We start from the raw sequence: 71529 nt of genomic DNA on the forward strand, positions 1-71529 counted from the left end.
GCCACAACGGGCCGAGTTTTGAATTAAAAAACAAACTGCCTGAACACACACAGACCCGTTTTAATGTTGGTTAATTTTAGATTTTTCTTTTGTTTCTCTTTTTCTTGTTCCAGTCACCACACCTGTTTTTACTTACCTGATCAACCTCAGTTGTATTTAAGCCTCAAATTTTAATCGCTTCTTGTTCTCTGTTCTAAAATTCCGAATGGGTTTTGAGTTTGGCATTTTATTGCATTTTCCCTATGTTCACCTCTAAAGTTCCCTCAAAATTGAACAAAATATCCCTGTACTAATTGTTTGCTCTGAGGTGTTTTTTGTATGTACAGACCCTGAAATCTAACTTCAGGACAATTTCAATATTAAAGATACATTTTTATCATAAATAAAGTGATTCATAAAATTCCACTACACATGAACTTATACAAAAAAAAAACCATTGCTGAATGTAGTTGTAGTAGAAGTTGTAGTTTGTTTACTTTAAAAAAAAACTGGGGTAGAGTTTTGCGAGGGGATCAGATTCCAGCATTATACCGGCTTGTTACTTAGCAGAACTTGCATTCAGTGGTCCAATTCAGTTACTCCTGGTGAGGTCCTTCTTCTTCCATTTTACTTTCTTCCTCTCTTCTTCAATAGATTTGATCATTTTTTGGCAAATAAAAACTAACCAGTCAACAGTGGTCCTAAACTGAGGTAATGGGAGAGCATTCATCACAGGAAGGGGCTAACATTCCAGAATACAACACGATGTGACCTGAAAATATGATCTGACTGTTCGAGGTTTTTCTCCTCATTTTGATCAATCAGTCTTCATTGATAGGCTAATTACAGACCCATACCCAATCTCTCTTTTAAACCATCCAAAGCAGCAACTGTGTGTTTCACTATGCTCATTATTGTCACATATACTACAAACTAGGCCTTTCTTTGTGAATTGAGGTGCGCATAGAAACAGACATTCAGGATTTTATGTTTTTTTTAACAAAGAAAGCTGCTGGGTGTAAAGGCTGTGTCCTTGTTGTATCTGGTCCTCCTTCCTCAGGTGATACAGGTTAGATTTGTCTGCAAAGTTTCAGCAGTCACAACTTTTAGCTCTAAAGTTGAATTACTGTCAACGCATTTAAGTAACATTATGGAATAGAATAGACGGCCTTTATTATCACTGAAGCAGAGCTTGCAATGAAATTAGGGAGTGACACTCCACCATCTGGTGCATTAAAAACAAAAAAAAACTACCCCACACATCATTCAGGCAAACACAAACTGACATAATGAATAAATGAATAACCAACCTAATGAAATGAGCTTCTGTTAAAATGCACTTTGTAAAATCTACAGTAGTGTCAAAATTTGATAAGGTGGCTCAGTGACTATGACTGGATGTGAGAGTTATGATGGCTCTGGGAAAAGAAACTGACTCCGAGTTTGGATGTGCAGCTTTTAGTAGTCCTCTAATGCCTGCCTGATGGTTGCAGCTGGAAGTGATCATGGCCAGGGTGTGAGGGGTCCTTCATAGAAATCCTGCTTCTCCTGAGGTAGGAATGTGTGGTAATATCATCCAACGTGTGCAGTGAACAGCCATTGATCTTTTCAGCAGAACGGATGACATGATGCAGGGTTTTTTTTCTTTTTTTTCTGTAGGGAGACCCCCATGAATTTAAGAGTGGACGCCATTAATCAGCGGAGGTGCAGAATCCAGGAGAAGTTCCTTGGTTCTTATGATCAGTTACAGAGTTTTAGACACAACACCATCAGTCTCATGATACCAGTTTTTTATTTATTTATTTAACCTTTATTTAACCAGGTCAAACCTTATAAATAACAATCATGATACATTCTCATAAAACATTTAAAAACATAACCATCCTCACACACCATAAATACATTATTTTCAACAAGGAAAGCAGGTACACTGATCAGAAACTACAGTTTGTAATAAGTTATTGAAGGTAGATGGTGGGATGCAGGTGCAACTGATACCAGTCGTTAGAGGCAGCAAAGTGGAATGAGGTACGACCAAAGGACTTCTGGAAGTGATATCAATCGTGGTGATAAAGTTACTCGAGCATAAGTACCGGTTGTTGCTGGAAACGTTGAGTAGTGAGCAAAGATAAGGAGGGGTGCGAGAACCCGTGGGAATGGAGAGCTGGTGAGTAGAGTGAGATTGCAATGATGAGCGTTGAATGCAGCATGATAGATGTTATCCATCTTTTAGAAAGTTTTTGGAGGCAGACGTATATCACCGTAATCTAGAATGAGGAGGATTGTCATTTTGACCAGGGTGTGCTATGGTCAGGATGTGCTATAAAAGAAAGTTTGGTTGATGTATAGGAAGCTGATTCTTGATTTGACTTTGATATGTGTTGGTATGAATGTCAGAGGGGGGTGAACTGTACTGTGTGTCTTTGTCCTTTGAAATGAGACCAGTTGTGTAATCAGCAAATGTAATAAACATGTCTCTCTGGTGGGCTTGAGTCCAGTCATAGGAGTAAAGGGAGAAAAGCAGTGGACTCAGTACACAACCTTGAGAGGCACCAGTGTTGAGTGAGATGGAAAAAGAGAGGTGGGGTTTGTCAGAATGTCTTTCATCTATTTTTAGATGGGATTTGAGAGATCCAGGTAGAGCCTCGTAGATGGCATCGAATCATTAACTTTGTGTTTGCTTGTTCCATTCCACAAAGCAGATATCCCATGTGTTTATTCATCTATCTGCTTATTTTGTCCCTATGAAACCTCCAACCATTTGAGTCTGGTTCTATGAAGGTCTCTTCCAGTTTAAATGGCAGTTTTTCCCTCCTCCGTGTCGTCCCATGCATGCTCAGGTTGGATGATTTTGTCAAACAGAAGATTCCTTATCATTAGCTGTTTTTATACCTCGGCTACTTTTCATGAAATGGCTTTAAAAAAGTGTGATTATCTTGGATTGGAATTATAATAAATTAGACTTGAATAGAGCTTCTTTACTTTTCCCGTAAATCCCCCAAGTTAACTTTAATATAAATTCACTAAATCGAACTGGCTAAAGATTCAGCTCTGGCATGTGGGAATAAATCAATTCTCTTTGTGTCTGGGGTTATGAACAGCAACAAAAACTGTCGAGTCTGATTAAAATCAACATCAGTTCTTAAAATAATGTGTTCTGCAGCACAAATGGCACAGGTGCATGAAAAAGGGGGATCCAGGCGAGACCAAAGGAAGCCAAATGTAAACAGAAAGATGTGTCTCGGCAGGTTCGTTTCAACAGTGTCAGACTTTTAGAGTCAGAATCTGAGCCTGCCAATTATAAATACAAAGCACCTTGATCTCGGATATTTGTCTCATGTCATCACATTGTCGCTATTCAGTCATCAGTCATTGCACTTTTTTCTTTTTCTGTTGAAAAAAAATCAATTTCATAGTTTGGATTTTTTTAGTTGGTTCTTCAAAGCAGAAAATAAAGAAAACTCTTGGATGGGTGTGTGTTTCCAAGCCTGTAAGTCTCTATCTCTCCTACAAACATCGACCAATACTTATGTAAACCTGCTTTTATTAAAACTCAGATTTTCCACGTCAGTAGCGTTCATTATTTCATTCAAAATTGAATGTGTCACAGCACACAACCTGAACGAGAAAAAAAGGCTTATCCGAGAAGGTTTTCAGGTTTAAAGAAAATGCCATCTCATCGGTGTAAAGACACCCTTATTTTACTCTCCAAGTAATTTAATTCATGTCATTTAGCACCACACCGTCAGCCCATTTCATCTGAGAGTTCACCTGAACACAAACAAAAAATTAGTGTGCGTGAATGCTGGGATGCTTCTCTTTTAAAGGGACTGAATTCATAATAGGAAAGATAGGGGTTTTAATAGAAAATCATAATACAAGTGTCGAGGGCATAGGGAGCTAGCTGAGGTTAATTTCATTCTCTCCTCCCTCTCTGGCAGCAAAACGTTATCTCTGCTTGCACATTTAGAAGGAGGAGTAATTGAATCATTTGTGTAGCGGAGGCATTTGAAGGCCACACATTTTAAACCAAAACGCGTGTTGGAGGAACCACTGAGAAACACAGGTTTTCAATAAGCTGCTTTTGAGGGGATAAAAAGTGTTAAGCAATTATGTCTGGCTTCTCCTTTTTTCAGTTTTCATCCGTAATATTTTAGCGATTTTTACCCTTGTAGTTATAATCCAGGCAGTTGTAGGTCACCAAAACATATCATATTGCTCTTTATCATCCACCGTCTCTGACAGAGCTGCTGTGATAACACAGATTATTCTGCCGTTTGCTGCACATTAAAGATCATCTGCGGCGATAAAGAAGTATCTCTTTCTTTCTCTACCCATCTGCACTCAGGACTACAGCGTAAGCTACTTCAACTATATCAAAGTTTTACCTTTTTAGTAGTTTTTTGCCAGTCATCATTTTTGGGAGCAGCAGAGAAACAAACAGACTTACCTTCTGAATTCCAATTAAAGCTGTAAGAATAGACTTAGTTTACCACACACTGCTTCTGCCTTTTGTAGACTTTGTTCAATAAAGAATCCTTGTAAAATATGTCAGTCTTTGTCTGACGGTTTAATTACCTAATTTCAAGACCTGGTAAGGGTCAGATGTTTTCTTTTTTTGTGACGTTAATATGACTGTACATGCTGTCCTCTCTTTAAACTTCTCCAAACTTTTAATTCAATGCAAATCAAATGTATTTTGTATCTTGTAAATAAAAAAATATTAAAATGAAACTGTCCTGACAAAAAACATAGTGGCACAAACTCGTGAAACATCAAATTTAATCGAACAGTGTTTTATAATTTAACAATAATCTGAAAATCTTTTTCAAGTGCAAGCTGGACTGATTATGGTTCCTTATTTTTGCAATACATTGTCTGTGCTTTACTACCCGACCCTTTCCAACTGCTCTCAGCCACTGTCCCTGGCTGACCTGACATCAGCTTTTAAGTGCTGTGATTATTGCACAGCTTCCTGATCCACACATTAAAGCAAAGCTGGGTATAAACTGATGTGGTGAGTTATTATTCAAATCTACTGGCATGTAATCTGATATCCTCTTTAACCTAAACACAGTTGAGCTGCTGCACACTGGTTCAGCCGCCATTTCCACGACCACCACACCACAGCTGTAGGGATACTTTCATTTTCATCTGAATTATGTTTCCATATATGAAAATCACCAGTTTTTAGGATTGCTGTTATAATGCCATAATATTTTCAGTTGGAAATATCTTACTTTTTATCTAAACACTTCAGTAAATATGTTAACAGAGGTTTTGTCTGGCAGGTGATAGGATGTGTACATGTACCAGCAAATATTCTGCTGTATTTACTGCCTGTTTGTGGGTGAGTGTTGTGCATGCTGACACCTTTCTGATAACCTATATGCTGCTTTCCATTCACTCCTTGTTATTGTTGATATGTGAAATGACATGTGCTTTGTGTGGAAACGGTTTTACAACTGTACTTACTGTACCACACTTTCACTACTTTCCCCTCAATGATCCACTTTGTGAACAATCCAGTGAAAATAACACTTTATTACCAAAGCTCGTTATTAAAAAACAATTAAAGAAAAAGCCATGACAGTAAACTGGACTCTTGCAACAAGCTGCTCACGCTCTTCACAAACCTTCTGTTTTTATATCTATGATTTCCAATTACTTTAATAACTTTGCTGACCTTTGCTTTGAATGTAGCTGCAAGGAGTAGAGTACATTAGGAGTGTTTGAAGTTCAATTATTATTATCCATTATCCATTTCAATGTGAACGTCGGTACCTCATTTGAATTCAGAAGTTACGGTCAGTTGCCAGACTAAACGGCAGCACCAGGTGCCAGCTAATCAAGTCACCTGATTGATCATGTGTCTGATTTTGTGATTGTTACTACAGTATATAGTGAGCAAATTTTTTTCCAAGAAGACAGTTAAAACACAAAATCTGAGAAGCAGTTGATCTTTGGAAAAAGTGACTTGTGAAATGGCATCTTCTCGCTTCTTTTCTCAAAGCATGGTTCAGTGAGGTGAGATCAAATGACATTCATTGGTGTACAATAAATAGAAAAAGTTTGGTGTACAAAGAATTGGAATAAAGTTTGGCACTTAAATTCTGATGCTGTATCAAGACAGAACTTGACATGATGGATGATAGGAAAGGCCTGGAGTCTAGATGCTTGTAGTGAGCCAAGTGGCAAGAAAGAGTGAACAAAATGGATTTGATTTCTGTTACTGAATTTTTGCCAAAGCTTCATTCCGATGTTTCATGTGTTAAATTAGCTTGCAAGGGACTAATTGAAGCTCCTTTCCTCAGTTTTTCCTGCCACTTAGATTCACCAGTCATTTTATTCAGCTGGGAACCTTTTGAGCAGACACGGCTGACCAGACGCCTCGGGGCATTTTTACAACTTAAAAAGCTACACCCTGGTCTGAACTAAGGTTCATGTTTTTGTTAAAATGTTTAGACATGATCCGATTTGGTTTGTTTTCATGCTTGACTTTGTCCAAGTGCAGTCAACTAATTCAAATGACATACCGACATCCTATTTTTGTCCGGGTGATGTGCACCTCAAACCTAAAACAAACACCTGTCTCCAAACCAATCAATGAAAATAATTATGGCATTACTACCTGATGCACCAACTTCAAGAACAATCATCAAGGCTAGAGCTCACTGAAATAACAACCCGCATTATACAGAAACTGTACTGTTACCAACTGGAAAGGCATCCACTGTGAATCATCCTGTGGGCTTTGGCATCTCAGAATAGAGAGTTTAGGGAGTCAATTACTGAAGATAAGATAACCTTCCTTGCCAAATGCTGCTTCGGTCTAATTTTCCTCTTTCTGGTTTCCAATAGCCTCTGATGATTGGTTCAAATGTTCAAGCCACCAAAAATATTTTTTACACCAGAATCTAACTGAACCATGGTTATTTTCCAAACAGAGCTAATCTTATGATATATGTCTTCTTCTTTTTTTTTTTTCCCTTGACAGACCAGGTTTCTGCTGTTTGCTCTGGACATTTGACAAAGAGTAGAGACCAAATGATCTGGATGTGACTGCACCTTTAGACTCAGACTCTGAAACAGACTGTGCAACATTCACCTTCACTATCACTATGCCTGACAACTCCCACAACTGTACCCACAGCCTATACACCCTCTTAAACACCAGTTTAACCCCTGGGAATAAGTATTTTACTCACTTTTACTGAGTATAACATGTAAAAAGTAATGATACCACCCCCCCAACACATTTGCCATGAAGGCATGAAATAATGTTGATCTTCCTGTCTGTCTTCCGGCAGAACAACTGAGTGAATCTCCAGAAATGTCTAATCATTCCTTCAGCTATTCTACATTCCCTCAGCCCAGTCAGGCTCTGCCCTGCTGTTTTATTGCTTCACAATAGTGCAGCAAACAGACAAAGCAGGCTATATTTTTTTCAGTCAGTTTTCATTTCAGAGGCAATTCTTGCCAGGAGGATGAATTCTCTTTCACCTAAATTTTTCAGAAAGCAGAGGGAGTGGCTGCGTTTTTTTTCCTGGAAGCACTAGTTTGAGACAGGGAGGAAGGCTTTCTCAGTGTGGGGCAACTAAGGTGTAATACAGCCATGAAAGAAGATGACAAATCGAAAAGGTTTACTTGACAAGCTGGAAATCCTTTTGTTGCAGTTTATTACAGTCCATCCATTTTCTATACCTGCTGAATCCATTGGTTGGGTCTTGGGGGGGTGCTGGAGCCTATTCCAGCAGTCATCAGGCAAGAGGCAGGGTATGCTCACACTCATGCCAATTAACCTAACATGCATGTTTTTTGGACAGTGGGAGAAAGCTGGAGTACCCAGAGAGAACCCACACATACACAGGGAGAACATGCAAACTCTACACAGAAAGGCCCCAGCCGGGAGTTGAACCTGGAACCTTCTTGCTGTGAGGCAATGGTGCTAACCACCACACCACCGTGCAGCCTGTTTTTTACAGTCAAATCTACAAAAAAAATCTACAAGATCTGAGCAAGAGCTCGAGTTCAGAAGTGGTAACAAGGGCAAAGACGAAGCAACATAGATGTGAATATTTCCAACAGACGGTTATGAAGTGCTACCGTGTACCTTTTTGCACCTGCCAACAGAAACGGCACCAAATTCTCAGCATGAGTGTATCTGATGCCTCCCTCTGTCTGTCTGTCAGCATGTTGGTGTGTCTAAGTGTGTGGATGAAAAAGAGATAGAAAGACAGTATTAAGTATTAGAAAATCATCTAAGAGAGTTTGAAAACTACTGAAGAAAACACATGTTCCGGAAAACAAAAGTTAGAATTGATTACTTAAAACAAAGTAATTTGATGACTAATTGTGCGTGGGAGATGAATACAAAGCAGGAGTAAGAGTGTTGCTTTGCATGGATTATACAAACTCTTTACTCTGCCGTGTTTTTCATCCTGCACTTGCAATAATAACCTGGCTGGTTCACACAAATTGTGTTCTGAGGTGATTTTACAAAAAGTTTTGGTCTTGGTTTTGTCCCCATTTTAACACTTGAAGCATGTAAACAAACCACCTCTCTGCCAGGCGTTCGTCTGCTCATCTGCACCCGGTCGCTGTGGAGAGGGTGCCAACAAATAACTATCATCTCTGAATGGTGTCATGTTTATCAAAAGCAAATACCTTCATTTTGAGCCGCAGCACTATCCTGTCAGCTCTCGAGTTTTGCACAATCTGGAAAAGGGTTTTGACAGTTCCAGAGAAGGTGCCAAAGTATAACAGACGGAGACGGGACACCGTCACCTACCTGCTACCACAAAGCCGACACTGAGGACTCATCACAGTGTCACAGCTTCACAACCACAGTGTGACACACTGATGTAGGCCCACGTGTCAGATTTCACCCAGCTGCTCAGCAAAACGAAGCTGCTGGACCAACCGGCTAACCTGCTTTCTCTAGGACCTTTGTGGTTTGAACACTGCATGGCTCTTAATGATTCCTCACAGCACTCCAGCCTGTTAGACCGACACTACAGCACTCTGTAAGAAGTGATTAATCCAACCACATGTAGGTGATTTCAAAATGTGTCAGAGAAGAGAGACAGAGGGGAAGGCAGCAAGTGAGTTGAGTGATGCGTGCATGCTGTGGTTCAGATTTGACCTGATCATCACCACCATCTGCACCTGCAGCAGCTCAATCAGCTCTGACACACAGCTCAAAGAGGCAGTTCAGATCTTTTCCAACCATAAATGCACAATTCGCTCATCAGACGCATTGATCTGATGCTCATATTTTTAGATTTGAAAGGGATGATCTTCACCTCTGACTGGCTCTAAATCGATTGAATAAACTCACTTCTAAAGTTTTGAGTATGACAGCAACATATTGACACCTGACTCAACATTCATGGGTACAATGCACATATTATTAGTAGTATTTTGGCTTTCGTTTAATACCAATTTTCCAGAATGTAAAACGCTTCTCCATTCGCCAAGTTAGGATGTTTAAGATGTGTGCAGATGGATATGCCAGGCAGTCAATATTTAGGAAATCATCCAAAGATCAAAAAAATCCTGTTTTCCTGGGTGCTTCTTGCTTATAAGATAAGTTAGTCCTCCTTCAGTCTGACTGTGAAAAGCCCTCTCTATGGCCAGTATATATGGACACTTTTGGTCTCTTATATGTGTGTGGAGTTTGCTCTAAAAGTGTTCTGCCTTGCAAACCGCTGGTGCTTAAAGATAAAGAACAAAAACACTTAATACAGGATGAATGAAGAGTGCACCACAGCATTTCAGCCCCGTTACTCATCTTCCAGCAATCTGCTATTTCAGGCATATTTAAAATTTGAGTCAGTTAAATGAGTATGAACACTAGAGCGGCTACTGTACAGTTAAGGGTGCTGGGTGGGTGGAGGGCTTTTTTGGCATCAGTACCACCATCTAAAGTGCTTTCAGTACCTGATTTGACTACATTACCCACAGCCATATCAGCTAAGATGGAATGAAATGAGAAAATGTCGGCGCTCTTTTGTGTGCTGCCTGAAGTTTACAGGTGCAATCCATAACTTTAATTCTTGTGTCTGCACAGGCAAATGTGGTGAAAAAAAAACACACAGCAGTCATGACTGACACGCAATTAGTCATATAAAAGAGAGAATTAAAGGTGGATCATCCAGTAGAATTAGGTGCTCCCGCTGGCATCACAGTGAATAAAATCCTGAAAAAAAAGACAGGCCTGCAGATACATATATATATATATATATATATATATATATATAATTTATAATATAATGAGGAGCATATCCTACAGATTGTGCAATGCTCTCACATTTTCTTTGGTGTTATAGTGCCTCCTAGCCTGGATGTGCAGAAACACGGACACACCAGCCACAGCGAGCTAATTATTCAGACGTGTTTTGGCTCGGTAACATCTTAGCAGAATTGTGAAGCTGTGAAAAGTTTTGCATGCTCAGAAGGTTTGGGTGTGCCCCAGTCTGGGTTGTGAGTGGATGAATGCAAAATCCTGCATCTGAAGCGCATGAGTGTTGTCCAGCTGCAGTGTGTGGCATAACACTGCCCTCCAGTGGCAGGATGAGGAGTTGCCACTGAAAAAAAAAAAGCTACCACACAAAGTCGAAACGTTTCAAAAGACCAATAAAGTTTCCAATAAATCTGATTTACCGTAGAGTTCTTCTTCTATAAAGATTAAAGTGATCACGTAATGGACATTAATGGCAGCTATATGGAAATTGACCACAATGGATACTGCCCGCCCACCACCATTAGAATATTTTGAGATGTATTTATTGTTTGTGAATATCTTTGAGATGATTGTCAGTGTTTTTTATTCCAATCACGATCACTGCATTTCCCTTTTATACCTATCCAAGCAGTTCATATCTGAAGCACCGACAAGATGTCCAGAAAGCGGCTGCCAGGCTGCAGACAAAGACATCCAGGAAGTCTCAGTCTTGATTTTTATGCACTGGTTCCCCGTTCTTGTTACATACAGAGCCCCGTATGTTCAAGCCTCTTCATGTGTGAAAGACTTTCTGCAGCCCGGTCCTCCGGAGTCCTCCGTAGTCCTCCGGAGGATCAGGCTTTGTTGGTCGTTGCTCGATCTTGGCTCAGAATATAAGGAGATTCAAATTTGTGACTGACAAAAATGGCTTAAGACCCAATTTGTAATGGGTCTTCCTTTATTTCATTTAGTCTAATTTAACCTGTCATGGCATATTTGTATCTGGTTATTAGTTTCTATACCTATTCTTTTGTTCTGTTTTCTTCATCTTTATTGTTGTGAAGCACTTTCTGTTGTATGCTCTTGAAAAGTCCTCTCTAAATAAAACAACATATATTTGCTTTGATCAGTTCAAAGGGTGAATTTTTTCTAGATACTATTTTCATTCTGCTGATATAAAGGTACGTAGTTATCAGACTGTTTGACTTTGTAACTGCTAAAAACAAAGTTGGTGAGTGTAACAGACTGTGAGATTCACAAACGACTTTCCACCGCGCTTCTCATTCACACAAACATATATTTGCTCTCTTTACATGGAGCACTTTGTGTACAATCACACACTTGTGAGCACTTTTGAGGCAGATCGCCACTCTTCCTGCTGCAGGTTCTGCTGCAGGTGTCTTCCTGTTAAAAGAAAGTTTAAATTTTTCACTGTCACTCGAACACGCTTATAATGGGGGATTAAACAGAAATGAAGACTTGATGCGATCATTGATTTTCTTTACTACATAAATTGTTATGGTCTGGCATTCAGTTAATTGGATTGGATTACTTTCTCGTAAAAGTGAGTTGATGTGACTTTAGTTTTAAATAGGGCCATTTTAGATGAGCATTACTGAACTGAATGTGGAGATTCAATATCTTGTCCAAGGACAGTTTGACACTGATCTTCTGATTAGAAGCACACACCTGGGCTGAGTGTGTGTGGTGGGTTTGGCACAAAAATGACAGCAAGTGAGAGTACACAGGGATTTTATTTAAAGTTTAAGTCAGAATTTCTGATTTCCAGAGGGAAAATTCAGCTTGAAAACTCCAAGAAGTATTACTTCCAACTCGGAAAGTCAGAGGACCCTCAAAAGTTCCAATCCAACATGGCCGCCGGGCACATAAAAAGTAGTGATGGGTGCAGTAGAAAGCTGCTTCTAGGACTAGGAGTTCTAAGTTAGTGTCTCATCAAACCAGTCTCGTGCAAAGTACAAAGCAAGCCTGGTCAGTGAGCAAATCTGACGAGCAACCGGAACACAGATAACTCTGGTGTGACTTCCTTCACATGTCAAACGTCCTGCTTCAGAGGCAAAGGGAACACAGCAAGTGTCATGGCATTTTTTGAAACTGCCACGAAAGGAGTGATTATCAGCTTGAACAGCTGAAAATGTCTGTATTTAAAGGCTGGAGGAGTTTTGTGTCAGAATTTGGTGTCAGTCTGCCTCGTGTATGCCAGTATTCTCTACGCTTACTGCTCGTCTCTGCTTTCAGTGGCTGTGTGATTGTCTAGGCTTTAACAACTACTTGGTCAGGCTGTCTTGTCTTAAAAAAGACTCAAATGTCACCTGCTTACTCCCCCTTTTTCTTGGGTACTGATGAGATACTAGTCCCATCAGAAAATGACATAAATGTGGTCCAGACATGAAGGAAACCTCTCGCTGACAAACTGACAAGAAAAGCATTCACAATTTATGTCCCTCAGCTCAAATGGACTTTTTGTTATTTGAAAAGATCTTTTTTCATTGTGAGATCAAAAGCAGCAGAAAACGGAAACACTTGAATATCTTAGAAATTGCACATAATGAGTAAATGTGCTAATCAAAGTGTGAAAAAGTCTCATTTTTCAGTGAAGGTGCAGCCTGTGTTACTCTGATTTGCTTTTTTGATTGGCTCCTTCTTCTCTTAATGATATTTTTGGTCTTTTTCCAAACAAATAATTGAACCGCGGGATGAATCAATCAACAGGTTTCAAGTTTGACATGTCTGCGGCAGTTCTTGCTTGATTTTTCATTTTTAGCCACATCACCCACTAGAAAATATCTATTGATTGATTCAGACCGTCTCTTGACGCAGTGCAATCAATTCTCTCATCTCTCGGGTGCGGTGAAGTGGCTGTAGCCGTGGCATGAGTAGTGTGGGACCCTTTGTACCCGTCACATCCCATATGTCTGGCAATTCATCTTTCCGTTAATACCATCATCTCATTATTTATTATTCGTCTCCACTGCACAAGTACAGTATCTCTCACGTGATTAGAATAAATAAGAGAAAAACTATATGATGACATTACTTTAGGATTAGTCTTATCTCATCTTTGGAGTCTGTTGCCCTCGGGGACTCTCTGAGCCCATTCTGTAAAAATTAAACGTAATCCTCATTCTGCTCACAAACTCGCATCCCAGCTGGAGAGATTCAATTTTGTGTTAAATCAATGGCTTTGCACGCAGGCAGGTAATTAATCATTTGTTGCGTCCTTTCTTTGGCTTTCAGTCCGCCCCACTCCAAGACCTCTGTTTAAAAAAGAAAAGAAAAAAAAACATCTTGACATTTTTGTAATTACACCCTTTTGTCCGCAGTGCAAAGCAACTAAAGAGCTGTTGACAAACTGAGGGGGGGTCACATTGGAATCCAAAGGGCTGTATTTTAATCCCACCAGGTTTAGTCTACTGTGCCTCTTGAGCACACATGCTGTTATTTCCATGGTGCACTTTGAATCAGTGATAAAGCTCAAAGCAGCGTCTTCATTCCCTGTTTTATCAGTTAGATTTTCTTTAAAAGCTTTTCTGAGGTACTTGTTGTGATTTTTTATTTTTTTTTTTTTTTTGTTTACCTTAAAATTGACCAAATCACTCATCATCCATTGATTCTTCAGGTTAATGTGTCACAACATAATGAAAAATGTACTATGGTCTTAAAATGATGACACGTGACATATTACACGGCCAATATTTCTTCAAGCTGTTGGATCCACCTTGTGATACAACAGCTTGTAATAGCACTCTTAGCAGCAGTAAGTTGAAGTAATGGTTTTCTGTGTGACATCATCAGTCTCTTTCATGGTTGTGGAGGAATCTCGGCCCACTCTTCTTTCCAGCGCTGCTTCAGCTCATTGAGGTTTCCAGCGTTGGTTTATGCGCAGCTCTCTGAAGGTCCCACCACAGCATCTCAGTCAGGCTGAGGTCTGGACTCTGACTGGACCATTGCAACACCTTGATTCTTCTCTTTTTCACACATTCTGCTGTAGATCTGCTGCTGTGTTTGGGATCTTTGTCCTGTTGATGAGCCAGTTTCAGCCCAGCTTTAGCTGTCGGACAGACGGCCTCACATCTGACTCTAGAACACTTTGGTATCCAGAGGAGTTCATGGTGGACTCAGTGACTGCAAGGTGTCCAGGTTTGCATTAAAAGTGCCTAAAATACCAGGGAAGATGGGCCTCCTTAGCATTAAGACTCAAGGTTTCAAAGGGGCAGTGTGAGGAGATGTGAAAGACTAAAAGATCAGTCAGGCCTAAAATGTGATGTCATCAAAAGATAAGAGCCCAATCAGCAGAAGTTCTGTCAATACAAGCTCATCTTGTCGTTTTCTGAGGATGTGTCTGAGTGCATCTCTAAATCACTTCTCAGGAGGGAATACTCAGTTTATGGTTGGAAAAAACAAGTCCAGAACAGCGGCAGTGGATCAAAACCTGCGTAAAACACAGTTGGGGGGGTATTCCAGTCTGGAGTGGAACACCTGCAGTGACTTCACTCAGCTGTGACCAAAGAGAAGGTTATTCTTCAGAGACATGCTTCTCCAGCTGTTTTGCGTCTTTGTGCAGCAGGATAACGAAGCCAAACTAACCTCAAAACTTTGAATTTGAGTCACCAAGAAGAGCCGACTGTCTCAGCCTTTCCTCCAGTCACCTGACCTCAACCACCCGCAGATTCCTGACATGACTAAAGGCTCCTTGGAACAATGTCATATCAGGCTGGGATTACTCGACTTAGAAAGTTTGAACAAATATATATATTTTTTTTAAATCCTCGACTCTACGGGAAACCAAAATGAAACGGATAAAAAAAAAAGGGTTTACCTGATTATCAATACATCTAACTCGACGTATAACGTTTATATTATCTAAGGATTCTTATGCAAGCAGCTTCACAGCGACATGCAAATGACGTTTTAATATTACCTCTCAATGTATTTGATAACTAATTTATTGATTTAACTGGCATGCTCCAGGCTAACAATGTAATCAGTTCCACTGTTGTTTCCCCCCCGAATGGGTTTTAAAAGCAGGAAACCTATTGCTCATACAGACCAAAACATCCTATAATTCGCAACCTCCAGTGGTCGTAATAACAGCTGTAAAGATGAAGTCCATAACAATGACAGTTGCGTTGTAAGAATGTACATTGATTATTTTCTGCTCCTAACCCTAAGTGACCAAGTCATGTTGCATTGACTTTGTCCTGAAAAAAGATTTACTTCTATTTGTTTTGTTGGGCCATGTTGGCACTAAAAAGTCATTTAGTTGTTTTTTTCGTTTAACAGACCAAAAAAATATTTGGAAACAGGTCCCTAAAAATAACGGATATTTTTGTGGAAAGCAAAACATTTATTTATTTATTTATTTATTTATTTTATTCGCCATCCAGTTCCACCCTCTTGTCCAAATATGTTCACTTTTGGCTCCAAAAGGACCAGCAGCAACCACATGTGGAACTCCTTTAGAGAGTTTACACTTTATCCTAAAGGACAAACTGTGACTACAGCTGTTTCAAAAAAGCTCAAAGTTGTGGACTGACATTGCAATCTAGAGCCAAGCCTTTAGCATGCCCACAAAATAATACACATGAGTTGTTCTGTTAAAGTTTACCTGCAGAGAGGAAAATATTCCAAGTGACATTACTTACAGCTCCTAGCATCAGCATGGAAAACTCTCACTCATGAGTCTGGAATGCTAATGTTGTTTATCAGTCGTTCCTAACCCGTAACTTGCTCACACCACTCAAAATGAAATTTAAAAAAACAATACAGCCAACTGAATATCAATACATGTGATGCCTAACAGCACTATGCACCATTAGCATAGAAAATTAGTGAAAATGAACGCGGTCCACACAGAGAAAATCACTTGTATTCAAACAGGCGTGCGTGCAGGATGCAAAGTTATGCATGGCGTAATTAATTTGCCATTAAGGCTGGATAGATGTTGCCTTCCTGATGCAGACGACCAAGCCATAATTGCCTCTGGTGTTGCATTCGCAGCTTTGCCTCATTACTGAAACAGATGCTAATTTGGCAGAGCAGCTTCAGGTTGACAGGTGTGTGGATGGTTCCACTGTGTTGAGCTGCACCTAAAGAGTACTGAGGTGGGGAAACAAGAGGCTGGAAGTACATCATAATGTGCAGCGGCATGAGGGGAATATTTTTCATTTATGATGAAGCATCTTTAAACGATAATGAATTGAACCTGCGGTAATTGGTACAGGAAGAGCAGGAGCCCGACTTGTTCGGGAAAACGGAAAATTCTGCTGAATTATTTATTTGTTTGACTAAATTATTTGTTTCTGGACCTAATTCTTTTCAGTTCTTCAGTTCATTAGGCTAATACTCCTTGCACAGTTTTGTAAAAAACACTCACTGCCTCAAAATAACAGAATCGGTTTCTAAAAAGATGTTTATTTATTTGATGATAAACTCCATCAATATATTCAGTACAAACAGCTATTTGAACGCATATTGTTGAAAAGAAACAGAAAAACTACAAAATCCCCCCCACACACCATCATTTCAGTCCTTACTGTACAATCTGTTGAGTTTCTTTGCTCTGATTCAGTCTCTCCGAGCTTTTTTACACATCTTCACATCTTCTTCATCCGTTTTTTGGGCCTCTGGTTGAAGACGGGAGAGGCTCCCATCAGGGAGTCGGGGGAGTGTGAGGCGTAGCTGCCCTCAGACACCCCCCCTCCCGGAGAGGGTGCCATGGCTCCTCCGGACTCGCTCATGGTGGACATGGGCCCCCCCTCCTCGAACACGTCTCCACCCAGGACCCCGTGGTGGTGATGGTGGCCAGCACTCTGGCCTTCCTCGCCGTCCTGCGGCTCCATTTTTACCTGGGGCCACAGAGGGGAGATATTGGCCCCGCCTCCACCTTGAGACAGAGGCAAATTAAAAATTATCATATGAAAAAAAACAATAGAAATGTATTTTATAACCTTTTTAATAAATGGGTAAATGGCTCTTTCTCTTTCAGGAGACTCCTACAGAGACCCAGTTTGCATACCATGTAGCCACTGAAAAGCCTGAAGGAGGACCAACTCTGGGAGCCACAATCATGAGACAATCCATCATGCCAGACACAAAACCTCAGAGCTATCAGCAAAATTTTGGCTATGAGTCAGTAAAGACTTCTATTCACTCACTGGCTCCATTTGTCAGACTTCATTGATCAACCTGATCATTTCCATGTATGTGCATGTGCATATATGTGAGCCAACCAAGCCTGTTCCCTCCTGTGGGACTCACTCTCCAGCAGGGCTGCCTTACTTTATTCAACTTTTGTAATGGATTTCAGAGACGGATCACAGTGTGCGTTCACAATATGCGTTCATAAGAGTAATACATTTGTGTCACAAAATCGTTGTGCAGGAAAAAGTCAGACCTCACAATCGCTTGGCGCTATTTTCTCTCCCTTCGTATCACTGCGTGCTGCCGACAGCCGCGCCAATTACGGTGTTTGCTGCTCGGTCTGCACAGCACGCAGTGATACGCAGGGAGAGAAAATAGCGCCAATCGATTGTGAGGTCTGACTTTTCCTGGAGAACGATTTTGTGATGCAAATGTATTACTCTTTTGAACGCATATTGTTTTGAGAAGCAAAACGGTTTATTTTTTAAACCCCAGCCAACTAGCCGGACTACCTTCGTCAACGCCAAAACTCAGCTGGAACTCGGCTCACAGGACGCAGCGGGGGGTGGAACTCGGCTCACAGGACGCAGCGGGAGGTAAGAAAATGTTCATAAATAATTATTGCTTCATACAGCTTCATGTCAAAAGAGGCGAACTATCCCTTTAACATTCAAAGTGATTGCTACCTTTGGAACCCATTCAAGTTAAAACCTCACTGTTGCATTTAGCCAACGTTAGTGTTGGAATGATGGAGGGCTGTATAATGATTGCATAGTCATCTTCCACAGACCACAGAGGTGTTCAACATTCAGACTGTTGACTACATCATACAGGTACTCATTCTACCCGTCAGTGTTAAATACACTGAATCACTCATAACAGCAAGTGTGTCGCTCCTGTCACACAAAAAAATGGACTTTCACTCATTATTAAAACATGTAGTTTTCTTCTAGACAAGGGCTGACGTGCACATTAAAATCAGATTAGGTGGTAGTTTGCCCCAGGTATGAAGGATTATCAGAATGGTTTACACATCCAGCACATGCAGCGTGGGAACTGCTGGCTGAATGAAAAGCTAAGTCAGTGAGAGAAGGAGGAGCTCCTGCTGGTCTCTCATTTACCACCGACAGCCTATCATTAGCTAAAATCACTCGTTGGCCGGGCCTGCTGAATGATTAATTTACAGCAGAACAAGACAACATTAGGTCAATTTATTCTGGCGAAGTCTCAAAAGAACGCAAAACAAAGAAAAAAAAAATAAAATCTATTATGGACTTTTGAGTTTTAACAGCCTTGAATTTAATCTGATAAAACAAGTTCTCTGATTGACCTGAGAAATCCCAAATATAAATGTGGTTGCATGATACCAGATCAACTCCCACAGAACACTTCCCATATTCAGCATCTTCTTTAACCCATTAAGACCTGATGTAACATGCCCTTATGTTCCCCTTCAAACCTGATGTGACCTCAGGGGGTTTGTGGTTATTGTGGGGTGATGTGGCGAATGTGTATGGAACTACAAACACATCTATGATGTTAACTCACCTGGGCACAGGGACAGAGAACTTCTAAACAGAGTGGAGGAGATCGGATGTGAATTGGGTGCGAGATTGAAGACAGCAAAGGAACTTGGAAGTGAACTCTGAACTCTGCACTGCCCTCTGGTGGATGTATTCTCTAACAACCGTGCCAACGTAAAGCAACCACTGGCGCATGTGGACAGTGACAGTTGACAGCGTTTGAATGAGACGTACCTATTTACGTACATAAAGGGAGCATAAATGAGTCTTAATGCTTCACAGCATACTTTGATGAAAGTTACTCATGCAGTCCCCTTTTACATAATTGTGATTATCTGCACTTCAAATATTGTTTTAATTAGCATTTTAATCCTTTGGGATTTAAAATAGGGAATCAAGGATTTTTCTGCTTTGCATATTTCAAATAAACGGAAACATAAAAACAATCAAAAGTGGCTGCAGCAAAAAAAACATCACGGCCCACAAATAATACATTTTTGTGTGTGGGGAAACAAATCAATTTCTCCTCCATTCAGATTAAAGTTTAACTGTACTTTACGCACAGAAACGGGTTATTGATCTCATATTAGTCTTGGCTGAAATAATGGTGAATAAATGAACCACCTGCACAGCACAAATGATATGTGCCTGTGAAAACAGGCTGCAAATGTTTCTTTGCAAACTAAAACAGACTAAGCTTTAAAACAAATGACTGTAATATCAAAAATATAGCAAACTCCAGAAAATTAATCTGGAAGGTGCCCTATGAACTTATCCCTGTATAAAACATATTTACAATTTCTATACAGAAATCCCAGCTATTTGCACTAATAGTCTCACCTGAAGTGTGAGGAGAATGGTCACCATCCAGGCCTGCAGCCAGCCTCTCGGCGTGGGCCCCGAGGACCCCCATAGGCAAAGCCTGGTCCCCAGAGGCTAGGTCAGCCTCTGGCTCCTCGCTAACAGGGAAGGAGATGTCACTCATGGGCTCCTCCTTTATCCTTGGGGGCTTGGAGTCCTCCAGAGCCTTCTCTGGATTCACCAGCCGCTCATATTCCTCAGACAGATCCTTACAGACCTGGAGGAGGAAGGTTTGTTAATCCTGCTTTTCTGCAGTACTAAAGTGCAAAAACTGAGCATTGATGGTGCTGAGTGAGTGTTACGAGCTACTTTTTTTTTTTGATGAATCCACAAAAAAAAATTGAACTGTAGACTAGTTAAGAATTGAAGTGTAAAGTGCCAAACCAGTGAGAGAATTAACTGATGAAACTAAAGATTATAAATGCATTGATAAATCTCTGAGTCCGACCTGCAGCATGTAGCTGTGATAGTCCTTGATCCTCACTTGCCAGAACCGCTGCAAGGCGAGCACGCTGCCGATGCCCACCTCATGGAACACTTGCTCCACTACGTCTGGAAAGGGACTGGCTCCCAGCCGAGCCTCACGGTCCACCGCCACCCGCAGCAGACGAGTGAGCCGCAGGCAATGCTCATGGACCAGGTCAGTCAGGGTCTCCAGGACACTCTCCTGAGCGGACTCAAAACCAGCGTGGGCCAACACTGTCGCAACGGACTGGTACAGGAGCTGCCTGCAAGAGAGCCCACTCAGTTCTGTGACCGGTTCGCCTTTACCTCTGGTGATGAGGAAAACAGAACAGATGAAAAAATAAACTGGTTGATAAATTGCCTTTCAAATCAAATCAAATCAAATCAAATTTAATTTATATAGCCCTTTACAATCACCAACTGGTACTCAAAGTGCTTTACAACAGGATAAAAAACAACAATACGTAAAACAAAACATAAAACACGATGCAAAAATGGTAGAAGTGCTAAAAGTGCTAAAAGTGATGCAGGGCATTAAAAGCCTTCCACAAGTGCAACAAAAATTAATTGAATAAAATTTGTATAAAATTAAGATAATTAGAGCGGAAAGAATGAGCATAGTGGCCCTAATCAGAGTTGGAACGCCAGTCTAAAAAGGTGGGTCTTAAGCTTCGATTTAAAAAGGCCGAGATCAGTGATGGTGCGGATATCAGGGGGCAGTTTGTTCCACAGTCTAGGAGCAGCAATGGCAAAGGAACGATCACCCCACTGCTTAGATCTCGACCTTGGGACCTCTAAAAGAAGCTGACCTGAAGAGCGCAGGGTTCTACCACAGTTGCGAAAAGTTAAAATGTCTGACAGATAAGAAGGTGCCAAGCCATTAGTGGCGTTAAAAACAAACAACAGGAGTTTAAAATCGATTCTGAATCGTACCGGAAGCCAATGAAGAGACGATAGCACAGGAGTAATGTGTTCGCGCCTAGAAGTGTCCGTTAAAAATCGGGCAGCAGCGTTCAGCACAAGTTGAAGACGTGAGAGAGACGTCTGACTGAGGCCAACATAGAGAGCATTACAGTAATCCAGTCTGGAGCTGATAAAAGCATGGATTGCCTTTTCAAGGTCCTGCCGACTGAGGAAGGGCTTCACTTTGGCCAACAGGCGGAGCTGGAAGAAGCTTGTGCTGACGACTGAGCTGATCTGTTTGTTAAACTTCAGCCCACTATCAAATGTAACACCAAGATTTTTCACATGAGATTTAAAATGCGGGGCCAGAGAACCAGAATTTAAAGTAAAAGCATTTAACATCACTGAAGTCCCAAATAAAATACATTCAGTCTTGTCATCATTCAGGAGTAAAAAGTTCTGTGCAAGCCTTTAATCTGTGAAACAATTTAGTAGCTGCTGTAGACAAGACTTAGGCCCCGTTTACACGATAGGAAGAGGCAGATATTTTCCTGCGGTTTGGCCTCTCATTTACACCAAAACCCTGTTTTTTTAATCACAGAAAACGATTATTTGTAAAACCTCCGGCCAAAGTGTAGATTTCTGATAACGCCGGTTATGTGTTGCCGTGTCAACTGGGAGAAACGGCGTTTTAGGTTCTTAAACGTCACATTATGCGCCAGAAAATGCTTAAGGTCATGCGAGCGCCTTATGTTTACAGTTTTTTTGGCTACTGATCAGGATTATCATGGATGATGTTAAAGTTCTACTCATTTTACGTTTGTGCAAACGATTCTGGCCTTATTGCATTTGCCACCCCAAACCTGCTCGCACAGTTCAAAATAGAGGAGCACCACTCTTCCGTAGCCGCTCCTGCGTCCAGTATCCACTGACTGTCTATATTTCCCTCTTATTGCCTTCAGTTTTGTTGTGATATTTGCTCGCGTTATCTCCTCCTTCACATGGCGCTTGACGGCGTATTTATGCGGGTTGATGTAAATGACAAGTTTTTTGAAAACGATGTTGTGTGCACAATGTTATTATTGAAAACGGAGGGGGGGAAATATTCGTTTCTCTAAATACCCGGCTATGAGTAAATGTGGCCTTACTTATAGAAGTCACTCTCAGGGTCACTGTGGCAGAGCTTAAAGGGCTGGCGTGGGACTTTGCTGTCCACGGGGAGGAGATCATCTGGCATAACGGGTGGGGTGGGAGGACGAAGGGGGAGGTTGGCATCAGCCTCCTCCATTCGGCTGCCACCCTCAGAGGATGCAGAGCTCTGAGCCTGGGCTGCTGCCAGAAGAGCACGGAGGCGGCGGGCGTGCTGACACAGCTGCACAGTGTGGATGGTGAGGCTGCACGGCTCTGAGGGGATGTCAAGCATCGTGGTGGGCCGTGGACGCTGGGCTGACGGCTGGTGCAGAGGAGGGTCCTGCATCTCCACGGAGCGAAACTCTCGCTGGAGCAGGTCAAAGGAGCTGCGACTGGGGGGAGCCCCTGCAGGTCCTGGGATCTCACCCCAGTAGCGCATCATAATGACTCAGACACAGGCTGGTGTCAGACTTGGATCAGAAGCTAAAAACATGCGAAGGGGACAAAGTGTGTAAGTGAGAGTAATCACAAGGACAACATTTATTTTCCCCAGAAAAACACTGATACAAGAATCTTCTTACTTAGATTTCTGTTCTGTTATAAAAAGTGTGTCTTACTTAATCCACTCAGAATCAATTCTGCTTTCCGTTCAATTCGAACAACGAACCATACAATCACTTTAGGCTATAATTAAAATCCACATATCTTGTAATATTTGAGGGCACGTTGACAAGTTATTGTTCCCGGTTGATTGAACAGCAAAATATGCCAAAAACGAAACGATCCCCGCGCAATTTAACAAAAAGTATACTGTGGAAAACGGACCGTAATCGACGCTCTCTATTTCAAGATCTGTCATTGCCTTGTGATTTCCACATACATGTGGTCGATTCCTCGAAAAAAAAGTTGCTTTCAGTGAATTTCCACTGTTCTAGTGATTAAACGAAACAGCTTAATCATTATCTAACAGCTTACAGGAAAACAAAACGGATGGACATCTAATGTGCTCTAAGTTTGCCGAATTGTAGAGTTAATCACACTGATTTGTTTCATATTTTAATTAAAGGCGTATGAAGTTTACCTGCTTGTCGAATGACTACAAAACAGATCAAATGTCAAATACAAAAGCATTAACAGAGACAGCTCAGAAGGGAGCAGCAACTGAGATACGAACTGGCAAGTTAACTTTCTAATATGCATATTTGGCTAGCTAAACTATACATATATTGATTGAAACGCATGATTTACCCTGAGATGGTTACTTAATGCCACTAGCTTTTGTATGTTTAAAGGAAGCTGAACGGAAACTAACCGTTTTCGTCCTTGTTGCAAAAAAACCCCATGAGACATTTGAATTTGATCTTTAGTTCCGCATCAGTCTTTTTATCTAGATTTTAGTGGCTTCTTATTAATGTGGCTAAATGGATTCAAAGATGTTCATTTTAAAATGTTTTTAGTATTTATTTTTATTTATTAGTTGCCCGTGGAAGTTTTTAAAGGCTACCCGAGCAAATGTAAGAGTTGCACCAAATGAACATGGCTGCCTCCCCGCCAACAGACGCGAGCGTGAAAAATACGGCTGAAGAAATAAACTCTACGGTGAAAAGCGACGACTGTTCGGCGACAAAAAATGGAGGCGAACAAACCGAGAAAGAACTACATAAAACAGAGACCGAGGAACCTTTCAAGAAACCTGCCCTTTTCTCGGCGCCTTCCGTCAATAAACGGAGCAACGCTGCAGCTCCGTCGAAACCTTCATCAGCTGAAATAAGAAGCGTGAACGATGATAACAAAAGCAATGTTGCGGAGACAACCAGCGACGCCTCTTCTGGTGCAGCTTCTGAAGGTAAATCGCCAGAAAAAGGCCAAGAAGACGACGAAAACGGCGAACGAGACAAGAACGAAGCTCCAGTTAAACCCAAACCGAAGGTGCGTCCAGTCAAAGGGCCCCCAGCTGGAAAGTTCCCCCCTGTCCCATACACAGAGCCCCCCTGGGGGGGCACTCCATCAGAGATCCCTTATGCTCTTGAGATCCTGAAAAACGGAGCCATAGTGGACACGGTGCCCCTCACTCACAGTAGCTACTTCGTGGTTGGTCGTCTGCCGGTGTGCGACGTCTCCCTGGAGCACCCGTCCATCTCCAGGTACCACGCGGTGATCCAGTACCGCGTACAGACCGGAGAGGAGGGCTGTGTGGGGGAGGAGAGGGGCTTCTACGTCCACGACCTGGGCAGCACGCACGGCACGGTGGTGAACAAGAATAAGATCCCCCCGAAAACCTATATTAGACTGCGTGTGGGGCACGTGCTGAAGTTTGGGGGGAGCACGAGGCTGTTTGTCCTCCAGGTACTTCATCATTTGACATACTAAGCCCTAATTGAGTGGGCCTCCAGTTGAAAGAAACTACCGTCCTCTTTAAAAACTTAATCTAATGTAATCTTGACATAACACAGAGGCTATATGATATATAACATGAGTGCAATATAAACAGTTACTTTATTGTAAAGGTTGGTTATTTAAAAAGGAATGGAAAAGACAAAAACATGAAAGATGTTGTCGCAGGCTGCTCACCCATCTTTGTCATCATATGCATGTACACAAATTGCAATTAGTTCAGTTTAATTGAGCACTGCCAGCAAATTGTGGGACTGAATTTTGTCCTTTCTTGCATAAATAATGGTCCCGTGTTAAATGAGATGTTAAAGAAGGCACTGAAGCGCTTGTCTGTAGTATTTAAAGAATTCAAGCAGCTCTAATCAAGGCTTACTGAACCTAAATCGTACCGAAACTCTGTGTGATGTGTTGAAGAGGAACGTCCAGTTGTCACCTCAGCAAAAGGATGCTGCACAAAATACTGAATGAGGGTCAAACATTTTCAACCCACATATTTGTCATGATGGGAATTATTGTTTCTTTCAGTTATGTTACTTGAATTGAATCTTGTTTAGCTAATTTTTTTTACCAAACGGCCGATACCAGTTGGGTAGAACGAGAGACTTTCAGTTAACTCACTCATGTCTAAAATGTACTGATTTTTAAAGGCACATGAAAACATGTCAGGAACTTCTACTGTTTGCTGCCAAATAGTGTTGCTAAAATAAAGAAGAGATCCTGAAGCGGAGTCCTTGTTGCCTCGGTAGATTACAATAAACGTTTGATTGGATAAGTATGTTGAGTATCAGCCCAGTTAGAGGGGCTTAAGGCGTTGCTTCATAGCAACATTTTAAAACAAGTTTAAAATCTGTGCTGAGGTGATAACCTGATGGAAAATTATTCATAAAGTAAGAATACCAAAAATCTTTTACTGTCGTTGCTTGAATTCGTCCGATGTCTTCATGTTTGGCTTAAAAATAGAATTCCTAAAAATCAAAGCACGGGCACAGGATGCTTCAGCTTTGCTCTTTTTCCACAGGGCCCAGAGTTCGACGAGGAAGAGGAGTCTGACCTGACCGTGACGGAGCTGAGGGAACGAGCCCGTAAACAGAAAGCGGAGCTGGAGAAGAAGATGATGGGAGACTACTCTGATGAAGAAGAGGGGGAGGAAGAGGAAGGCGGAGACAGCAAGGACCGCAAGAAAGTGTCAAAGGATGACTCCGTGTGCACGTGGGGGATGGGTGAGCTGCTCCCCTGGGCTCGCCTGGCAGGTTGTTTGTGTCGGCTTTCTCTTTAGGCGAGGCACGAGTTAATCCCCCTGTCCTTTCCTTTTGCCCCCGCTGTGTCCATACATCCATCCTGCAGATGAAGATGCAGCTCCAGAGGAAGACGAGAACGAAGAAAACCCTTTTTCAACAGAGTTCCGAGAAGACCAGGAAGCAGCCTACCTGAAAGATCCAAAGAAGGCTTTGCAGGGATTCTATGACCGAGAAGGTGAAGCTCCGCAGACATCGGCTCGCTGTGTTTTTTTTTTTTCTTGCTTTAGAATTTCCTCTGACCTTCTAACCTGGACGTTCTGTTTCTCAGGGGAGGAGCTGGAGTTTGAGTATGAAGATAAAAGTCACGGCTCCTGGCTCTGCAGGATAAAGTAAGTGGCCTGAAGTGTCTTCTTTATGAGTTTCCTGTCAGCAGAGTTCATGTTCGTTCTGCTTTCAGGCTGCCGGTGGATGATGCATTGGGTCGTCAGCTGGTTGCCGAGGTCACCCACACTGGGAAGAAGAAGGAGGCAGCCATCCAGTGCTGCCTTGAGGCTTGTCGCATGCTGGAGGCCAGAGGGCTGCTGCGGCAGGAAGCCGGTGAGGACCCGGCCCGCGGACGACCTCCGAGGAGGCCGGAACTGGTTCTGTAGATTTCACTAAGTGTTGTGTGTTTTATTTTCAGTGTCACGCAAGCGTAAGAAAAAGAACTGGGAAGATGAGGACTATTACGATAGCGATGATGACACCTTCCTGGATCGGACCGGCACCGTGGAGAGGAAAAGGCAGGAACGGATGAAGAAGGCGGGAAAGATCGAAGAGCGGCCCGAGACCTACGAGTCATTGGTAAACAGCTGTTACTTTTCACCTCAAACTTGGGTTGTCAAAAAAAAGACACTTATCAATGAGAAAAATTTGTATCGAAGCAGATATTCATTTGACTCTGGAACACTTTGGTGTTCCCCTTTTCTCTCCTCACATTACTGCACAAGCTGCTCCCTCTTGAAGTAAAGAACTGTGCTTTCTGAAGGTCTTATTTTCAGCAACAGACTCTAAAAATCAGTTCAAATGTGAAGTGGGAGGTATGGTCCAACAAAGCCGTTGTCACCCAGTCACTAAACCTGTAACTGGTACCACTAAACTGAGCACACCACACCTGTGGGGTGCAGAACTTTGAAACAGTTTAATCTGAAACTGTAGAGAAATGTTGCCGTGACAACTAAGTCTGTTAAAAGACTAAATCAGTCCAGTCGAGTGCATCTTATGTTTGATATGTACATCTTTCTGGAGCTGATTTAAAAAAAACCTGCAGCTGGGATGTTTTAAGCCTCATTTACTCGACTTTCTGACAGTTCATCATTTGCATTGTGCTCACCCAGCTTCATTTTTACAAGTTTTACAGTCAGACCTTGAAATGGAGTTATGTTTCTTACCCTGCTAACAGCTTGAAAAACTAATTTCACCAGTAAAAAAAAAATATATATATATGGTCGGGCTTAATTGAGCAAGGAGGGGAAAATGTCCTTTAATCATCTTAAAAACAAAATGCGCAGACTTTCTTGGAATTCCTTTCTTGAAGAGTACCCAAAGATGAGTAATTTGACCTTTTAAAGATTGCTTAGATGTCTGGATGGTTGTTTATTGCTCTGCAGGTGGCCAAACTGTCTGCGGTGGAGAAGGAGCTGGCAGAGACTCAGAAAAAGCTCAATGCTGGTAAACGAGGTGAGTCACCGTCACTTGCTGACAGATACCACGGCATGTAAAAGTCTTGGCTCCGACTGCTCGGCATGCGTAACTTTCGTTCCTCACAGACTCTTCGGGCTCCTCCGCTGAGGACTCGCTGGACGCCTTCATGACCGCAGTTAAAAGCGAGGAAGCGATGGACGCTGTGGAGCGCAGGAAGCTCCACGTGCACATGGCAGACTTGCGTAAAGATGCTCAGAAGCTTCGCAAACTGGTGGAGCTGACGCGGCCGGCTCAGATGCCCTCGCTACAGCCCGGGTTAGACAGCAGCAGAGCTACACAGTTCTCCTTAAACTTTTGTGCATTTTATTTCCTGTAAATTTGACCCCTTTCATCACGTTGGGAGTCGTAAAAAAAGCTGTGTTTCTGTGACAGTGGCAGCTCAGAGGCTGGGAAGCCTAAGAAGACCTTACCGCTGTTTGGAGCCATGAAGGGAGGGAGCAAATTCAAACTTAAAACTGGAACCATCGGGGTGGGTGCTCCAGAAACCTGAAATAACTTGTCTTTTTGCCTCGGTTACCTGCCGCTCACGCTTTCGTCTTCCCTGCAGAAGTTGCCTCCGAAGCGGCCAAACCTTCCAGCAGGGCTCTTCAACATGAAAGAGCTTCCGCCGAGTGGGGAGCAGGAGGAGGAGGAGGAGGAAGAGGTGGATGCAGCAGAGAAAGGGGAGGGTGATGGGGATGAACGTGGCATCGCTGAGTCCAATCCCGAATCTGAAGACTCTGTTGCATCCACATCTAAAGAAGCTGCAGCTTTGGGGCGTCTGAAAGATGAGTCAGAGGAGTCCAAAGGTAAAAATGTCTCTTTGTGCCTGAAAGAATCTGTAGGATGCTGCTTTGATTTTTCATTTTCAAAGTACATACAGCAACTTTCAGAAGCATTTTAGATGGTGCCACTAGGGGGCAGTAAATAACACACACAATGATGATTTTACGCTTATTTTAGATGGAGCCAAACGGAAACTGTTGGGGTCCATAAAGGAATTGTGGTCTTGAATTTTCAGCTTTCAGGACATTTAAACTACTAAGTTTTCCAGATTAATTACTTTATGCTAAAGCATATGATTTATAAAGAATCATAATAACCTTAATATTGTCACTTTTTGTGTTGAAACCTCTTTCATAATTGCTTCACATTGCTCTTTATCATGACAGTGAAACATAAGTGACATCTTTGGAAACATTACACAGAATAACAGACACAAAGGATCGTGTTCAGGAGTCCCAAATATACACCAAAGCTGCTAATCAACAGCAGTAACATCGAGGTGGCAAAACGGGGGAGCAAACAAATCTTAATTACAGGCCAAACTTCCAATTTACTGAAATTACACGTATGGCTCTACGTTGAGTTCTTAACACAATGTTTGAAAATTCTGGATGTTTTTGTCATTACTTATTTTATGTTTGCTTGCTTGACCTCATATCAGCTCAGAGCCACAAACCGAGGAGGAGCGATGAAGCCGTGCAGCAGCTTCCTCTGCGCAGCAGCAAGTCGGCAGCTCCCAGGAGTCCAGGTGTGTCTTTGAATATTTGTCTCTATTTCTTTTATTCTACCACAAGTAAAAGTTCCTGTAAAGGTCTGGTTCTAGTAAAAGTCATGAGATCAACATGTGAGTCATGCATGAAGCAGCAGCTCCAAACATTTTTCTATAAAGTTGTCTCTTCAAAGAGACGTGAATGTGACTGTGAGGTCATTTTAATCCCCCAAAAAAACAAAAAAACAGCAGTGTTTGCTTCATTCTCACATGAGCTTTTGATACTCAGGAAATTAATTAGCATTCCATTCAAATCTAAGCTTCACTCGTTGGGAACCGACTGCTCCACAGGTGAAATGTTGGCACATTTTCACTCTTTCATTCACCTTACACTGAGTTGCCTGCAGCTATTACCGTGGTAAGCGTTCGTCAGTGGAGACTGCTGTTTGGTTGAGTATGAAATGGGGACGCATCGATTGTTCAGCAGCTGCAGAAGTGGCCAGTTTTTTAGTTTCTCACTGTCAGGAATCCAGTTTTTTCTTTCGGTCACTTAGGTTCACTTGTTTGAAAGGCTACTAAAAATGTTGATTTTCTTTGTAGGTACTTTGACTGCTCATTTTCTTTCTGTCAATGTCATCTCCAACTTAAACGGATGACTCATTCAGGTCCAGCTGTCCGCTTTAGGAGACCTGCAATGATGTCATAGTTTAACATTTCAGACTATTGAGCTTTAATGCAAAACACTCGCCTCTGCTTCAGAACAGCGTGAGCAACGCTCCCCTCTGTCAGACCCACCCGCACATTCAAAGTGTGTGCTCAGCTAATGTGTTTCCTGTCAAAATAATTAATTAAATAATTAAAAACTGGATTGACTTCACAGATGGCTGGTCCTTATTAGACTAGTAGTAAGAGTCTTTTATACAAAAAAACGCCCACAAATGGCAGCAGAATGACACCCAAAAAAAGCCCTCATACCTCACGTAAACGCACAAGACCTCGTGATGTTTTACCAGCACAGCTTCCTCATTGTTAACTCTAAAAAAAACAAATGTTTAGTGGACATGAGACACCTTTAGTGTCTTCTAATCAACTTTTATGTAGCACAAGGGGAACCAGCCAGGGCAAAAATATGAAAATTCTGTCATGGGAGCAATAAAAGCAATAATTACAAAAATATAGATTGTAACTATACAAAAGCGGTGCGTTAAAATATGTAGCTCACAGGTATATCAATAAATTAAGAATAGGCTCTTTCAAATAGGAGAAGAGAAGAAGTTTTGATGCCCCACATCCAAACAAGTCGCTGCTTCCACAGGAGAGGAGCCTGAAAACTGAAGGCTCTGCCTCTCATTACAGTCGGAGGCTTTCTGGGAACAAGAAGTAGACCCGAGTGCTGAGAGCAGGAGGATCTTTCTCATTTGTAGGAGCTGGGCCATTAAAGGCTTCATATGTGATGAGAAGGCTCATAAATCCTATTCTAAACTTTACAGGGAGCCGCTGTAGAGAGGCCGAAACTGGAGAGATGGGATCTCTTTTGGCAGTACCAGTCGGTACTCTGAGGGAATGACTTGGACAGCCGGCTGGTGGTCCAGCCAACATGTGACAAATGCATGGGCCAGTTTTTCAGTGTCACTTTCGGACAAGATGCTCTTTATGACATGCAGATGAAAAAAGGCGGCTCCAGAGACCCAATGTAAAAGCTCAGCCAGGCTGTAAATTTGACCTATTTAGCAAATATTCAAATGGCCCAAGTTTTACCAAATATTTAGTCAAATCAAATATTTTTTATATTATAGAATAGTGAGTGGCATTAGAATAGAGCCAAAATGTTTATGCTGCTTCAATTTAAGTGGAGACTGTTGAAAAGATGCCCTGTTCTTTCTTTTTAAGCTTGTAATTTAAAAAAGAACTGTTGTATGTACTTATCTGGTGTATAAAGGGGCATTTCCTACAATTCCTTTTTTAAACTGGAGCTTTTTATTTTCCTCTCACAAACCGAAGACTCAGTTTTAAAATTTGAATAAAAAATGTTTGACGTGCCAACAGAGATTTTTAAATAGAACAAAGATTAGAAATGACCGGTTGGTTCTATGGAATTGGGATGAGATAAGATCTTAGAGGTCAGTCCTCGCAGCATGACAAAACAAATTACCCGAAGATAACATCACGTGATGTCATGTTGATGTAGTGATGCACAGTAGCTCATGTACTGCTGGAGCACCTTTAATATGCTTAAACTGTGTCTCCACAGAGTCCACAGCAGAGGGTGAAAAAGAGCCACCAGCAGACCCCAGTCCCAAAAAGAAGAAGGTTATGGGCCCCAGCAGGGTAGGCCCCCCCCCACACAGCATTCAATATGTGCTTGTATCATCCAGTGTAGTGTGGGCGTACAGTTTAAAGTGATTTCCTTTTGTTTGTTTCCATAGCCACCAGTTCAGCTGCCAGGACAGTATCCAGAGGATGACCCTGATTATTCAGTGTGGCTTCCTCCTGCAGGTAAACAACCAGCCTGCAGCTGATCAGCTGACCGTGTCCTTAAATCACACTCAAGCTTATTAAGCAGCAGTGTCTTTAACCCTTTGATAAGTTCAAGTTGTTTGGGTTTTTTTCATTTCTTAGAAAAAAGCTTTTGAACTTGAGCGTTGACCACAAAGTTGCACATTCCCAGGCTGCTGAGCTCAAAATGAAGTGAGGAACAAATATTTTTCTGGCAGGATGGAGAACAATTCGTGCAGCCAAAATCACGACAACCTCTTCATTGTTCACTGAGGAATGCAGATCAAAGTGACTCGAGAAAGATGAGATAAGCTTGAAAGAAATGAACTCTGGATCGGCTGCCAGACTGGGCTTTTACTCAGGCTCCGATTTAATGGCACGGAGCTGTGATTTTGTTGACGTGCTATGCAAACATGCACGTCAGCAGCTCTGGAATGATTCACCACTTGTGTTTTCAAAACTTCCTCCTCTGCTCTCACAGGTCAGACCGGAGATGGTCGCACCCACCTAAATGAGAAGTACGGGTACTGAGAGGGGACATAAGAGATCTCCTGTCCAACCTGCAGCACAAAGCCTCCCGTTTCCCCAGCTCTGACCGTTAACCCCGTCCAGCCATCTCTGTCCCTGCATGTGGTTCAGCTCTGGGAGACGAGACTCTGGGCAGTGGTCCTGCTGGCACCTCTCCCCCCCGACAGTGATGGAGACTGCTTGAATTTTATCCTTTTATTTGAATTTCGAGCAGAAAATGAGAGCAGCAACTGATCTGAATTCAGCTTTCTGGTCTTTGGCTGCTCCTTATGCAGTTGAACCAACATGACATCCAATCTGCATCCCTCCCCTGTTTGTCTTCAGTCGATCACTGGCGTAACCCTTTTATTTTTTTTTGTTGTCCGAAGCAGGGAGGGAGAATGAGAGTGAGAGCATTAGAGCAGCTTTTCTGACCATCTGGACACTTGGATGGCTTACTGGATGAAACGTAAGCTGATAATGACTCAAGCTAAGTGGAGTGTGTGTTTCTTTCTGGACACACAGACACACACTCAGCCCAACCTTCTCAAAGTTCTCTTTTTAACAAGATTGCCTTCATGAGCGAGTCAGCGGTTGGTGTTTGCTCGGAGCAGGATTCCTCGCTCGCCTTGGTCTGCTTCCACACTTCCCACCCTCTCTCCTGTTGTCTTTCATCACAACAACAAATGTAAACTGTATTTTATTACATAAATGTATAATAAAACTGTCTGTACATAATGCAAATTGTTGACATTCTTTTTACTCCACTGAGCCAAAGTCTCACCCGACAGCTTTGTTTGTTCTGTCTTTGAAGCTCCTTCACACTTAGAGTGCGTCTCTGGCACAAAGAGTCTCGTAGTCTTTGCTGTGACCTAACTCATGATGGAAAGCAATCTTCCAGCCACCAACACGAGTGGAGCCCCGTCCTTCCACTCAGCAGATGAATAGAAAGCCAGCTTTCTATTGTTTCTATTGCAGCTTTCTTTCTCATTTAAACTGGTGATGGCTCATGACACTCATCTGATTAGATTAAAGTGACCTTTAACAGTATAATCAAAGTCATATGGATATCACTCGTTCGTGGCTGCAGACTGCTTTAGTTCTGCTTCTCTCAGCACCACTGATTTCATCCAGTGTAGGTTTTCGTTTTCTCCAAGTGTTTCGTAGCGTTTTCTGAATGAAACTAAAGATCTGTTGAAGGGTCTGTGTAGGATTATAGGGACATTTAGCGGTACACGTTACAAACTGCAACCAACTGAATGAAGCCACCACAAACAGCGGGGGCATGAACAGAATTTCTGTGGGATTGAGCGAGTCTCTGGCACCTGCTCGTGGAGATCACGATCTCTTCCTGAAGAGAAGGGAGGCATTGTTGAGCCGTCATTAAATGTTAGGCCGTAAGTATTCCATTCTGTGACGTTAACTTGGAGAAACACAAGGGAAGCTGGTTTCGTGAGCTTCGACCCAAACTAAAAGTTGGTGCCGTGTAAAATGTAAATAAAAACGGAATGCAATGATTTTACGATCTGATAAACCAATATTTTTATTCACTGTAGAACAAGTGAGATATTTTACTATTTCATTAAAAATATTAGCTCCTCTTGAATTGGATAGCAATTAACAGGTCTCAAAAAGGTTGGGACAGGTCCATGTTTCCCACTGTGTAGCATCCCCTCTTCTTCTAACATCTGTGAACATCTGGGATCTGAGGAGACCAGCTGCTGCACCTTTGGGAGAGGAATGTTGTCCCATTCTGGTCTGATAGACAATTCTAGCTGCTCGGCAGCTCAGGATGAGAGCACGTTGCTTTAAAACCCATTTATACCTCTCCAGATGTTCAGGTTTCCAGTTCCATGGACACTAATGCGCCCCAATACCAGCAGAGATGAAGGCTTAGGAACTGATAACAAGCTGGATGGTCCTACTCCTCCTCAGTCTGGAGGAATCAGCATGCTTGATCTCCAAAAGGAATAAGATTTTTTTTATTCTTTCCCACTGCCTCAGTCTGTTATAAATGAGATTTGCTCCATAGAAGATGGCAGTATTTCTGGATCATGTCCACATACGGCTTTTTCATTGCATGACGGGGCTTTAACCTCCATCTGTGCATTTCTGCATTAGTGCTGCCTGAGAGCCTGAAGATCATGGCATCTGATATTGTTCTTATGCTGTGCCCCTTGTTCACAGAGATGTCTCCAGATCCTCTGAATCTTTTGATGATATTATGATGCCCTTTTGCCAATTAACCTAATTAGTTACTTTTTAAAAACTACTTCCATCCTCCACCGTATCTGAAAGAGGTGGAACAGGTTCTGCTTTGAGGGTCAAAACTAATGTCCTTAACGTTTATTACTGTTCTTCGACATATTGAAGCAGTTATTGTTGCCAAATTAGATCCAACTCGATATTAAATAATGAAACTGTTATCCAACCTAATGTTTCCATTTCATACCGCATACCATCTAAATAAAAAGATAAAATCACCTCCAAAACAAGAGGCCACAAGGCTTTTATTGATTCATTTTTGTGCAACAATGGACAAAAACATGTCACAATGTTACATTCACTTCGGCGGAATCTCAGTTACAGTGGTGACATTGTGTTCAATCGATTCGTCAGCTTATTTCAGGGGCTGAGAAGTACCTCAAGTTTAATTTCATACAACAGGAATGTCATTTCAAGGCATTAAGAGATCTTTAGAAACACTGGGATGTTGTAGTTATACCAGTGGTCCTCTTCTACCTAGAAAGTAATGAGGTACAATATTGGAAAATAAAAGAAATGGCACACTACGAGTAGGCTATGCAGAACGCGGCACCGTTTAGCAAACGAATGTGCAGCAAACTATCATACTTCCTTTCACAGATCTCTCTTTCTGCAAAACTGTGATATTCATGCAAGAAAAGAGGGTACGAGTAACTCTGACCTGGACTACAAGTGTCATATTCATTAAGAGACATCATCAAAGGTCAACAATTCAACTACGGTCATACATGTCTGTTGCAGCTCATGACAGAGTAGTGCATGACCTGCATATTCAGTAACACACATCCAAAGAAGTAGTTTTTCAGACAGCTAAATGTGACCACTGTCTTATGTCAACAATTACAAGATAGCACATGACTCACCTCGCCTTGTTTAGAGGAAGAAACCCTGGAACCATTTGATTGTCTAACATGCTTTATTTCCCTTGAATATTGATCCAAACTAAAATGGAGTTCAGGCTTCAGAATGGGTGGTCTTGTCCCTTCTTGGTCCGCAGTTGGTGTTTTGTTTCGTGACATCCTGGAAACACCTGAAATCCTCAGAAATGTCGTGTTTTGCTTTTTTTTAATTTTTTTTTATTCGGCGTTGACCAAAGTGACAGGGAGGGATTACCTGAGAGAGCAACAGTTCCACCATCAAACAAATGTCTCTCCAGCAGTCAGTTTCAGAACAGTCACTCCTTGATCTTGCTGCAGAAGCCACAAAAAAAGCAGCCGTCCGGGAATGAAGAGGTGGGGGTGTGTGGCCGGTGTCTTGCTTACGAGCAGGGGGGGTCGTCAGATGGAGTCAGGGGGCTGCAGGGGGGCGCTGTGCTCAAGGAGCGGAAGGCGAAGATGGAGGGGTCGTAGGTGTACCTCGGCGGAGGACGATTGCTGGTCAGATTCTGAGGACACAAAGAGTTGACAGAGGCGTCAGAGGTACTGCTCAATCACTGTTTATCCGAGCAGCTTAAGAGAGAAGTGAAAACCTCTGTAGTCATTGTGGAAAATAACCACACGTCATTCCAACATTTTCACACAGATTTTATTTCACTCTCACTGCAGGTTTAGTGACATAAATGCTTTTCCACTCACAGACACCTCCTCCCCCCTCTTGTGGCTCGACAGGCCCCCCCGTCTAAAATTAGCCCGAGTCATTTTCCTCCCTACAGGAAACGACAGGAAATGACTTTGTTGGATTTGGCAGTGAGGCAGCACTTTCTCCAGAGGCTGCTGAAGTCTGTGAGAAACTGCAATGAGCTGATTACATGCAGACTAAGTGAGACAGATGCATCACTGTACCTGACTCCAGTGACATCAGTGCATTTAAAAAAAAAGAAATCCCATGTATTTGGGCTACAGGTGTTGCTATGACTTCAGCCAACATCTTTAGGGATCCATAACTGACAACCGAGCCGCAGTAACTCAGCAACAAATCCCAAAACAAGTCAGAGCTGTCTCATACACTAATGTTGATTTAAACAGGCAAAAAGTCAGGCATGGGGAACATCACAGTCCAGTTAGAAGTTGTAGTAAACATGAAAGATGTGAACTCTGCAAAGAACTTCTCCATATGGTAGCTGCAAGTCAGTCCAACTGCAGGAGGGGAAGTCGTACATCAGGACGGCTCTCAATAAATGTTAAGTCATCCTGCGTTCACATCTGCAGGATGACTGACGTATACGAGCCAAAGTAAGCAGGACACAGAAACCAGCCGTGGGAGGCTCAAATCTAACCCCCAGAAACTAGCAAACATGTTTCATCTTTGAGGTTTTGTGTTATAATTTGCTTCTTTCTTGATAAACAACTCAGCCGCCGGTCTTAGCAGGACTTGGATGAGAGGATTCCAGACTGTCCTCCGAGAAAAACACGACACGGCTCGTTCTTTTAGGCGTGTATTACGAGCCAGTTTTAAATTTGAAAAATTAACCTGATCTACCTTAAAGGATTAGGGTTAAAACTTTCCTTTTTGATAAAGCTTATAGTAAGCGTAGTTATGCTGATATAGGCCTAGACTGCTGGGGGACCTTCCATGATGCACCTTTTCTTACTCATGCTCAAGATGGGGGATTGAACTGAAGAGACGTTTCAACGTAATCTGTTGGTTGTCTTAGCCAGGCAACTTTTAATTGGCTTTTCATGGATTGGACTGATTTGGAATTGAATTAATTGGATTTAATTATATTATGATTTTATTACAATACACTGGTTTGTAATTGGCTTGATATGAAATTGGTTGTGATTTCGTACAATAAATAAAAGTGAACTGAAACTGCTTAACTAAGCTTGTGAATAAATGCAGGTGAAGTCCTATGTGAATGCGTAACCCAAGGAAACTCAAGACTGAGTAGATGTGAGTGTTTTCAGATGCACCCTGACGCCACAAGTGTAACCTGATGAGAGGCTTCTTAACGCTTTTCAAAGAAACGGCCACATCGTATTTTAGGATACAGAATCAATAAGGTGGACTTGGAACTGTATGAATGCTCCAGTTCCTCCTCACACGTAGGGAAGAGCCCTAACCACAGCATTTTGGTTGAGAAGACACCAAATACCTGTGATGGACTGGCGATCTGTCCAGGGCGCCACCCGCCTCTCGCCTGATGACTGCTGGGAGAGGCTCCAGCCCCCCGTGCCACTGCAGCTCAGCTCATTCACTCCATCGTACTCAAAGTCGTCATCCACGTCATTAAAATCTGACAAATATTCTGCCATGTTGCACAAAACTAGCAGCAGCAAACTTCATGTGAAGATAGCCGACCGTCACAGAGCACGGAGTGAATGAGCTGCGCTGCAGCGGCGCGCGTAGATGACGTCATCCCACTAGACGTGTGTGTAGAAAGCCCCCCGATAGCCCCCAATAACAACAACACGGCAGCTCTGAACTAACAGTCCAATAGTACATGTTCGTTCATTCATCCGTCTTAAAGTATTGGTGAAATAAAAACAGAATAATGCCTTGTTTAGAGGCTGTATTGTCTCTGCCCGGATCTCGAGTAATCTAAATATCATCCGAAGGATGCCGACTTTCACCAAACTGTTATCAGTGAGTAGATGAACATATTTTATGCCAGAAATAAGGTCCAAGTTTAAAGAAACCGAACTTCCCCTTTAATTAATGACTAAATAATGAATTAATAAATAACTGATTCATTTTTATAATTTCAGATTTTAGTCTTTTAGAAATATTGTGGTAGATCCTAAAAGCTAATTCCAAGCAAACTGTAGGAACCCTGTCAAAGTTTTTCAAAGTTTAAAATAAAGTTAAAGAGTAAAATTTGAGTTTCTGCTGTTGATCTCAGGACAGTCTGTGTCGTCGTTCCTCCTGACTGAAATCCAGTACAGCGTTAGTCCACAAATCTTGGGGCATCAGCTGATCAATCTGCTTCTTCTTTCGTGCCAATGTCATGTTTGTCTGCTCTGTTCTGAACTCTGAATACTCTTTGCTCCTGCGCTCTCTAACCTCAAGCATTACATGTTCTAATGTAGAAATGGTTTATAAATGGCTGTTAAATTATCTTTTTGATGCAAGTGGTCCTGACTGAAATTCAATCTTATGTTATCCAACTTCTAGATAAATTGTTAAATCATTGCAAGATCGTGTTTGTCCTGCTGGAGCCAAACATATCTTTGCATCACACCCATCTAATTGACCTAAATCAAAACCAAAGAGCATGCAACAGTTTCCTCCGTCCACTTTGTCCATATCTGCACCATTTCCTTCACCTCGATCAATCGTCGCCCTCCTCTTTATGGCGGCTGAAACCAGACGCTATCACTCCTGCCTGCTGCAGCCTTCTACTCACACTACTATTCAACTCCAAACCCTGAAGGGAAAAGGCCTCAGCAGCAGAAACTGCAGCCAAATCTTTTCTTCCCCCCCAACTGCTTCCACATGACCCCTCCTCTTAAAGCGCACACACACACACTAACCACCATCGACCTCCTTAACCCCTGTAACTACTCCCATGCTTGAATGCTTGAAATGTAGGGCCCCCGTCAGATCCAGTGTCTGTTCTGGTTCGTGTCCAGGAAACCAAGGGTTTGCAGATAAAGAGGGAGGGACAGATGAGTGCCGCACAGTACAGAGTGACACAAAGTGTAGAGAGTCAACACAAGCCTCCAAATGCCTCAAATACTCACTGTGTACTCACTTCAAGTAAAATCTATGAGCTGGAACAAACCCAGTGCCCGCAGACGTCACTGACGGGGACAACACTACCAGCTCCACCAGTGAGAAGAGAGGATAATGAGCAATGCTTGTGTTTCAGAGAAGCTAAACAGATCGCAGCCGGCCAGGCTATAAATGGAAAATGACTCCATCCCTGGAAATACACCACAAGGGAACCGCAAACACTCCACCTCCTCCACCTCCTACTCCTCCTCTGCTCTACCTCTCATCGGCACTCACTTAGAAATCATCCTCAGTTCCTTTCTCCTCACATTTCTGCTCATCACACAAACTTCAATGCAAACAGTATTGTACAAAAGTCTTGAGCCAGCCTCATTTCTTTATATACTTTCAGGAAAGCAGGAAAGAAATGCAGCATTTCACTAAAACATCTGCAAACATGAATGTAAATATAGTAAATAAGGCAAAAACTGAGTCTGTACAATTCTAACAAACTTGAAAGTCCATATTTGGTATGAGCACCTTTATTCTTCAACACAGCTTTCTGTCATTTCCTTGAGTCGTCTTCAGGAATAGTTGCATCTCTCAGCTCCTGTGTCAGGTCTTTGCTGGATTCTTTCCTTTTTCTTAAGGACATCACTTTAAGATGCTGATCCTCTGCTGTAGATAGTTCTTTAGGCCTGACACTTCTTCTTTTGTCTTTCACTTGTCCAGTTTCCTCAATTTTTGAAGGACACACTGCACACCATGCTGAGATATGCCAAGTTTTTAGCTAATAGCTCTTTGGGAATCAGCTTGTTGGTGCAAAAAATACTATTTTCTGTCTGTCAAACTGTGTTATCTTTGGCATTTTTATAGATGCAATGAAACAAAATATCCAAATGATGCGTCTTTGTGACAGACTAAAAGTAACAAAGTGTCTAAAGATACCATTTAAAACTGGTTCTTTGCTAAGCCGTCTATTCTGTGTAGAAACAACACTGGTTCATCCATTAAGTTAGTGCCTTGTTTTTATGTTTGAATGATTCATAGGTCATTATAAAGTGCCTTAACAAGAAAAAATTCCTCTGAAAGTAGCCAATGTCCAAAGAAAAGACCTTCAGAAAGCTTGAAGAACTATTGCTCAAGAACACTTCAAGAGATTACAAGAAAGTCTGTCTGCTTGGAAGCAAAATATAAAACAATTAAGACCGAATCAGGACTTTGGTAAGATTTCAGCACAGGAGATGCTGCTACAGTTAGTGTATGTGTGTGTGTACACATAAGCGTGTGCGTGACAAGGTTCCACTCACACTATCCCACACAACGTGATAATAACGTCACTTTTCTCAGCACACTGTGCATCCTTCTGGAGTACCCTGCTCTGCCAAGATGCCCGGGCTCGTTCCAGTCGCCACTCCTGCAAGCTTCCCTCAAACAAAACCACCACGCACGCAGCTCAGTGCAGAGCCGGTAGAGGATTATTGGATCAATCAGGACACAATCTTGAGAAAAGTTCCAAGACCACTAATGGGCTTTTAAATGTTGTTGAGTGAGATAAACCAAACCTGAACCAGAAAAAAAGCCCCATTTTCTTATTTTTTCTCTCCGTTTTAATTCTCCCTGCAGTTTTCAGCCATTTGCAAGATAACTCCATGATGCTATCAGATTTTCAGGCGTCTCATGCACAGCTTTGCAGCTAGCAGGGCATGGGAACAAACACTGAAGCCAGATGCTGTCCCAATATGAAGTTGGATAGAGATCAAGGTGTTGGCGACAGGACAGGCCTGGCTGTTCACAGGGCAACCAAGCGACCTTATCGCTGCTGTAATTGACACCCTGATCATAAGGAGGAGGCCTCTGTGTGCAATCTGTGTTTATATTCTCTGACCATTATCATTTTCTCTACTTGGAAAGACACAAAAAGATGCAGAAAGTAAAGATATTGTTTCCCACTTCAGGCGGAGCAGACAAGAAAACTAATATTCAAGATTTTATTTTTAGCCAAAACTTACTACTAAATCACTATGTCCATCTTGTATTTAGAGGACTTTTCTGTTCTATAAACCAGTTAAAGACGTGAAGCAGAAAAAACTTGACGCTACACAAGCAAATAAGCTGCTGGTACCCTTTATAAAGTATAATAACTCCCCCGTCAAGAAGCAAGAAAAATACCATCTATTAATCGCTGTTGATGTTGTGGGATGGTATTACATGAGTCCTTGAGTCCTCTACATGTCAGTCATGCCTGCATAAATAAATTATAAGAGCAAGGGACCAAAGAGCCACAAAGAAACACATGAAAGAGACATTTGGTTCTCACAACCCCAGAGCGAGCAACGGTGTCAGCCAAAAACCACAGCTGGCACCGAGGAGACCGAGATAAACTTAATCATCATGTATTTTCTTTGTTTGTAAATCCTTCTCCTTCCAATAATGAAATTACTAATCCTCTCATAGTTTAGAGGTTTTTAACAAAAACTGATGGAAAATGCAAGCTGGTGATATTTGTCTAAATGGCACCACGAGTTGTATGTTGCAACCTGCCGCGATTTGCAGAAATGAAGTCTCCTGCGAACATCCTGTACACGAGCTGAGCAACAGCCGGTTTAGTCTGAGGCAGTGGCTGATTCCCCTGCTGGCCTGGACCACACAAATATCTTTGTTATGATATATTTGGAGAAATTACCCCGTCTGAGCACTATTCTTTACAAAGAGTGATTAAGTATGTCCAGATGAGAAACTGCATCGCCTGATATACGCACACACACACACACACACGCACACACACACACACACACACAGTATGACACTGACAAACAGAGTGTTTATACAAAAGAATCCCTAAATGCACATGATGATGTTCATGGTGTTGTTATGAGAGAGTTTTGCACTTTGAGACACAAAGTAAATGCTGCAGATACTTCTTTGTCTTTGGGACTCTTTTACTGGCCTGAATCAACAATTCTCTTCTGCTCATAGCAAAAAGCTCATTTCATCCATCTCTTCTGGTTTTGGAGCCTGGCTGCCTGACAAACCTTGATAACTGCTTTTTGGCCCCTAGTTGAGCACGCACCTTTGTCATTATGTTACCTGCTGTTCATAAATACAAAATAATTTCTACCTCTGATACATACCTGCCATAAAAATTTGGTTGTGCAAATAGCACAAGACAGTAGAGCTAAAAGTGTTTTGATTATCAAATTAAAACCATTTATAGATACAGCTTTAGGGTTCTAACTAAATTTGTCTTGTCGACTGTATGACATTTAATATGCATACTTCCTGTAGATTGTTTTGGTTTGAGAGAGATGTTTATTTGACCCTTTAAAGCATGACCTGGTTACTCAAGAAAATCGTTGCTATCGGTTTCATTTAGAAACTATTTAAGGCTTTTGCCTGTGACACTGGCAGGATGTAGCCAAAACTGGACAAGTTGTGGAATCAACTTTGCTGTTATCTAAACATGGCAGCAGTGCTAGACTTCAGGATGGCATTGAAGACTATCTTGTTCAGCCATGCTAATGTGAAACAGACACATATGAAGCAAGTGGGCACTAAACCAGTGAAGACAGCCGCACCTCAACCAACTGGTGGGAATCGACAACTATCTTGCCAAAAATGCCAGCAACTGCCAGAGAATAGGACTTCTTGAAACTTCCAGACTCTCATTGGTTCAGTTCTGGAGGCTTTTAGAAGATTCCAAAAATAAGCTTGAAAAGGAGACCAGCAGGGTGGTATTTTCAGCAAACATTACAGCTCACTTAAGGACGACAACCTGAATGTTACTTCCAGCTATGCTGCCAGCAGCATTGCAGATGCACACTTCCCTTTCCACAGTGGCAGAGCTGGGGATTTCGGTTTGGTAGGAAAAAAAAAAAAGAGAGTTCCTCCTTGAGACTGGACACAACAAAGTTTGTAGCTTTTCTTGAGTAACCAGGTCATGGTTTCAACACAGAGACGTTGCTGTTGAATTAGCTGCTTTCTCTTTTATGTTCCTCATAAATGGAACAAAATTCAAAATGGAGACACTCCCCTCTTGACTTTCTTTTCAGGGTGTTTTAAGACCTGCCCTTGGGGGGGAAACCTGTTGCTGTACATTGGATAAATATGTTGCTTTTATTTGGTTAGACTCAGTCTGTTTGTTTAGTATGAAAACAATGGATGAAAATAAACTCACCCGGATCTTCATGGTTCGCGTTTTCCCTCCACAGTTCTTTTTCAGCAGCATTTTCTGTGGAGAACAAGAATGCTCAATGACAGCTGTGGGAGGGCAAAGTTTCTTTGTCTACACATTACAAACTGTGCAGCAGCTCCTCTGTGGCTGAATGTGACAATCCACAAATGGTTTCAAGTCTTCATTCTTATGGAACTTGGGCACTTTGTCTTAAACAGTTACATTTTTCTAATGTTAAACCTCACACTGTAGTGGTTTGTGTGTGTGTGTGCGTGTGTGTAAAGGCTGCTCCAGGCGTATGTGCATGTGAGTACTGATTCAATTTCAGCATCATACTACATTCAGGCATTTCAAATGGGTTATTTTAATACCAATGTATGACGTGACAAGAGGCTGAATCAGGATGAAGGAGGAAGAGAGGCAAATCCAGCTGTCTCACTAAACTAAACAGTTGGTCAATGAAGCTTATGCAATATCCTGTCTCCCACTCCCCTCCACATCCACGCAGTTTTGCTATTCTCAGAGAAAAGAGAAAAAACAGTGGGGGTGGAGGGACCACACAATCACTGAATTGTCTCAAGTCGGGGAGGCAGCTTCTAAGGAACACAGAGAGAATGGAAACACAAGACTCCTGCTGTTGTGATGTGGGAGAAAGCTGCTGTTCACTTGCCCTCATGCTCACCTCCTGCCAACCCTCATCTTGTCTGTATCATTGCCACAAAAGTCCATCTGAGAGCGGGCTGCTTAAACACTCTATAACGCTCACTCTATAGTTGGGGTTTAAATCTCTCCAGCATGTATAAGCATGTAAGTTGTTGTGCCGTGCAGATATTTAAACATAAAATGCATCCACTGTATGCTGCACTACAGCGTCGCTATCGCCTTTTATCCAGGTGAGGCACCCAAGGGCGCGATGTGGGGTTCAAGTTTTCCCTGCTGTGAACAGCTGAGCCGCTAACATCAGCCTCTAGTTCTTTCTGTTTGTTTCTTTTTTACCTGACAGGTCTAAAACTGGTTCCACTCTCCTCTGCTTGCGCAGCAGGATCTCAGAGATTATTATAAAAAAAATGTTTTAAAAACCTGCTGGAAAGACATTCGAACCTTTGCTGTTGAGTCTAAACTTTATTGATATTAAAAACACATTAAGCTATGAATACTTTGGGACAACTGCTGTCTGCTTTAATCCTTTACAGCATTTTTACTTGTTAGTATTAATATGTAGCTTGTGTGGCTGCCTTAATGGAAATGCTGCCAATACACATAATAAATAAAATATTAAAAACATAGATTACAAACAGGGAACTGTTATGGCTCAGACATACACACACTTCAAAGCTGACAGATTTGGCAGCCTTAAGAGCACAGCGATGGCAGTTGTGGTTTTGTTCAGTTGTTTGGATGAATTTTCATTGCAAAGGGTGGAAATTCCCACCAACCTGGCAACATTACAGAGCTGGAAGCATTCTGTTTGGTTATTGCAGTCACATGCTGTGCTATCGAGCATCATATGCACGAACAATGAAAGATAATTGATTTCTAATCAAAGAAAATACCAGATGGGAGAAAAGAAAGTGGACTGTAGCAACAAATAAAGTTCTAAATATAACACAAAGAAGGCAAGGTTCTGCATGCCTGTTTTTTTAATGAGTCTTCTATGACGCAAACGCTGTGTGGTTGGTAGATGACAATGGATTCACAGCCTACTGTTTGGAAATAGGGTGATATATTAGCCAACGGACTGACTGCAGTCTGCATAAAATAGTTCTTTGAACACCTGAGCAACAAGTGTTTGCTTGCTTGTACTTTTTTCACATTTTGTTCTCTTGCAGTCCATAAACAGCATCTGCTTCCCAAACTGTTGCTCTGCCGAGGTAATTACATCAACAAATGGCACAGACTCATCTATGACGTGGATTAACAGGGATTATCAGACACTAAAAGAAAGGAACTCACTGACCCTTCAACCCTTTCTTTCGGGGAAACCGAGGGCAGAAATGTACAGCTCCAGGCCCATCTGGTCTCCGGTGGGTACTATAGCCAAACTTGCCAGTCATTAATCTTATGAAGTACTGGATCGGAGTTTTGAAACCAGAGTTAAGACTTGTTTCTTTGTTTAGTCTCATTTCTTTGCAAAAGTTATGAGACACCCCTCATTTCTTTATACTGTCAGTAAAACAGGAAAGAAGTGCAGGGATTTACTGAATCATGTGCAAACATTAAAGACGATTTGTTCTGAGCACCTTTATTCTTCAACACAGCCTGAACCATCTTAAGACAAGTTTTCCATGGAGCAGCCACCCTTCCATGGAGCCCATTTCTGATGAGGCTTGGGCCAACAGCAGATGGATCAGCTGAAGGTCCAGATGCATCTCTCAGCTCCTGTGTCAGGCCTTTGCTGGATTTTTTTTCCAAGTTTCATCATTTCCTTAGTTTTTAGGCCCGTCACATCTTTTGTCCTCAACTAGCAGTTCCCTCATATCACAGTGCACACCATGCTGAGATATGCCAAGTTATCAGCTCCTTGGGAATCAGCTTGTTGGTGAAAAAACGCCATTTTCAAACTGTGTTATCTCTGGTGTTTTTCATAGATGCAACTAAAGAAGTGGGAACAAATTATGTGTCTTCGTGACAGGCTGCTAGTTAGTGCCTGAAGATACAATTTAAGATTGGTTCTTTGCTAAGTTGTCTGTTATGTTTGAACACAACACTGGTTCATCCCTTGAGTTAGGAGACTTTTCATGCTTTAAAAAAAATCATAGGTCAGACAAAAACAGCCAATGTCTTAAGATAAAAAACTGTCTGGCTGATTTGAAACAAAACCTAAAGAAATAAGGGTTGGATCAACACTTTTGCACAGAAGTGTGAATCTAACATTGAAGAGTTTTCTGATGCAAAAAAAGCTTCTCATATTAAACTAACTGTCATAAATGTAAAAGGAGTTCGGCTCTCACTCCCTCCACCTCTCACACATCATTCCCTTGGCTCTTCTGACACCTTTAAATTGCCTTTTTGACAACTTCTTTCTTTGGTTTAACCTCCAGGAGAACATCTGTGAAATATATTACATGGAGTCCTTATAGAAACTGAGGCAGATTTTGGAAGTGGAGGCTGTTCATCTAAGGGGTTAATCGGAGACTCCGACTGGGTGTGCTTGCTACCTCTGTAGGCCCCCTTTTGTATTCCCTGCAGCACCGTCCATTCCACTTGACTGAGTGTGCACACACTCTCACACATACATAAACACACCGATATAGGATAAAAACACACACACATAGGCAGGAGGATGTACACATGCGGGCACAAACAAACAGGCAGGATGATAGATGCACACACATGCACTCTTTATCATTTTTTCTTTTCACCCCTCTCAGTGCTGCACGCTGTCTCTCATCATCTGTTCTTTCCCTCTAAAAACCTCTTGGACATATGGACCCATGAAACCTGCAGTTTCTCCCCCTGTGCACACACACATGCACACACCCTTTCCCATCCACAGTGTGGGCCAACAAGTCTATTGGATTTTAATGATTAGTGGACCAGCTTCTCCATGACTCATTAGTGGCTGTCAATTTTCTGTTGTTTATTTAATCCTCTCCTTCTGCCTCCACCCCTCCATCGTTTCCCCTCGCTCACCAGCCTTTGTGAGAAATGAGGGCGGACATCTGCCGTCCCAGCCTCCCTCTCCTTCATCCCTCTCCAGCCAGACCACCGTGGTGGCGAGGGTCCGGCGATGAAAATGGAAGACTTTGTTTGCTTGTGCGAGCATTTTGTGTGGCCATGTGAGTTCGAGTTTGGAAGGTAGCCGTCGTCGTGTTTTTGGCTCTTCGCCTCGATTATTGTTATAGTTGTGTGGATAAATATCTATTTACACGTGACAGCTGCGCTGCTATTACTGAAAAATAAACTTCAACTCTGGGTGAAATGGATATTTATGCAGAAACTTAAATCCTGGGGAGGTTTCCAACTATTTGGAGGAAGAATATCAATCTAGCTACTCAATGTCGTCACCACACAATCTTCTAGCATAATGTGTAACACACTGAAACACACAGAATGACTTCACTCTGCACCCCTTTTATCCAGAATTTAGTTGAATCCCCATGTTAAACAGCCCACTGAGGGAAAGAATAAGATGATGTGTGAGACAATTCCAGCAATACTAACTGACAAAAAAAAGTCAGCTTGCACAGCCAAATACATTCTTACCAAAGTGCTGCAGTAAAATATAACCCCCAGGGAGCTTTACTTTACTCGAGTATTTCTAATTTATGTTACTTTATACTTCTAATCTTATCAAACGTGAATGGGAATCCTGTACTTCCAACTTTTCTGCATGTATTTAGACTTTATAAACTTAAAATTTACAATTCATTAACATTAACAAACTGATGTTATACTAATACAAAAGTATGGATAAAATGTGTCCTCAGATCTTTGTTGAATTTCATGAGCTAACTTACAGCAGAGGCTGTTGAATGCAGCTTACAGTTTATGTTGGATGGCCCTTACATGTCTTAAAGTCCCCATGAAGTCATATATGGAGTTTGAAATGTTTTTATTTTATCTGCTTTGTCTTACAGAACACAAACACACTAGAATCTGTACCAACTTAAACAAAAAACGTCATTTTTTGCATTTTTTGCATTTGTATCCATATGGTTTTTATTGGTGAAGTTTATCATTTCCTAGAAAACTAACAAAAAGTAATGGAACTTTTAATTAAACGAATCCAATCAAACATCTTTTTAAGTTTGGAATTTTAGCAGAACTGATGTGGAATGATTTTCCCTTACATTTGTTTTATGGGAAACTTATAAATTCATGGAATATATAACTATTTAATGGGAATCTTAACCCAAGCCTCCAGCTTCTGCCAACATCACTGTTCATGTCACGAAAAATTCTGAAGTTCTTGACAAACAAGCCACAGCTATTCAAAACATTTCACAATATGATTTTTTCGAAACTGAAACGCTCACCTGTCAAGTGCCAAAGTAGATCATCAACTTGGCAGGTTAACATGTGACATTAAATAAAAAAATAATCATGTAGAAAAAGCTGAGTCTCTAATGTGTTTCAGTGTTATTTACAACTGCGTCTTTCATCTGATCTCTGCCCGAGTTTGAAGCACAGACCTGAAATGGTTTTTATTATACTGACTTCACCTGTTAATGACTTGGATCTGGCAATTTCTGCACAAATCCATCCAAAGGTGGAGTAAAGTTGGGAATTCATGGAGCATGCAGAAAGCGCAGAGTTTGAGGAGTTTGAGGGTTAAAATAATAAAACCTTCATAAGGTTTACTCAGAGTGGAAAAAAATAGGGATTTATTGAGATCAAAACTTATTTCGCTTTGTTCAGGCTTGAATATATTAACTATTGATGAGCATCGCCATTGGACGCCCTAACTCAACGTTCAGTTAATCTGCAGCCGGTTCTGCAGTTTTTTTTTACCCATTTAAAGTTTGAGAATAGGCTGAGATAGTTTTGGCCTTAAGACCTCTAATCATTTGCTTTCATAGATAAAACTGTGAGTTGGAAAATAAATTCCAGACACTGGTTATGACCTGTAATAGCTTTAAAGTGCTCTGTAAACATGCAATTTCCCGCCTATCGCAGTGTGTGTTGTCGTGCACAACTGGTACTAACCTGTTGCATTTTTTCCAGATCCAGGCTGGGTCTCCCCGGCTCCCCACCGTAGCTGTGCCGATGCTTCCTGTAAGGTGCAGATTGGTCAAAGTGTGTCAAAATGATGGGCCGTGCAACTGGCTGCACCACCTGCAGCTGAAATCTCATCGGGGGTCCCTTGAGGCTTCGTGGTGGGCTGGAACTGAACAGCACAGGACTGGGAGAGGCAGCCAAGCAAGTGCCAGGTTCGACCAGCGGCCTGGCAGAGCCAGGCGGCGACCTGCAGCCGCACAGGTCTCGCACCTCTTCGTCGCTGGAGGCGCTGCTGTGGTGATCGCCGTGGCGCTGCGGGAGCGCAGACACCCACTTCCTGTTGTCACCACAGCTGATTCGCTCAAGCTCTTCCTCTGATGAGTGGCGATCCAGATTGGCATCTAAAAGGAGGCGGAGGCGTCGCAGCCGGGCTGGTGAGAGGGGACCCTGGTTGTGCTGCTGGCTGGTGGCCAAAGGGGTGAGGGCGCAATTTCTCCGTCTCTCTGGAGGAGGCCAAGAAATGTCAAAGGAGAAGGTTGAGACAAACAGTTTACAGACATATCATGTTGATGGAAAACACGTGATTGTAACGGGTGTGAATTATTATTTACAAGAAAATAGCTTGGATGGTTCTGAGCACATACCTCTATCAATCTGTGCAAGCTCCTGGTTCTCGCCTTCTGAGTCATCGCTCTCTACTCCCTCTCCTCCGCCATGGTAAGAAATCTGGAAAAAGGATTCAGCCTTTACTTACGCACACATATGCCATGAGAAATTAACCTCCAGCTTTCTCCTAATTCTCCTTTTTGAATTGTGTTGCCTGGCATCCATCAGGGAATGGATGCCAGGCAACACACATTTCACCCTAAATGCTTAAAGGAAACTGCACTTCTTGAAGATGTTTCACCTTTCACATTTCACCAGACACATTTCTTCCATTCTGACAGTTCCCTTTCATTCCATTCAAGCACATGACCGTCCTAGATGACTGAGATTCATACACATACACACCTTACAATTATACTCTTGATACAGTCAAACCAATTGCATAGAACACCCCTGAATATTGTCCTTAAGATTTTCTGATTTGCTTGAAATGGTAATCCTTCTTCTGGTCTTGTACTGAAGGAATCTCTCAAGAATTTAAGATTAAGTCTAAGACTACTTTTACTCAGAGACAGATGCCATATTTTCCATTCATTTTTTCCTGGCAGTAATTGGCAAGAGAACAGTGTGCAGCTTCATTTACTGAGTCTTAACAGAAAAATCGTTGTTTTTTTTAATAGTTTTTTATGAAGTACTTTGATTGGCGAGTGACTTACCATCAGAGTACTCTGAGTTTGGAAAATCTGAAGCTTTTCTGACAGACTAGCAAAAGCTAAAAGCTTTTCTATTTTAATACCTTTTAAAACATAATAAATTCCTTAATGATTTCAAGGGAGCCCATCAGCTAAACACAAGCTCTTAGCTTTAAGTGTCACACTTATGCTGAAAATTGAAGGTTTTTTGAGCAACTGACCCAAGAGAAAATATTAGGTAACGCCACAAAAAAGAATCTTGGACTTTGCTATTCATTTTATCACAAATGTTTGTTAAGACCCACCTAAAGTTCAAGTACAGCAAAGATAAATCTAAACGTTAACAATGGTTTGTAAATGTGAGCTATGCACAGTGGTTTGCTTAGTTAGCCATATTACTCAGATCTCACTCCCCAATAAACAAAACCAAGCCTGGCACACTGTTGGGCCACACTGTTGTCAAACAGTACATTTATTTTTTCTTTTCCCACGACCTAAACGAGTCTGTCCCTTTAAAATCAATTCCTGCTTTACAAGCAGCAGCAACAATACAGATACCCTGCAGTCTGCAACGCTACGAGTTAAGTAATGCGCCTCACACTCAGTAATTACCACTCTGAGGCTTCGCTGAGCAGCTGCCATCTGTGCTCGTGCACGTGTGTGTGCTTACACACATCCATACAGACGTAGTGTCCTCCCATCCAGTCTGCAAAACACACACAAACACACTCACACGCCTCCTTTTCTCTCTGAAGCTCTTCAAAAAGTGTGAAAAGGGGGGGCAAAGCAGCCAAGGTTCCAAATCCCAAAAAGCAAAAGACACGTTTTCACAATAAAATGGAAAATCCAGTTTTTGGTTTCAGAGATAGTTCAGGATAATTACATCTTAATCTGCTTGCTACGTCATATGGCTCTAACTCCGTTTTCCCATCAAAAATCAACTGAAAAATACTTAATATATTACTACTAAAACTATCACAACTAGTTCCACTGAAGAATAAAAGTTTCTTAGAAGAACTATAAATCTAATGCACATTTTTACCTGTAAATGACGTGGATTGATGTTAATGTTCACCACAGAAAGATGAATTACTTATGGCACGATAACACACAGAAAATAACAAAAATGCAATGACACTTAAACCACTGTTTAAGCACAAAACCCAAGAGTACATTTTAGAGACAAAAAAGATATTTGGAAGTGGCCCGAGTACAGCCTTCTTGCTTTTCAAAGCCACATGAGCTGTGGGAGAGATTCTCAATGAAGAGGCCCAGCGCCAGCATTTGAGACACGAAACCTTGTGGTGGTCTCGAGTTGTGCAGCATTACTTCATGAAGGAAAATTATGCTGAGGGATAACTGTTTGCAGGAAATGTATTTTGGCCCAGGGATTTGGCTACACAGTAAACTGCAGTGAATTCTTGTTGGAAATCATCCATGAAACATCAGATTACTTATTAAAAAATGTCAGGATGCAGCGGGATGCTAACAATGAATTCTAGTCCTAACTGTATTCCCAGCAGACAAGAGTTTAAATCTGTATTCATGCTCAGTGAGATCAGCTCACTCTTTACTAATTGTTCCTATTTTACCACATACAGCTGCAGATTTAGCAGCTTCTCTTTTTGGGTTTCTTTGACCCGAACGTCTAGAAGTTTCTCCACAGAGCGACCACTGTGTGTCTAACAAGAAGTTCAGCTGACGGTAAGGATTTGGCATTTCCTTCCCCCCAGGGAGTGCCCCAGAGGCTGTTGTTCACAGATTGGAAAGTACATGTAGGATGTGGATTCACTTCTTAGTAATGATGTGATTCAGGGTCTGAATCGCTTTAGCTCACACATTTACACAACCGTCCACACTCAATACTGAACCCCAGCTTAAAACGAAATAAGCTTTTAAGTGTTTTTGTGTCCAACCTGTCAGCTTTAAGTATTTTGGTGCACTTGCCTTGGGGTGAACTTGCTGGGACGTCCACTCCTGGGAAGATTGACAGCTGCCCTGAATGTTTTCCACTAGTGAATAATCTTTCTCTCTGTAGAATGATGGACTCCAAATAGTTTGGAAATGGCCTTATAACCCCTCCCAGATTGATGGGCAGCAACAATTGCTTCACTAAGATCACTGCTGATGTCTTTCCTCCTTGGCATTGTGTTAAACACACACCCGAACTGACTGCTTTTAAAGATGTGCTCACACATTGTATTTTTTCTCATTTTAAGACCTGCTCAGAACCAGATTAAGGTTAATTATGTCCCGATACATAAAAACGTTCACACATTACAGCCACGTCAATAACATGGACAGTGTTCTGAAACGTTAGAGTTTATGTAAAGCGAGATCAGGTCAAAAGTGGATTGCCTCAACACATTATGACACGCTAACAGTATCTAATATCAGATGTGAGGGGTTATTAAAGTGTGAGAGAGAACAAAACAGCGTTTCATGCATTCCTCCGTCACCCACACCTGATTTGGTGTCTGTTTTGGCATAGCTTGCTGCAACAAACACAACATCCTGCCAAACTGATACTCAGCTTATGGTTAGACAGGTTGGCAAAGTTTGATGTTAGATGGGAGTTATGGAGGTTTATTCATCACACTCTACTGTCGCACCACTTTCCCAGAACATTGGGCTTATTGGGAATGTTTTCATGGTATTCCATCTTAAAACAATCAAAATATATCACTAAGCTTGTGATCAAGGATTCAGTCAGCAACAGTTTAACAGCAACTGAAAATAAGAGTGCTTGACAGATTAACTGAAAATGTACTATTTATTTCCAGCCCCTCTGAGATTCTGTGGTTAAGCCTGGACTCACAACCACCAATATCACTTTTCCAAAAGTATCAGTTTCAGATGAAGGACAGCACAACTCCATTGCTTGTGGCTGCAGTGTTACCACATTTTGGTGAAGTCACAGCACAGGTGAGAAATAGCAAAAACAAGATGTCAGAACATCCAACGCATGGACAAGAATGTGGAAGTCTTGTATGCTGGAGCCTCGTCAACGGCTGTTCTGAATGAAGATATTTTGTTTTCAATCATAGGAGAAACAGAGGCTGTTTGAATTAACTGAGCTCATCCTCGTTTCTAATCACCTTTAAACCAGCAGCTGGATTAAACTGACAGTTTTCCAAGTTTGACTGGCATTATTTTGGACCCTCTTGCACCAACTGTTTATCTCAAGATGCCCAACTTCTAATATTTAATCGACTACCATTCAGATATATCAGACAGATATCACTGCACAGAGAGAAAACAACACTTCCCAAGGTCGGTAATATCATATTATGCAACTCTTTTTAATTCTTTTATTCTATTGAAAACCTTTTTTTTCTTTATTTGTTGGTTAACTGACTGACAAGAACAGTCTTACCAGCACTGTTAAAGTCTGCTACATGATTATTGGAGCTTGACCAAACAGCTTGCCATCTCTCAGGGAGAATCCCGTGATTCACAAAACAAAAACTATCATTAGTTTTCACATCTTGTTCAGCACATTCTCTTTGCTGCCTCCTGGCCGACATTATTCTCCCCACGGAAAGCTCTAAACATCCACGTGAAATCTTTTATTCCTTCGACTGTCAGGCTTTTAAGCGCTGATAGCAGCAATCCTCTTAAATCACTTCTTTTTAAACACCTTGAATCACGTTTAAACTCAAATATTTGAGTTGCTGCAAATGAATTTCCCCGTTTTGTTTTCTAAAGTTTTCTGAATATGTTCTGGCCAAAAAAAGTCACACTCGAATATTTAGCTGGAATATCTTCAGCTTAGATTAGAGCACACATTCCCTGTCATTTTCAGAAGCTCATGCAATGTCACAACATGCTTTCTGTCCAGAGCAGCAGCAATTTTGCACCAAAATCTTGTACTAATGATGGGAAACTCGGATCCCTGCGTCTTCTCCAGCACACCTCAAAGATCCTGAATGGGATTAAACTCTAGGCTCTGTGGTGACCAGTCCATGTGTGAAAATGCTCCCTGTCTCATGTTCCCTGAATCATTCTTTCACTAGTTTAGCCCAGTAAACCGCGGCATTGCCATCTTGTAGTGGCCCAGGACCATGCTATCAGAGAAGACAATCTATTAATAAAAAAACGGACATTCAGTATAGTCAGGCAGTCATTTTCTTTGGATACACAACTTTGCTAAACTTGGACTTGACCAAGTGAGGCGACCTCGGTTCATAGCGCCGCCCCCACGGCCTTGTGTAGTCGACACTGGGCCGCTCTTCTTACCCTGTCCCTCTGGAACAGAGTACAGCCAGACTCATCATAACTCACGACCTTTTGCCATTGCTCCAGAATCCAATCTTTAGGCCACAAAGCTGTTTAGTCCCAGTACCTTGAGTTCTCATAGTGCATGTGGAAGTGCTGAAATGCTCTTACTTTCATGACCGAACACTGCCGTGAGTTCTACAGTTGATTTTTTTCCTTTATTTGATTTCACAAAACCTCGAAGCGATCTTCAATCCTGAATCATTTTTTACGACCCCGTTTACCTCCTTGAAGATGATGATTCATCACTATCTGTCCATGTTTTAATAATGTGTCAGAGACTTCTTAACCCAGTTTTAGTTGTTTCACCCGTGTCATTGGCTTGATGCAGGTCAATAATTTGACTCTAAATAAATAAAGTATTGTATCCATCTTAACTTCTTGTCTATCCATGAGAGTAATGTCTTCTCCACAACCACAGCATGTGTCCTCTGACATGCTCGTTTAGTGAATGTTCACTGATCACAGCTAATTAATGGCAGGTTCGTACCTATTAGTTCAACCCAGACTGTGAATTTTCTTTCCCAAGTCAGGTAGTGTATGTGTAAAAGAGTAACCACAAAAGAGCGTCATTATGACCAACAGATCTGAGTACTTTTAGCTCCTGGGAAACAAAGTTCTTGTTAGTTCCTGTTAAAGAACTAAATGAGCTTCAGAGTATAGTTTTGTTGTGGTTGGGCATGGGTTAGGCTATGTAGTCGACTGACTGGCTGCTGCACAAACAGGTCTGAGCTTCAGAGAGCAATGAAGCTCCAGTGAAAAGGAGGAAGTGAGTTTCAACTGCCATCACGCAGTTGAACAATGATGACAGGACTACGACTAATTGGACATGCTGGGCACTGCTCGCCCTTTCCTGAAAGTACATTACTTCCTTTTGAGGCTGAAATATCTAATACTTCACGTAGTGCAAATGCAGCTGCTCACATGTCATTCAAATATTGTCTTCAACTTGAGCACTGACGGTGATTTTTATATATATTTTTTAAATAATCTACAGGAACCCACTACTTTACATAATAAATATTTAATTTATGTTGGCGGTGAGGATTTGAACTGGGTCTGCAGACGTGCTGAGCTGTATCAAACTGCTGTGGCAACATATTAAAGCCATTTCTCAATTCTGAGAATTATTTACTCTACTAAAGTACTCTCCTAAAGAACCCTGACTCAAAATCAGTACAGGCATGTTTACTAGTCCTGTAAACCATATTTGTGACTATGACCTGTGAACATATATTTTTCCCCCAACCTATAGGGATTGTTAAGTCTCCTCGGAGGTCAAACTAAGATTTTATTATGTCTACTCTTGCTAGAAAGGCTCATTAAAAAATCCAGATATGAAGTATAAATTGCAATTAACACTAATCTCAAATTGGTACCTATTAAGAATACTTCATGGAGCTCAGACAAAAAAGCAAAGTGAAAAGAAGACTGGACGAATTACGCATGAAAACTGCTTTTGTGCATACACGCAAAGACGGACAAAGAGTTGTGTGTTTGTGTGTCAAGAACAGTTGAATGAAATCCTTGTCAGTCCCTTGCAACACTGAGCAGCTTGCTAAGCTGGATCAATGGCAATGTCACAGCGTACACACACCACCAAGTTCACACACATATCTGCTTTGCTTCGTCCCTCCACGCTGACATGGACACTGTCACACTCCATTCCCCCTCTCATTAAACACACAACACAAGGTCAAAGATGGTTGAATCTCTTTTTTTCTAACACGTCGCTGGATTTTCTTCGTGATGTGGATTTAAGCAGCATTGTGAGCTCCTGGGAGGAGTACTGTAACAGGACCTCATGAGACCTTTAGTCCAATTTCATCTGCACTGAATTTGTCATTCTGGACTCAGCCAGTGACTCTGACCGCTGCACAAACTTCTAACTCAAATATGATCTGTGTTACAGGTGAGAAGCAGGGCCATGTGCAAACCAGAATCTAAAATCTGTTTGTACTAAAGGTGACTACTGGAAAAATGGACTGAAATGGGTTCATATAAGACAGCAAACTGAGGACTAAAGTCCTTAAATAGGATCTAAATAACTTTATTTTGCTGCAACAGCGCCTGCTGTTAGTCAGGCTAGTGTTAAAGAGGCACATGAATGATGTTTAAACATACAAGTTTACTTGTCATTAGGAGCACAACCCCGTCTGTGAAAGCATTCGCAAAATGTGTTCCAAAGCTCTGGAAGTAATTTCCCGTCCTTGAAAATAACCACTGAAGCAATCTCCTAAAAGATTGAAACAAGACTACACATTCCTAACAGACAGTCTGCGTTTTCAAACTGAAAAAGTACGACTACACAGATATCCGTGAAGCACGAAGGTCTAAAAACTGTGTTTTTAGAAGTGAGGAATTCCCAAGCCTCTAACAAGTTATCTGTGCATGTCCACAAGTGGCAAGCAAGGAACGTCCATCCATCCAAGTCAACACAACTCAGCTGCAGATAGTGTCAGACTCAGACTGTACATGTAAAGCTGTGGTGACACAGACACGGGTCACAAAACGTCCTTGTGTGTACGAGTAGAGCCTTCAGTATATGACATCTTCTCACAGTGAGCATCACAACTGTGCACCACAAAGCTCACCTCGGGTCAGAAGATAAAAAAAAGAGACGCGTAATTCCTTACTGTTGGTTTCAGAAACGTGCTTTTGGACTTGTGAATCTATCACATGGATGAACCATCCGTGCACACAGGTGAGAAATCCAAATCGTACGTTTTGCAGACCAGACCCACAGATTTGTAAAGTGAGCGCGCACATTTCTGATCCCTTTTCTCTTCAGACAACAAGGAAATGTGCCGGTGTGTGCAGGACTTTGTCGTCACACCCACAGGTGAGAATTCCCTGACCAAGCTTGGATCCTCTCCTGACAAAGGGTTTAAAAAAGTACCTGATAAGTTGGTTCATTTCAAGCCACATAAGGTAATGGAGCAGATCCAAAATGTTGGCCAATAAACACCAGACACCACAGCACAGAGATGACAAACTAGGTCCTCTAAGTAGGCGGCTTCTTCACAGTTTGAACAAACCTAAAGATTCTGTACAAAGATAGAAACCAAGGCAGTTTGATTGTTATATTGTTTAGACTCACAAATATCAATACAAGTATAAGCACTAAAATAGATCCTTGGGTTCTACCAGGAAATCGGTGATACAGCTAGTTAGGAGCCAGAGCTTAACTTAGAACCAGTTCTTTCAGTTTTGACTGCCAAAGTATTTACTCCTGCCCTGAAAAACTGCAGCTATAGTAGCACCAACTCCTACATCAAAGGCTGAGGGCCAAGTTTTCAACTGTTGTGACAGTCATGCTTAAAAATCCAGAGCCAGTGGCTCAGTCGAATAGCTAAAAAAAATGTACCCGTCGTCTTTTCCTAAGCCCTTTTCCTTGACCTTGATAGAAAACATGGGGTAAAGGAAAGATGGAAGAAGAAATTCTAAAGGAAAAGGCAACCGGCCCTGCAACAACAATTCAACCACACAAAGATGCTATGATGTGGGTCTGCCGCATAAAGACCACATAATGTTTAATTCAATCCTATCACATTGCTACATGAAGGTTAGCTCATATATATCGTATTAGAGATATTACTTGATTACTTGAAATAACTTGTTGTCACAGGCTCCTCACACTCACCCTTCTGTCTTCGTATTCATCCACAGGAATCAAAGTTAGCAGCTGCAAGGAATTGTGGGAAAGAATGATCTCCTTTCTGTCATAAAGGATGGTGCGGTGTATTCTATGCTAAAGGAGATCTTAAAGGAAGCATTGGAGCTCCTTTCCTTAGCCTTTTGGAGAATTAGAACTGCTCTCATCATGGCTGCCGCTCATATACTTCTGGGTCATTTCACTCAGTTGGGACGGTCCCTTAGCAAAATGGACTGTTCCACCAAACCCCCTGTGTAGCAACCAGTCTGCTTATTCAAGAGAGAACAATGAAAAACTTAACTTTGATGCGGACGTGAAGTTGAAGCAGCTGTGGAGGAGCATGAGCTCAGCGCTCCTCTCATTTTCATTCATATTCATGTTTTAATATCGTGACTGCTCCCACCTAGAACAGCATTCATAATCTCATCTTCCAACTCAGTCTACTCTCTTCTTGCAGCTCCATTTATAAACAATGTCTGTATTTTAATTGGGGACCTGAATATCAAATAAAAACACTCAAAATGATTCAACTATCTTTAAAATAACAAACTGATTAACCGTCTCCCTGCACTGTGGTTTATAAGGACACTACATCTAATACACGTTTCTTCATGGAAGCAGGTACTGGAGCAGGTTGAACGTTGGATACCAGATTTTCCAATCAGTACTGTTCCCAGTGGAAAAGCCCAGTGGAGAGATCTCTCCTGTATCAGAATTACTCACGGCTAACTCTTGTCATCACACAAACAGCTTTCAGAAGAAAGGATTTTTTCACCGAGCGGGGAAACACAAACATAAACAAAAGTAAACAATAGGGATGGCACACTCTCCCCTGTACCCACAGCGGGGCCTTTGAAGGGGGAGCACTTTGGCACAAAATGGCTGCCATGCGACTATGCACTTGGTTGATGCACAATAGTGTTGTGAACGGAGCAAGTTAGTGACCCATGCAGGATACAATTCCCCTTTCCACTGACCAAAAAGAGGCATTATGCAAACTGAGCAGTAACAATTGAGGAGCACGTACGTGGGTTCAGTGGTGGAAAACTGTAGATGTTGGGACAATTCCAGCTCCCGACCATAAGGTTTCTGAAACGATGTTTGTTTTTCCTACTCTTTGTACGGAATGATCTTCTCTGTGTGTATTCACACATTAAGCTATGAAAGGGTTGATGAGATGGGCATGATTGGGTCTTTTCTCTAACACAAAAGCTCAAGCCAGCGTGTGTGGACACATTATTGTCTTGATTTACTGTCTCAAATAACAAACAGATGAACTGTAGCTGGATAAAGCCCTGGTGAAAAACAAATGTGTTCAGTACATTAAATGGTAGAAGAAGAATTTTGAAGCTTACTCTTTTGGAAAGGCTTGTTTTTGGGCTAAGTGCATTTTAGTTGTAATAAAATGGTAGAAAAACAGAATTTGAAGTGTTTTTTATTTTATTTTTGTGTGCTAAAGTGGAACAGCTTACAGTATACTTCAGAATGTGGCTGTGTACGCAATAATTTACATGTCAGAGTAGTGAAATAAAGATTTATCAAATTGTTTTGTAAGTATACTGCAAATGTCATACTGTTTTAAATAAGTACTTCATAGTAACTTTCCAATATATTTTGTTATTGCTTTATAACTATGCTCAAATATGGGGAAAAGTGCACTTGTAGCAACTTGGATCTTTTTTGTAAACATCTGGCAACATCCTGTTAAGCCACAAAGAGAAAATTCCTTCAAACGTGGTAATGAATGGGTGCTTATAGGGACAGAACACTCCAAACAACGCCTGCTTACATATCAGAGCACACAGGGGATATTTCCAGAGACACTGCTCAGTATGGGGAACTACCTGAGGGCGTGCGCGTGTGTGCGTGCGTGTGTGTGAGAGAGAGGAGTAAGTGCGTTAATGAAGTTATTATTAACCCGTTCAGTCAGATTACAAGCTGAGCACTCATTGCTGCTTTGTCACAAGACAAGAAGTAAAAGCACGCTGCTCTCACACAGACATTAATGTCTTTCTCAGCTGTTCTCTGCTACAGTGTAGGTGTGCTGACAGCCATGCACTCCGACAGCAACTGAGTCCAACTTACCTTCAGCTGGAAGGGATGTATCTCATTGAGTGAATGTCTCCTGAGCTTCTTCGTCAGCGTCTTTAACATTTTCAATGAGTGGCTTATGGCTTTTCCCCTTTCAATGACCGACTTTAACGTTACTGTCTCCTAAACGACGGCTACTGCAACTTCATTGGCGACCGCACAGACCGCACGGCGGGTCTAAACTGTGCCACCGGCCACAACTACGACAAAACTGCTCCGTCTGCGGCCACGCAGCCTCAACTCCAGGTTGAACGGGGTCGCTGAAGATGATGCACCGAATTTTGTGAAACTGCGTAGATGCGGCTTGTTTTCACAGGCTGCCTGGAGCAAAGTTGGTATCTTCGAGTTCATTAGAGTTTGGTGGCGGAAAGGCTTTCTTTAATCTTTTCCTGGCTTCGCCCGCTCTTACGCTTTCACTGGAAGGTGTAAAAATTAAAAAAATAATGTCAACTTGTTCGCATTCAGACACGCACACACTCACACTCACACACATACACACAACCAAATGCTCATCGGCCACACGAGCGCGGAGAGTTCTCCTCCGGCCTGAGCGTACGGCTCTCTGATTGGCTGAGCAGCGGGCTGACGTCACATACTCTACCGAGGAGGTGGGCTGCGAGTTAAAGCCACACTGCTGTCCTCCCTGTTGACATTTCCAGCTCATAAACATGGGATGTCGTTTTTAAAACAATTGAATAAATAAACGAATGAACAAATTAGATAAATGTATTTTTTTTAAAGTTTATATTGATATAAAATGATGGATGCTCAAATATTCGTCATCATATTTCAAATATACTCGCATATTCAACAATACATGAATTGTATGAGAAGTAAGCCCATAGCGCTTTTCACACATTGAAATAATCATACTGTAGTACACTTTATTGAAAAATATTAAAAGAAAATATAATTTCAGGTCAAGTTATCTGCAATTACTAAAGTGCATTTCTTAAATTTTTTTGTTAAATGTACCTTTGTTTATTTCAAGATTGTATTCTCAGGGTTATTGATGTAAAAGTGCATTGAAAGCATGTTTTTAAAATGTTATATGTTTGATCAAATTTGATATGTTTGATAACCTAAAGTTTGTATTTCAAGTGTACTTTTTCTCTTGCATTTCAACCCATAAAGTCATAACAAAGTTTGTTGGTAAGTCACTATAAAGTATTATTAAGTGAACAGTTGTTCTTTTTTTCCATTTTAACACAAAAAAGTACAATAAATACATTTCAAAATCTGCCTCTCTACAATGCTTTTACAACTAAAATATAGTTAGCACAAAACCAGCTTTTCCACAACAGTAAGTTAACTAATCATCACACTTTAGGTAGACTAAGAATTAGTCTGACTGCAAGTGTACTCAAGTATGCTCAAATTAAATCTACTTAGCAAATTTATCTTTCACTGGGGTTTCTGTTCTGATGTTGCATCCATTTACTCCATGAGACTTTTATTTCCTAATGGCACATTTATTTATTTCAGAAGAATTTGGAATAAATAAACATAGAATTATTGAATAAAATTCCCTTAGTTTAAATGCAAAGTTCTCTTCTAATTTATCCATTTCCAGATTTACTTCACAGCCATATTTGTTGACGTCATAGGCGTATTTATGAAAGTTGGGACATCCATGTCTGCATTTCAGGCCTGCAACACATTCCAAACAATGTTGGGATGAGAGCAATTTCATGCTAATCATGAAAAATACATAGGTATAAATTAATAAATAAACAATTATCTTTATATACACACATATATATATATATATATATATATATATATATATATATATATATATATATATATATATATATTACTGTAATTATTCAATTACAGTTATTTCTGGTAATTGTTATCATCATTTGGTGCAAAAGCAGTACACATGAAAGGCTGAGGGGCAAAGATAGCAGTGGACTCCCAGATTATAATGAAATGTGTGAGAAGATCATTGAACTGAGAGAGATTTGAAAAGCACATCTCGTCCTCTACAGTGCAGAATATCATCAAATGATTCAAGGAATCTGGAAGTGTTTTAGTGGTTAAAACTTTACTCTGCAAAAGTGAAGCCTGATGTTAACCTCGTCCAGAGGCCTCATCAACTTCTCTGGGTTCTGAGACATGACAAAGTGGAAACCTGCGCTGTGGTCACACAATCGGTATTCCAGATCTTTTTTTTTTTGGAAGAAACTGATGCTGGAAGTGTCTCTTAACTATAGTGCCTTGGGCAGTTCAGTTTGGCCTCACAGCGGTGGGGTGATAAACAGTTTGGGGCTTGATGGTTAAAACCTTTCATGCTTCATAACTTAACTTGACCCCTTTTCAACAGCAACCATGTTGACAGTGTGTGGAATATGCAGGTGTTATTATAACAAAAATCTCTCTCAGTATGTGTCATGTAGGGTCCATGCTGACCCTCTGACATGTCCTACTGGGACACATTGGAAACAGAGGCATCATCAGAGGCATTAATCAGTTACATCTGTGCTGCTCCTGCTATGACAGTCAGACAGATCTACAGTCAGTGAGTCGAGTCTGTTAGCTGGCGACGCTGAAGAATGTGGTTCAAGCTCTCTTTTTTCTCCTCAAATCATATTCACCTCTGCCAGGGCAGATATGTGCTCCAGAAACGGGGCCCGGTGCAACGTTTTGGTTGATACGAAAAGATTTTTTAATGCCTATGAATGAATCTCTCCGTTAAAAGCTAAAATCTTGAACTGAGAAGTAAAGCCATTAGCACAAATGAAAAATCAACTGTAGTAATGAAGCAAAATATCACATGCAATAAATACTGTATCATTAGAATTGATTCCTAACACTAACACAGCAGCTTACTTTCGTCAGTCTAAGTGGGGCTTTGCATTTTTATAAGCTCACCCTAGTGCATATTTTTGGTGAAAAATCCTGATTTGTTAAGGAAAAAGTAGATAAAAACACACTTGAACAACACATTTGCAAAAAAATACAGTTCATGTGAATTGCACTACCAAACTTACCAAATATTAAGCTACCAAATTACCCAAATAATTGGGCTGATGTTGGCTAATTGACTGACATCTTCTTTCCAGATTTAATCAACTCAGATCTATGTTCCTTTTCTGTGACACTAACCAAACTCCACACTCTAAGATGAACTTTTGGAGCTGTAAATTACAGCTCTGCTAGAAAGTAGCTTCAGTCAGTATCCAGCTTGGCAGCTGTCTTTTGGACTGCAATGTCAGCATAATTAAAGACAGTTTTCCAGCATGACCCCAAGAGTTTTAACCATTATATCCAGTAAGTCCGCCACGTATATCCAGTTACAACATCAAATCCTTCACTCTGATCTTTTCGTTGATATTTTTTTTTTTAATGCACTGTTCCACGTTCAAGTCCTACAGTAAGAGATTGTGCTTTCGTTCTGGGTTGTGTAAATGCTCTGAATCCTTGAAATAGCTGGACGTGCTGCAGTTTCATGGAAACGATCCCCAGCAACCAGACCTTTCGCCAGAGAGACAGAGATGGAGAGATGTGAAGAGGGTGGGCATGTCAGGTGTAATTGGTGTAAGTGGGGCATCCAGTTTCAGTGACATCATCCTTTGCAACCTGCTTGTGTTCTAGGATGTCGACACACGAGAAAATGCTGAATGCTTGCCCTGCAGAGCACCTTTTGCAAACATGACTGGGCCTGTTTTTTTTTTGGATTGAAACACAAACATTAATTGACATTGCTGCTGCTTAACTGTCAGTTTTTGCAGATGCTTACATTTTCTTTGCATTCAGCTGTCACTGCAGCTACTTGTAATGTAATCCTTCATGCTATTTTTCACAAACCACAGTTTATTTTGAACCCTGTTGCTGGAAAAAACATTGATTCTATTCTGATGTTACTCATTCAGAGTAAACTTTTTTCAGATCTTCCCAAAGAATCTCTCCCTGCTGCTGACTCTGCCGTATAAACAAACAGCAGGCTGTGCCTTTAAAGGCCTCTGACTCACTCGATTATGTGTGTGTTTGTTTGTGTGTGTGGTTAAGTGTGTATTTGTGTGTGGGAGAGAGAGGCTTTCTCACTTAAGTCCTCCGGTCATTGACCTGGTAAACTTTCCAAGCAACATGTGGCTTGGTTCCAGGTCAAGCTCAATGCAAATCCAATTTGCTGCTGAATATAACCGACCAGTCAACTTCACCCAAGAACTCATGTAACCACTCCGTGTTTAAATTTTTCTGATGAGTATAAAGTCTCCAAAGTGATGCACAGAGAAAAAAAGCACATTAAAATGAAGGTTATGTGTTATAAAGGAGGAAAAATTGCTCAGTATCTACTGGATTCTTGCTTTTACATTTCTTTCCATAAGAGGGCAGCATTTGCATTCTTTTAGCATCATGGAAGAATTTATGTCTATGAAAACAGACCTTCTTTGTATCTGATCGTTTTCAGAGGAATGTGTTTTTCATTTGTTAAGTTTCTAAACACTGACCTATGAAACATTCAGGCATAAAAAAGGCACCTAACTCAAGAGATAAACCAGCTTTGTGTCTACACATAACAAACAACTTGGCCTTCCACAAAGACACATCATTAGTTCCCTTTTCTTTTTTTCATCTATGAAAAACAACAAAGATAACACAGTTTGAGGGACAGAAAATAGTATTTTTACACCAGAAAGATGGTTCCCAAAGAGCTATTAGCTGAGAACTTGGCATATCTCAGCATGGTGTGCAGTGTGTCCTTAAAACATTTGAGGAAACTGGACAAGTGGAGGACAAAAGAAGAAGTGTCAGGCCTAAAGAACTATCTCCAGCAGATGAACAGGATCTGAAAGTGATGTCCTTAAGAAAGAGGAAAAAATCCAGCAAAGACCTGACACAGGAGCTGAGAGATGCATCTGGACCTTCAGCTGATCCATCTGCTGTTGACCTAAGCCTCATCAGAAATGGGCTCCATGGAAGGGTGGCTGTGAAGAAGCCGTTCTTAAGGAAGGGAAACAGGGAGAAAAGGCTGAGCTGTGCCAAAGGACACAAGAAGTGGGCTGAAAATCAGTGGCAGCAGGTCTGATGGAGGGATGAATCCTCCCCAGAGCCCGGACCTCAACATTACTGAAGCAGTGCGGGATCATGTTGGCAGAGAACGGAACAAAAAGCAGCCGACATCCAAAGAAGAGCTTTGGGATGTCCTTCAAGAAGCCTGGAGAACTATTCCTGAAGACTCCTTAAAGAAAGGACAGAAAGCTCGTCTGAGAGGGTTCAGGCTGTGTTGGAGAATAAAGGAGATCAGACCAAATATTCACTTTCAAACTCTTTTTAATTGTACAAACTCTTTTTTTGCCTTATATACTGTATTTGCAGACATTTCAATAAACTGCTTCACCTAATTCCCATTTTCCTGACAACATATAAAGAAAGAAGGGATAGCTCAAGAGTTTTGCATATTGTTGTCACTAAAAGGATTTCTGACCTCTGAGGAAAGATCAACTTTAAATAAACTACCTTTTTTTCCATAACATTCCAGTCTTTTAGAAGTGTTTTTCTGTTTAAAAACTTTTAATGTAACGTTTTATATGATTTTATATCATGTATCTTCTGTAGAAAACACTTTTAAGCTTTTTTCATTCCTCTGCAGTCTTTCTAAAGAATGCATACACGGGGTCCAAGAATCTTTAAACAAGTAAAGATTTGTCCTTACAGATACTTATCTATGTGATATTTTCATTCTTTATCCACACCCCTTCTGCTTTAAAGACTGTTGAACATGAGCAGCATGTTTACTCAGAGCTGATAACTCACCTTATCCCAGTATGATCTGACAACGTTCCAAAGAGCTTCCTGTAATGTCAGGAATGTTTGGCTTTCTCATAAATGTTCAGTGGGGTTAATGTCAGGTCACCGTGTAGGAAAGTCCACGACAGCACTCACTGGCCTTCAAAGTTCTTCAAAGCTTTAAGGTTACATGGACACTGAGTGATTTAACAGATGCTTTAAAGTACTTAAAAGTGAGCAACATTGAGTAAGCAGTATTAAGTGTGAGCATTGAGTACTAAATCTATTCTAAAGGTCTGAGTTCAAGAAGGGCAGGTCAATAAGTGCAAAGTAATTGTGAATTTGGCGTGTTAGGGTGTTAGAGGTGTTCAGAACAGGGGTTCTTGGAAGAGATAAGTCTTCGAGAGATTATCTGCTCTGACAGCATGTGATATATGGGTTCATTGTCCTGCTACAGAGCGAGTCCTTTGTTTCCTTGTGGGTTTAAGTCACTGCTGTCGGCCTCCTTACATACACCCTTTGAAAACTGCCACTTATCTTTCATAAGGATTCCCAAGTCCATAGGGCTTCTGTCCCTGATCATCAGCATTGTAATGCTGGTAAGTTTTGGTCTATTCCAAACTCAGAATAACAAGATTATTCTCACACTTCTGATGCCAAGTTTTCCAACATTACAATGTTAGTTAGAGTGTCATCTGAGGGGAATGTGACTTTCTACACAAAGAAGGTAACACTGACCTTGAAATAGTGCAAACATGTCCTCCTCACTTAGCACTTTGTATTTTTCTAAATACTCAAACCTTTTGCTTTTTTCTTACCATGCAAAGATTGAGAGATTCTGGAGGTCATGATCACAAGTGAATCCGTCCTGCCAGGCTTCAAGCTGTCAGCCTGTGGCAGAAACACAAATGTTCGGATAAATCCGAGAAAATTCAGCATCCTATACTGGATGCTACCGGCAGGTTAGGTATGGAGACAATCAACAGTGGACTGACTAGTTTCTTTTTACTAGTTCTGGGAAATTATTCATTTTAAATATATCCCAAAGAATACCTAAAAAATCCATTTTTTTGTCCAACTTCTTGTTGTATATCATGAAACATGTCAAGTAAAAACAATATCTGATTCATGGAAACTTAAAGGCAAGTCCCCGCTGCAGCCCTTAGTGTTTGTCCTTTCTTTTTCTGATTTTAACCATTATGTGCAGGCCATTGCTTTGGATTGGTTCCTGAACTTTACTCTGTCTCCACCCCTGCATGCTTTATTGAACCCTAGTTCTGGAATCCAGTCAAGCAGCAGCACTTACCTGCACTGCTGCTATAAATTTTTTTATTTTTTAAAGCAGGTGATTAGTCATGCTTGTTAGAAGTTTAGTCCACTCCACATATATTATTTATGAGGGTTATTGTTGTGCTGCTTTTGTTTTGTTTAGTGATAAAGTCTAGCTGAGGCACTCAGTCTGTACCTGGGCATTAGATGACCTTTCAACACCTCTATGCAGAATATAACATATTGATTAGTTACAATTAGTATTAATGTTGCTGCTCTACTCCTGCGGTGATCTGCTTTTGGGTAGTCCAGTTACATTAGGTTTTTGGTTGATGATTTCTCTCTCTCATACTTCAGCTTTTGAGGCATCTAATAACACTGGAGTAGAGTCTCTTAGCTATATTAGTTTGTTTTGAGTCACAACCATTGGCCCTCAGTTCTCAGATCTGCTATTTGCCTCATTTGGCCCCATTGATGTAATCTTTTCCTATTAATCTTTAAAAAAAAAATCTAACATTATTCTTTCAAACCATTTACATCTGGTTTGTAAATGCTATTCTCCTGTCTCTGGCTAGTTGGGGTCCTAACAGTTATCTATCCTAATGAAAAATTGCCCAATTTACATAAAGGTAGATTATAAGCAAACATGAATTGTTATCCCCTTCAGTATATGGCACTGTGCTCTTTGTGGCCCTCTGCTGGCAGCCCACCACTGCATATAGGACGTGTAGGCCAAGCACGTTCCTCCTGCAAAGAAGTGTTTGTAGTTACCAAGGGTGTGAAGATGTTTGTTCATTCGTCTGTGACACAAAACGAAAGTACATCATTCACAGCCCTAACACAGCATTTCATGGTGACGCAATCATTTGATCTGCTTCCTCTACCTTGCATCTTGTGTCTCAGTAATTCCACTGTGTGTCAAAGATGCCATGGGAAAAGTTAATCAGTGATTGATTATGTTATTTAAGATCATAGATTCTTTATAAATCTGAGAGATCCCCATTCATGGATCCTGAGAAACAACCTTTGTCAGAATTAAAGCTCTTGGGTGATACACTGTGGCCAGCAGCAGAACCGTCTGAAATCTAAAGGTGACGCAATAACTCCAGTATTCTGCCACTTTAACCCAGGGATTACCTAATATGGTACAGTCATATATCCAGGAAACGGTATCTGATATTTCTACCTTAATGATTGCGCAATCACAAGAATGTGGGAGTAAGAAGTGGTGTGAGCATGAACTGGTGATGTCAACATTTTTCCCCTATCCCTCATCACTTGTTTCACACTGCTGAAATAGCTTGTGACAAATCAGCCGGCTGACCTCTGTACGTCATTGTGTCTGTTTTTAGCAGCCTTCACAACAAACATCGGCCCACTTGGCCTTAGAAGTCCTTGTCTTTCTCTTTCCTGCTGCCCGCTTCGCCCACACTCTCCCCTGGATAGCGGCATACGGCCACAGCCTCTCCTCTCGCCTCCACTCCTTTCTCACCCACTGACCCACTGGCGGAAAGCGTGGGGGCCATCTGTGGTGGAAAGGCTACTTTTAGTCTTCCAGGCTGCTATTTTCACTTCACAGTATTTTTTTTTTAATTCAAAGCACAGGCTTACTTACGCAATACCTGTCTCTGTTTCTGGTTCTCTCTCATTGCTTCTCAGGTCTTCTTTACACAACAGTGCACTTGAGCCGTGGCAGCAGTCCATTACAGGAAGAATAACTGTCGAGTGTGGACATGGGATACTTTTTCCCACAGGCGAATGAAGGGATACATGGTTTCAAATAGCAGTATCTCCATTGAGGATTTATTCATAAAGCAATGCTCCTACAAAAAAGAAAAACTCCAGCTCTTCTCTAAACTAATGTTTTTTATTTGGTACACCAAGCTACAACCACAACAATCTAACCTAATCCTGCAATAAATCATCCAATAATGAAGATAATTTTTATTCCGTCTCAGATGACTACTTTAGAGGTTTGAAAGGCTCGTTTTTATGGGTACAAAAACAAACAGCACAAGCAATAACATGGACATGGACACAAATGGATAAATAAAATCTTGCGACTGTTTCACCAACTGTGAAGATGAATTTGTATGAGTTGTGCACTGTTTTGTTGATGTTGTTGTATTTGTGCTGATGGACACAAATCATGCACTTTTTGTGACACTTACTTCCAATGTAATGCATCTATATGGAAAGTCTAGTTTGTGTTTGCCGCACATTTTTGTCTCTTGCCACAACAAAAGCCAGAAAAAGATTTGTAGAGAGAGGGTCTATTAAAACGATATAAGAACTGAAAGCTTAATTATCATGAAACATATTGCGTGAAGACAGTGTCAGTTATATTTGAGTCTTGAGTTGCACCTGTTTAGGTTAAAACATTTTTAGTAGAACATATCAGTTCTCCTTATAAATGTTTAATGTTTAAGGAAAGCCATGATGTTTTCCTGACCTGCCTTAATAGTTTTTAATTCCTATGCCTAATCACCTCCATATGAACTTTTTCACCTGTTAATCGTCCCTCCTTTGTTAAGCCAATACTCTCTCATAGCACAACATGTTGGGGATATTTAATTTTTCAACTGACGATTGGCTAGGTTTGGATATTCAAAGACATATATTAAAATACATATTTGGGGTTCTTTGTGTCACATAAATGCCTATAGCCCACCTTTAAAATAAGTAACCTATTGTGCTGGGATCAAATGTGGCTTTAGGCCTACATATTCTTGAGCAGTTATTTTCATGTCCATGTTAAAAAGGCACATTAATCACACATAATAAATTAAATTTCATGACAATTTCCAAACTTTCTAAGAGGCTTTGTTGATTTATACTGAACTGAGCTTCAATACAATCCAAGTCATTGAGATATCTTAAGACATTTACCTCAGTGAACTTTGAGCTAAATGCTAACGTTAGCATTTTAACATGCTATCAGTGACAATGCTAGCACACTTTATTTTAATAGTAGTGTGTCAGCATGCCATCAGCTCTTAGGTGACACTAAATCTTACAATAGCTGGAGGACCTTGGCGGAAATGTCATAAATTTAAGAAAAAAATCTGAAAGGTAGAAAACAGATGAATGCTAAATTGTCAAATTCAATCCTGCAAACATTTGTTGAAACAGTATTTGACTCTAAAACACATCGTCAGTTGTATAAGATTAAAGGTCAAAGCTATACAGTCAATATGATTAATCTACTGGTTGACGAATGTCAACTTCATGACAAACAATTCATCTAACAACTGCTGAGATACTTCAATAAAACATAAAGGCTTCAAGAATAACAACACAGTATATGTTTCAGCAGCATTATGCAGGGATGACAAAAAAAGCATGATGATATCATATGAACGTGTGAAGTAATCATTCTAGACACTAACTGACTGATTTTTGATGACTGTTGAGGAAAAAATTATCTAAGTGGCAGGTTAAGCAGCTGATACAGATGCTGTTTCTAAAGATAGCTGCTCTGACCACAAGTCAGTTTTGTTCCTTAAACGGTGTTGACCTTTGTGACATGACATCATTGAGGAAGAAAGACAACACAGACATTTTCGTACAAATTTTAGGCAATTCGTTTGTCACACTAGTGGAACGGTTGGATGCAATGACACTTCCTCTTCAGGGGTGAGAATTTCAATGCGCACATGCTACCGTTTCCATCCTGCGATAGCCTCACCATGCCTACCTTTGGAAAACATTCACCTCTGCAGTATGTCTCCGTATGAGTAGTATTCCAGCCATGTTAATTCATGTGGAACAAAGTGGGCTGACACTGGAAAATGCAGCTTCTCTTTCTTGGAAGTCATGCTTGTTATATGCTCCAAAGGTCACCGTAATGTGCAATCACTGCCTGACTGTATCAACAGAATAGCTGTGTGTGCTTGTGTGTCCATCAAGAAGTCATAACCCGAAAGCACAACGGACATTGGATTGTTGTAAGTCTATATTGGAGTATTCATACATATTAATATAAAAGCCTGGTAATGCTGTGTAAGTCAGTGCAGACTTTTACAGAGGACACTAAGGGGCACTGAGGTGCAGGTTCACCTGCAACTAAAGGATTTATGGAACAGTTATGTACACATTATGGACAGAGAAGAGAGGGGAGTGAGAAAATCAGTCCATGTTCAACTGGAAAAACTCTCTAAACAGAGGTCATGGCTTCAGCTTCCCTCATATAATGCAGCCTTGACATCCGTCCCCAGGCAGTTTCACCTCCATTTGTTCCTTAATTCTTGTGTTCACAACATCTCAAACGACATAAACAGCCCACAGGAGAAAATGACCCTCGCAACTCACAGGATGATCAGGAAGATCAGAGACATATGAACTCAATGACTCAATGAAAAGGCTGTCAGTTATTAATTATAATTGGATGAAAATCCACCAAACAATTA

The 71529-nt window shown here is 41.3% G+C and overlaps 3 protein-coding genes across 10 annotated transcripts; 1 reads left to right on the forward strand and 2 right to left on the reverse strand.

Annotated features, from left to right (window-relative positions):
* Nucleotides 1–16620: 16620 nt before the first annotated feature.
* supt7l (SPT7 like, STAGA complex subunit gamma) lies at nucleotides 16621–23579 on the reverse strand. Of its 6 annotated transcripts, none has more exons than XM_075447592.1 (5): nucleotides 23561–23579; nucleotides 22266–22731; nucleotides 20198–20522; nucleotides 19729–19966; nucleotides 16621–17108 (listed from the first exon to the last, which is right to left on the reverse strand). In XM_075447592.1, the coding sequence occupies exons 2-5, from the start codon at nucleotides 22688–22690 to the stop codon at nucleotides 16819–16821; spliced, it is 1278 nt and encodes a 425-aa protein (XP_075303707.1). In that variant the 5' UTR covers nucleotides 22691–22731; nucleotides 23561–23579; the 3' UTR covers nucleotides 16621–16818. The 6 variants fall into 6 exon arrangements, with proteins under 6 accessions (XP_075303707.1, XP_075303709.1, XP_075303704.1 ...); XM_075447594.1 differs by having other exon boundaries at nucleotides 20198–20477; nucleotides 23497–23562; XM_075447589.1 differs by having other exon boundaries at nucleotides 23497–23562.
* A 195-nt stretch (nucleotides 23580–23774) lies between these two features.
* Nucleotides 23775–32838, forward strand: slc4a1ap (solute carrier family 4 member 1 adaptor protein). Of its 3 annotated transcripts, none has more exons than XM_075447586.1 (14): nucleotides 23775–24594; nucleotides 25661–25862; nucleotides 25987–26115; nucleotides 26209–26269; nucleotides 26338–26477; nucleotides 26563–26723; nucleotides 27530–27599; nucleotides 27689–27878; nucleotides 27996–28092; nucleotides 28171–28411; nucleotides 29050–29136; nucleotides 31349–31425; nucleotides 31524–31593; nucleotides 32075–32838. In XM_075447586.1, exons 1-14 carry the CDS (start codon nucleotides 23779–23781, stop codon nucleotides 32122–32124), a joined length of 2391 nt encoding a protein of 796 aa, XP_075303701.1. In that variant the 5' UTR covers nucleotides 23775–23778; the 3' UTR covers nucleotides 32125–32838. The 3 variants fall into 3 exon arrangements, with proteins under 3 accessions (XP_075303701.1, XP_075303703.1, XP_075303702.1); XM_075447588.1 differs by having other exon boundaries at nucleotides 23775–24177; XM_075447587.1 differs by lacking the exons at nucleotides 31349–31425; nucleotides 31524–31593; nucleotides 32075–32838 and adding an exon at nucleotides 30588–31333.
* A 1754-nt stretch (nucleotides 32839–34592) lies between these two features.
* LOC142365854 (uncharacterized) lies at nucleotides 34593–60655 on the reverse strand. The gene is made up of 5 exons (XM_075447595.1): nucleotides 60110–60655; nucleotides 49438–49519; nucleotides 48782–49296; nucleotides 43136–43189; nucleotides 34593–35749 (listed from the first exon to the last, which is right to left on the reverse strand). The coding sequence occupies exons 1-5, from the start codon at nucleotides 60176–60178 to the stop codon at nucleotides 35624–35626; spliced, it is 846 nt and encodes a 281-aa protein (XP_075303710.1). The 5' UTR covers nucleotides 60179–60655; the 3' UTR covers nucleotides 34593–35623.
* Nucleotides 60656–71529: the final 10874 nt, after the last annotated feature.

Source organism: Odontesthes bonariensis, chromosome 17 (genome assembly GCF_027942865.1).
Source record: "Odontesthes bonariensis isolate fOdoBon6 chromosome 17, fOdoBon6.hap1, whole genome shotgun sequence".
Lineage (NCBI taxonomy): Eukaryota > Metazoa > Chordata > Actinopteri > Atheriniformes > Atherinopsidae > Odontesthes > Odontesthes bonariensis.

Bases quoted from the DNA above. Each gene is read 5' to 3' on its own strand.
- supt7l (XM_075447592.1), bottom strand. From the start codon at position 22,690: ATGATGCGCTACTGGGGTGAGATCCCAGGACCTGCAGGGGCTCCCCCC. The intron at 20,523-22,265 runs GTAAGGCCACAT...CCTCATCACCAG, and splicing joins CCTGAGAGTGACTTCTATAA to AGGTAAAGGCGAACCGGTCA. The intron at 17,109-19,728 runs GTGAGACTATTA...CTCTGTCTCAAG, and splicing joins CCATTCTCCTCACACTTCAG to GTGGAGGCGGGGCCAATATC.
- slc4a1ap (XM_075447586.1), top strand. From the start codon at position 23,779: ATGAACATGGCTGCCTCCCCGCCAACAGACGCGAGCGTGAAAAATACG. The intron at 26,116-26,208 runs GTGAAGCTCCGC...TCTGTTTCTCAG, and splicing joins GGGATTCTATGACCGAGAAG to GGGAGGAGCTGGAGTTTGAG. The intron at 31,426-31,523 runs GTAGGCCCCCCC...TTGTTTCCATAG, and splicing joins AGGTTATGGGCCCCAGCAGG to CCACCAGTTCAGCTGCCAGG.
- LOC142365854 (XM_075447595.1), bottom strand. From the start codon at position 60,178: ATGTTAAAGACGCTGACGAAGAAGCTCAGGAGACATTCACTCAATGAG. The intron at 49,520-60,109 runs GTAAGTTGGACT...TCCTTTTTCCAG, and splicing joins TACATCCCTTCCAGCTGAAG to ATTTCTTACCATGGCGGAGG. The intron at 43,190-48,781 runs GTTAGTACCAGT...TGTTCTCCACAG, and splicing joins ATCTGGAAAAAATGCAACAG to AAAATGCTGCTGAAAAAGAA.